The following is a 70,379-nucleotide window of genomic DNA, read 5'->3' as shown; positions in this document are numbered from 1 at the left end:
TTAATCCTTGAATGCATACATCGAGCCTTCCGTGACCCGGGTCTATATTACACCCTGTCTAATTCATTAATTTCATTCAAGTCAGCACTCTATTCCCTCATATTCCTCAAACAATTTGTTTTGAATCAAAATTAAATCAAAATGTGCCTGTAGATTAAACACATTGTATTGAAAATTCTCTTCTAATGAACAACAATAAAAAAAAACGAATTTCTTTATTCAGGGCGCACACACACACACACACACACACAGGACGCCACCGGCATTTGGAGGTTAAAACAAGGGAAGTTCGTTAAAAGAAATGCAAAGTTTGATGCAGCCATTAATCCGTCAAGGACTATCTAATTATAGAAATAGAATAGAAACCCTTTTTATTGTCATACACACACACAAAATTTGACCCATCCCTGTATATAGGGAGCAGTGGGCTGCGAATGACAGGCGCCCGGGGAGCCGGGGGTTCAGTGTCTTGCTCAGGGACACTACGACACGTGGCACGTCCCAGTCGAGGATCGAACCGTTGACGGTTACCAGACAACCCTCTTAAGCCAGTGAGCCACAGTTCCCCCCCCACCCCTTATACACAGTTACCTATTCTTACCATAATTACCTACATAGCAACAAAACACTATCAAGTTTGCTTTTATCTAGATTTATCTTGTGAAACATTCAAGATGTGCTATAGTTATGCAGGATGGGTGAAAAGTACAGCAATAACAAGGACATGTATTATGAAGTAGGGTGTTTTATAACATTGAGACCTTGATTGCTAAATTCCTCGGGGTAGACACTAGCGGGAGGTTTGAGTCTCTCTTGTCACCACAGGGAAAAGGAAAGTTTGTGGATTATTTTTGAGTCCGTGGGGGTCTGATAAACAATCCTTTAATCTCTTCAACAATTCTATCTACAGCGTCAGCAGCTGGGCCTCAGCTGGTTTACCTGCCTTGCTTTGTATTTTTATTCATGAAATGATTCTCATCATGTGGAAACATTCAGCTGGAAACAGCAGGACTGTTAGCACTGCAGATGTTTTTTGATAATTATCATGGAAACCTAACAAATTGAATTGAAGCTTCCCTAAATAATCAGTTCTTTTCATGGGAATTAATGTGAATTGAGTTATTTTGATGCTTAGAGTGGCACTGAGGACCATCAATCTCACCGTAGTTATTTCCCTGAATGTTTAAGCAGATTTCTGTACATTATTGCCAACTATTTCAATGCATTTCACAATTTTTTTATATATATTTGTCTGTCAGAAAGACATTTGTTTTAGTTTATTCTTTGAAATTTAACTTGCAAGACTTGGAACTTGCTGAACTCTCCTTGACAGTGCATTCAAGTACACTGCAACATCCAATAATAAGGAGTTAGCTTCTGAAAAGCATTGCCCTTCTGTCTTATACTGTCAGAAATTTCGACCTTGAAGACAAGCAAGTAAACATGGCCATTGTCAAAAAGAATAATCGGAAATCGGAAATTTCTTGCATTAAAAAAAGTTGTTGTAGCTGCTCAAAACCCCCGTGCATGAGTGTCCTTCAAAAGGAATAACATTCGAAAATCAAAACTTTTATATACACTTTTAAATATTCACAACACATTTCAAGCTTTCAAGCACTTGGAATTGATTGACAAGTGAAGTGAAGCTCCATTCCTGAAAAAGTATGAAATTGCAGTTTTCCAGTATTTTTCTCTTCTTTAAAGACGTTTTGAGTTTTCTTGACTTGAGCTAAATCAAGTTCCATGAAAAGAACAAGATCTAGTGCATGATGAAACCCGGAGACGACCCGAGACTCTCTGGGGTTTAAGTCTGCCACAGTGATGCTAATTGGACCCCGTCTCTCTCCCTCCCTCCATTAGTGTGTGTGGGATGATAAAGTGCACCATCACAACAGATTTGGGGGCGGACAGACCTTCTAATGAAGCTTCTTTCAGGGAGACAGACGGACGGACAGACAGTTCATGAGGGGGGGAAGAGTTAAAAGAGCAGAAGTGAAAATTGGCAGAGATGTGAGCTGTGATTGTAGTGGCGTGTGACTCTGACTGCCTGTCAGAGTGCAGGTGCTAGAAAAGGGACTTTTTATGGGATTTATGTAGGTGAGAAGAGTTCTTTTTTTTATTAAGCAGCAAAGGCACATTGTAGGTCACACTTTGAAAGTTAAATTGATGCTGCCTATTTAAATGACTCTTTACTCTGTGAGATACTCTTGAGGGGTAGCGTTCCTGCATATGAGGTGATAAAGTGAATTACAGTACAGGTAATGATTTACCACATTTCCTTTTGATCTAACATGAAGAGGCTATCGCCATTCCAATAAAGCTAGCCTGCCACTGTTTTAGCCGTACCCTTACTGATCAGTCTTGTGAGTTAAATGTCCGCTACGTCAGAATTTATTCTGCAAAGACGTTTCCATAACCCATTTTAACTCTTTTTGAGGAAAAAACACCATAAGCAAGCATAACAACATTTATCAGATGTTGCTGTTTCCATACAGCTTCTTTAATGCAATACTTTATAATGTGGGAAAGAATATGTGAATGGCAACATGGTTAATGATAATTTAGACAATATTAATATTGTCCTTTCAACTTTGTGGCAAAACATCCTTTCCTGTTTCAACGTGACAATGCCCCCTTGCACAAAGCCGGGTCCATAAAGAAATGGTACCAGTTTGGTATGGAGGAACTTGGCCTGAACAGAGCCCCGACTTCAACCCCATCCAACACCTTTAACTGGAACGTCAACTGCCATCCGGGCCATATTGGCCACCATCAATGGAAATGCTCTTGTGGTTCAGTGGGAGCAAGTCCTTGCAGCTCGGTTCTGAAACCAGAAGAGTGAAGGCTATTATAGCTGCAGATTACTTGCAAAATCATTGGATGGATTACACAATCAGAATTTGGCCTCCCTTCTTACCGAGCAGCCATACAGAGTTGAAGGGCTCATTTTGCATGGTGACAGTAAAATGCACCGTGCTTAAACATACTGAGAATATCGACTCGCTTTTAAGGTTTCATGATGTTTCTCTTTGTTGTGATGTGTTTGATATGAATGTGAAGGCACTTCCTTCAGTTTTTCAGAGGTCATTGTGACTGAACCTTGTAAAGTTTGGCTTCAGGCCGTCCTGTCCTCTAAGCCCCTGAACAATATGGTAATACATTCATGGCCAAATCCAGGCAGGAATTTTTGTTTTCTGTGTACTTTTTAATTTCCAGTAAAGCCAAACTTTACGTCATGTGAGGACTTCCATTTTCCAGTAGCGTCCAGCTGGACACACCAATTACATTAGTGTATTTCTGAAAAGCAGTGCTGTAGTTTGACTGTAGCCTGGTTTCAGTCAGTGCTATAGTTCACTAGATTAAAGCATATCTGCGTGTTTGTCACTGATTGATGTTAGAAAGCGCGGTGCGTCCCCAGGCAACTGGCAGCTTTGTTTCAACGACACGTTGCATTGCAAATTCAATCAATTTCCAAGCCACCGTGAATAAGAGGCACCGTGGAAACAGCTGCCTTCCACTCGACACATCACATGACCACATGTTGATCTATACTTTCTTTCATCTCGTACATATTACAGTCAAAGAGGTTCTGTGGAGCCTAATGAAACGCAGATGGCAAACTCGGTTGGTAATATAGATGAAAAAGCAACAAAATTAGCTTCTGTTGCACAAGTTATTGATTTGGTATAATTCAAAACGGGGACCGTTTGTCACTGGAAAGGGCTTTATTCTCAGCAGATTCTGCACATGTGAGAAAAGATTGTGTTGATTCAGGCTGCATATTTGCTGTGAGTTATTACGTTAGCCAAGCATAAGCAAATTGTGTAAACAGTTTCCTCAGTCGTGCAGGCTTGGAAGGTCCATTTGTTTTCTAGCTGCGCTCTAAAGCAAACCTTCGTCTTCGCCATAATGATATTTCCAATGTGTCCTCTTCTTCCTCCCTCCCTACCTCTTCCCTCCACTATCTCCTTTGCAGTTATCTCACTCGTCATGTGTTTACTTCTGCTGCTTGTTATTGTTCTGGATGACACAGACTCCAGTCTGTGCTCTTCAAGAATCAGATTTACGGCTTCCTCTTGTCTCCTTTCAGAGCAACTAAAGGCCACGTAACACTGCTGTCTCATAAAAACTACATTCAAATAATTTTTCATTCTGTCAGTGATTCCCAATGTGTCTGTAAACATTTTTTAGAGTCAAAACAATGAAATATGTAATCGTCCATATGCTTTAGACCCTTTTAAGGGTTTGAAAGCTTCACCGCAGGGATTTCTGCGCATAAAAAATTGCACAATTGAATAAATTGGGTAAGGACTTCCCTATCGAAGCTCCCCACAACTCATTCGGCTCACCGGACGAGCAACACAACGTTCAAGCCTCGCAGCTCCATCAGGTTTACCTTCAATAAATCTCTTAAATGCTTCTATTTGATAAGTGTGGTCCTTGCTGGTGAAATAAGTGTTTCTGTAGCAGCAGCATCTAACTATAAAGGAATAAATGTCTGACTCTTACACTATATTTGTGTGTGTGTCCTTTGTATATTTCGAGAACCATTCATTTGATCTACTTCACACTTGACAGGTGTTGTTTTGCTGGAGATGCAGGGACGTGCAGTGTTGAATTTTCAATTTCGACATGCTACACGTTCAATATCAAAATTTCAAGATAACTGCAATGAGCACTTCTGGGCGCCAAGCACTTGTCCAGCTCCTAATGAGCACGCCCTGAATGGCCCCGCCCCAAATGGGAACCATACTATTCAAACCAAATTATTCAAAACGGTAGCTTATTAGCTATTTAGTAGGCTATGCCACACATTTCCAACTAAATTATATCCAGCACAAGTGTAATATCTTAATCTACAAAGGTACAGAAAATCTTTCAGTTGAAGTTCCAATATGACCAACGAGGCCTTCAGAGGAAATATTAGGTCATTTGTTTGGAGGAGTCAATGTTAATGTTTCGTCCTCCCTGCAACTTTTTATACCTTGCCTCTTTAATAACTTATTCAAATTGTAGTTTAATGACATATCTTGTGACTTTTAAACCTATTGTGAGAAACAGACGCTAATCAGTGTTGATAATACATTCTAATGTCAACCACTCAATGTGCTGATATATTCCCCAAATGCCCTGGGATAATAGATTGAGCCCTTGTGTGTTCTTGTCAAAGATCGCTTGAAAAGTCGCATTAATTACCAGCTGTAAATTTTGTTCATAACTTTAATAATGACCTTGCTGACTGTCTTTGTCTTTCAAGGATCGGTGATCCTACTGATTACATATATTAAAAAGTAATATTGTACCAGCTCAGGTATTACATGATCAGCTGAATGCTAATCGTTGCATTAATTCCAGAGCAACATGATAATATTTACTTTCAATACCTGATTTAATATGTCAGAAAGATGATGAGGTTCTCATAACAAATAAAAAAATGAATTAAAAAAAAACCCATCTGCTCTGCTTTTTATCCATCTGCCTGTGCTGGAGATGGAAAAAAAACATTATTTTGTCATTTCCCCTTGAAGGAATGTTTTGATATGAATAATAACGGTGACAGTCCATGCAACACAATGTCCTCCATGAAGGTTTGGCTACAAATTGCACAACTGTGCACTGTGACGGCAGCAACAGAGGATGTATGTACTTGTACCCTTAGGGTTTTGTTGTTCATCCTGCATAACACTTTTATCAAAATAAATTATAGAAGCATGCAGCCATTTGACCAGCAAATACCCCCAAATAAAGAGATACATTTTTTTTGATACTTAATGTGACTGCCAGCCATGACGTACATTTTCAAGTTTGACATTCCAGATAAAATGTCATGTTGCATAACAATATGCTGCAAGTGAAAGACAAAGTAAGTAGGAGGCATATCCCAACAACAAGGCCAGATGGATGCCCACAGCAGAACCAGAGACAATATTTTAAACATCACAGTACTATTTCCTCAGTGAAATCACATTCCTTGGGACATTCGGTTGTCTTGTCCCTCAATAGAAAGACCGCTAGAATACAGGTGTTGTGTTTATGTTGTTTACAAAATTAGATGCTAGCCAAGTGCCTCCACAAGAGAACATTAAATCACAGCGGCATTCATCACTAATGCGTAGCTGAGCTGGTTGAGATGCCCAGAATCAATCACCTAAATGGGACCATGAAAGCATTGAGTGTGCTATTAAATGAGTTGTATCGGCAGTGCTCACTGCTCACCTCAAAGTGTAATCAGCATCACTGACGGAAGGGAGAAAAACGATTTAGCATACAACATTGGTTCAATCGTTGATCTTTAAACGAGTTTTCAAACTACAAGTTGAAGTGATTTATCTTGTTTGTTTCTTTTTTTACAGTGGCTATAATGGCTGCTAATAAATAATACGTGTTAAGCCTTTTATTCTATTAATAATCAAGAGCAGCCCGATTTAAAGTAAGTCTTTTTTATTAGTTGTTAGACACCTGAACCATGAGTGTCACTAGTCACGTGATTCCTTTGTCACTCACGTGACTCGTGAGTCATTAGTCAGTCAAGTTAACGTCAACCCCGCTCTTTTCCTCAACCTAACTAAGGGGTTCTGTTGCCTAAACTTAAACTTCCTGTGAAGATGGAAGTTTATATTGAATGGACGCTATGCATGTAACAAGCTTATATTGACACTCCGTCCCTGAAGTTCAGTTGCATGTGCCACTAACGGCGGGCTACGGCTAAAGATTATGATTCGTATAAACTGGATAAAACATTCAGTTCATGCTCATTCTCCTTAACAACGGCAGATAGACTCACAGGTGTTGTACTGTTTTGGTCACTGATACCAAACTGGTGAAAAGATATAAATTGTCAGACGAAGAAGATGAAATAATTAAAAACCAATGAGCAGAACATACATCTAGAGTATTGATAAATGATCCAGGAAACTCCAGGTGGTTCTGTGTTGAGGATTCCATTAAATGAAAACTTTCAAATGGGAAGTTATATTTTACTTCACAACTCTATAGTTTTATGTCCTCTGGTCATAAAAAGTTTTATACAACACGCTTCACTGCAGCCTGTAATTTACTCTCACTCCTTTCCTCTGTTCTATAGTGGCAGACGCTGGTGGTGGGAGGTGTCTCTAAGTCTCTTACTGTCGTCATAAGTGAGTGAAGGGTATTGGGAACGTGTGCGTGCGTGTGTGTGTGTGTGTGTGGTGGGAGATGAATCACATGCAGTCAAGTAAAACAAAGTGTCCCCCTGTTGCGGTGAGGCTGAGGTGATTGAATCTGACATGTTTTATTATCAAGACACAGCACTTTGCTCTGCACTTCACTGCCAATTAGGGGCGCTCACCTTTCCAGTCTTGACCTCTACAGGACAAATTGTCTCTCTCTGTGCACACTGATGAGATCTGAATCCGACCTGAACTGACCCGAATCCCCATACTGGAGCCTCAGGTCTGACACATCAGATTCCTGATAAGTTGTTAGCCCACATTGACCTTGGCCTCCCGTTTGTTGCCTGTCAGCCTCCAGGCCTCCGTTTCCTTAAACTAACAATCTTCCAGCAGCCTAGCTGTGTACTGTAAACAGGAACTGTAACCTGAACACCAGCCAGGATCCCAGTTCAGTGTCCTTGTTGTCCCAGTGGAAGAAATTAGGTTTGCAAGACAAGCAATATTCAACCCATAAGAAGCACATGACAGCAAGGTAAATAGGAAGAATATACATACTCGTTTTTCAGAAAAATAGAAACACCTGAACATTTTAATGTCTGTTTAAACTATCACAAATTTGTTCATTCTCCTCTATGGAAATGTCTGAGACCCTTGGTAGTGCATTGAATTAAACTGCTTGGGGGAACTTTTTTCTGTAAATCTACCTCTATGACCTCAATAACAGATCGTTACCTTGAATAAATAATTAGTGCGCTAAATATAATAATTTTGTTTCCTCAAGTTATTTGCATCCTTGAATACAAATCTTGTCTCTAGGTGGAGGGAGGCCTTAGAACTCAGAGTAATTGGTGAATTGACATAATAATAATAATAATGAAAATAGTAATGATTACACTGGTGATGTTATTAATAAAACAGGACAAACTGAATTATTAATTATTAAAGCCTGTGAAGCCCTGAAATAACAAACACTGTTTTTCAGAGTCACGGTCTGGTCAGATTGGGAAACAGGTGCTGCTGTAATAAACACAATAAAGTAAAATAAAATAAAAAAGGCCTTCTTTAACTGGGTGATGGTGCAGAATCCTGACAGCCAATCCTCCCAGGTCCACAATCATCTATATCTATCTAATAATAGTAATACTTATAATGATGTCTTTACTGTGTTCATTAAGTACACAATAAGGTGCACGTCTTCAGCCCTTAAGAGCTAAAAGATTTGTTTTTATGAGGAACCTCTCTCTTCCCTGAGACCCTGCTATTCTCCATTTGTCCTCCAGTCACCCATCTTGATTATTTCCATTCCTTCTAATCACCTGGCACTCTTACTCCCTGCACACCTGACACTTCTTCCTTCACTAAGCCCCAGCTTATAATTACCAGCCACTATCCTACTCCCAGTTGCGTGATTGTGCATGTTGCTCATCTACCATTGTGGTTAACTGTGTTTATCTGCTGCCTGTCCTTTCTGCGTTTGCAGAGTTGTTTAGATTGTTTCACTGAGTTTGAAAATTGTTTAAAAGTAAAGCGGCTTTTTATTTGTCTGCATTTGGTTCCTTTCCCCTATTTCTAGTTGTATCTTTGACACAACAGTATATAACATACTGTGCTGTCAGTCAATCCTGTTCCACCACACCCACTTTTAACTGATTTGTGTGATATACTTTTCTTTGGGCATTTTATTAGAAAATTATGAAGAAAAATCGATCTAAATAGTCATTAGATGTAGCCCTAGTTAAAAGTTTCTAACTTGACTTATTATAGCTGTCAGATTTGTGCAGTAGTTATACCTGTATCACCAACTCTAGTATTAATCAATAGCCAGCCTTCACAGTGTTATACAACTGCAGGTAGGTCCAGGTTAAATCCATCTGGCTCCTCCGATGAAGATCAGTTCCAGAAATAATTGTCTTTAGTCGCTAAAAGTCATATCTGTGGTTATTTCTACCCACCGACAGTATCTCTACTCCATCGGGGGCTGAATTCATATGCTGCCTACACCTCATTAAGAGAAATTCATAAAGGGATCTAGTTGCCAAGGAGTTGAGAAATGATTAAGCTTTGGCTCCTCTTTCAAACCAAGTACAGAAAACATGCCTTATTTCTATCCAATCAGTAAAGATTATAATAATTAAAAGTTAGCCTCATATTGTACATATATGATGAATTATTCTATGAAACCATATATGCTATCAAAAACAAAGAAGCTATTTCCATTTGTCACCTAAGACCAAACACATCCTGCTTACATGGAGTTATTAGTGAAGGTGAAGGGATAGCAAACCAGCGAAGTCATTTCATACCTCAGCCATTGCAATCTGGATTCAGCACAAATCTAATCACAACAGCCTTTACATTGAAATCAGACACAGGTCTGTTTTTTTACCACCAATCATGTCTACATCTGGGGGAACAAATCCTGTTCATGAATTGTAATGGATTCAGTAGCATTCCACAGCAAATATTCTTAAAAGGTTTCAAGGTTAGCAAAGCCAGACTTGTACCTTTCACAGTCCCTCTGGGCAAATCTCCCTTCTATTCTGCTCTGTCTTTATTCTGCTTTTATTCAAGGGTACCAGAGACACAACACATCTCATTCATAGGCATTAATGTATGGTATCATTTTTGTTTCGGACACTGCTGTTCTGATTCATTGCAAAAGGCTTTGTTTGCATTAACATTGTTGTTTAGCGTTTTTTGTTTTTTTTAACATTTATTCTGGTGGTCAAATAAAAATGAAAGAAGATACACGGTGGCAGGGGAAGCTGTAATGTCTGCGTTACTGTTTATGTTGTTATTATTTGGTATGGTAACATGATTCTGTCTTTAACGTGCAGCAGAACAGGAACCTGCTGTAATCCAGCGTCAATGTAACACAATTAATGTGACTTTTATCTTTTCTATGACAATAAAAGGAAACGAAAAATGGAGCCTTCAATGGCTGGAATAAATTCCCTCTTGCAGTTTGCAAAGAAAGTGGATGAATCTCCCGGTGTTTCCATTTAAAATTAGAATAAAAAAACACAGCTTGCAAACTTGTTGACCCTGTAATTATTGTACAAATTTCCCTGGTTCCTCAGCTCTGTACGGAATAAATTGATTAAATGTGTGGAAACCTTTTTTTGCCTCCAACTGTTTATGTATTTGCTCAGTGCAGGTTGGGGCTTATATGGGTCTTCTTTTACTCTGGAAAGCACTTTGTGCTTAAACTTGAAAAAGTGCTATATAAATAAAATAACAGTTATTAATTACGATGCTCCATCCTGTGTCTCTGTATCCGGAATGTCATCTGATTTGTCTTGGAATGCTTTTACAGCTGCACATGGTTCACTTCCTTCCCTCCGTGATATTATGGCTCTGTGGCACATCGCAAAGAATGGCATCTGTCATAAGTAACTTTGAAAACTTCTTGTCTGACGTTGGGGAGCTGAGGTGCTTAATGTTTAATTAATGATGAAAGGTCTCTTTGTAAAAGGCAGGGGTTGTCTGCCATGCGGCTCCTGGAGAGATACAAAGAGTGAGGGGTTGTCATCTTGATCTCTGGAGTCTCTTTGCCTTTATCTCGTGCCCCACTCTCTGACATCCATCACTGCTCTTAGCACCATGTGTTCATCTGGCTTTGTTTTCCCCTCCTGTTGATTTGGGTTTGGATGAAAACATAGCTCTCCTCCATTTGCCTTTTCAAATGTCATAAAACGAGTGAGCTGATGCATATGATTGTGTTTAATTATTGGTGCAAATGTGACTGGGCATCCACACGTGTGTAAATATGAATGCTTAGAGCTGAATGCATTTCACGGCACATATGGCGTTGAAGTAAACAAAAGCTAGCAGGCCATATGTCTTCCTGCAGGTGCTGCTCGGTGCTCAAGTGCCTGAAATCCTCCAGAGGCCTGTGCTATGAAGCACGTTCAACATACCCAGGATATTGTTTTGTTATATTTCAAACTATAATATTAGACAAATATGTAGACGTTAAACACAAAATCCAGGCTTAAAGCATCCCAGGTGCAGCTGCCAAATGCAGGAAGGACATCTGGCAACATATCACGGACAGTATGAATGTGTAAATTATTTTGTTTTGAATATCACTGCCCCAATTTCTGCCTTAAATGCTGCCCTCTGTTTTTCATCAGTCTAGACACATGGCTTTGCCTCTCCTCCAGCACAATCCCACCCAGAACTCAGATTCACCAAGCTGTCGGGTAATCAGTTCTCATCTTGCTGTACTGGTTGGCCTCCTTTGACACGGTGAAGCATCAAATTCTGTCCACCCTGTCCTAACTGGGTATCTCTGGTTCAGCACTCCATTGCTTTGAGTCCAACCCCACAGGGCGATTGCTTACGTGGCAAAGGAAGGACGGGTGTCTAAGCGGCATTACCTCTCCACGGGTGGAACCTCAAAGATCGGTGCTTAGACCCCTTCCATCTTAACACAAACCACCTACATTGCTATGCTGATGATACCCAGCTCTATCTGTGCTTACTGGCAGACGATACTACTGCCTTGCCACACATTTCATCCTGCCTCACTGATATAGCAAAGTGGATGAAACGCAACCATCAACTCAATCTGACCGAGCTCCTGGTGGTCCCAGCCAGTCCTTCTAATCAGCACATTATTAGTATCCAGCTGTGCTCCACCTTTTTCTCTCCAACAAAGTCTGCAAAAAAATCTGGGCATCCTGATTGATGACGACTAACTTACATTTAGCATGCTGCACTTTATTTTGCTTTTCACTCCTAGTCTCCACTGGCTCCCTCGCTGTTCGCATGATGTCGTTATTACTTCCCTATACAGCTGCTACTGGCTCAGAACCCACCTACCTGAACTCCAATATCTCATTCGCTATGATCAACCAACAACAACGACTAGTCCTACCGCATTGCAAGGCATGGAATCTCAATCAAAACTCTTCTGAGCGAATCCCTCTCTGTCTTCAAAAATCACCTGAATACCTACCTATACGGTCTTTTTCTAGGCTACAACAAAGTTTTACAAATACTAAATCTTTATGGTTTGAAAAAAATCACAATACATTAATGGATTGAATGATTCAATAGGCTTTTTTCCTTCCATGACTGCAGGTCCCTTTGGAATCCATTGTAATTGCTGTGAATACAAGCTCACCATAGCTGCCATCCTCCAAAAAGGAGCAAACTACTAATCCATTTGTTCAGGGCTTCAGGCAGTAAGTAGTTTATCAATTAGAATTTTGATAATAAATCAATAATTTCTCATTCATCAAAAGTGCCACACACATCTGGCCGGTTGGGTGATTAGAAGGTTACACACAAATGTTCAATGCGAGGCTAGTGGTGCATTGTAGCTATTTTCCAATCAAACATTTATAGGAGGAAAATGGCTACTTCAGGAAGAATCGTCCTGCCTTTAAAGAAGAGATAGACTTTTCAGAGGGCCGTCAAAGGGAGTTTTGCACAAACAAATGTTTGCCATGTCAATGTGCAAAAAGTATTTATAACATCAAACGATTCTGTCCTTGTTTAGAGTGTCGCTCTGTTCATTACTGTCCGAATGCTGTTTAAATGACCACATCTGGTATGGATCTAAAAAGAAAAACCACATGCTCTGATCAAAGGAGAACTCACTTCCTTTGATTACATCAGAATCAAACAATAAGCCAGAACTGCAGTCCGTTCACCAGTGGGTTAGTGACAATCTTTTGATGCACAGGCTTTAGTGGGGGCTTTATCATTTATTTATGGAGAGCTTCAGTTTACATATTTTGCAATTGAGTAAATGTAGGGCACAAAACTTCATGAAGGACATTTGTATTAGTTTTGACATAACAGTGTTAAACATGACAGTCATTGGATTCACTTTCATGAAGAGGCATGTCTCCAAAGAACAAAGACAATTGCTATCTACAGTCCTGTCATTAATGGATTCCATTCAGATTCATATGTTATGTACTTACCTTAAAATAAGTACTATCATGTACTATAAATACTATAAGGACACATCCTGCCTTCAGTGTTATTCAAAAGGTTATATTTTTGACATGGCAACACTTAATTATTGCTTATTTACAGCCAGTTAGTCGCTGCAACCATCTTGCCAGCGCTAATGCACCTTTCTGGACTCTGAACATGTTGTCATTTGATTGCTAAGAGGGTCCAAAGTGCTTTAATATGAGTGCAGTTTTTAAGGGCTTAATCAAAGAGCTTTTATAAGAGATGTAGAAAAAATACTACTGTTTTTAGAATAAAATACATTGCCATGTAGCTGTTGCCATTTATGAAGTCCTTTGTTATGATTGTCTGATACCGCATTTTCCAATTAAGAGGTGTGGGATAAGCCTATAATATTCGGGTTTTAGGAGCTTTCTTTGGACATATACAGTATATGTCTACAGCGCATTCGGAATATGCGTCTCAAAGGTTTTTTTTACCACAGTTTGTGGCCTCTTGCCTGTTTACGGTCATCTCTGTGCGTTGTACAGTAGTTATACACAAACCAACTACCAACAGTTTGCAGAGATTCATGCCCAAAAGAAAAGCCCACATTTTCTGGTCGGAGAGAGAAACGCACTACTTTCAAACATAATGAAAGACGGGATATCAACAGGTTTTTGGGTGTGCACACGTAAAGCAACGCCGACTTTTTCAAGAAGGCGGTTGCAGGAATGATGGAGAGAGGCTGCGGTTCACACGTTCAAACATCCTGCCACCTGGTATGTTAATAGGAATATCCACGGCTGCATGTAAACAGGAATATTAGTGGAATATTCATTTTCATTCGCTATATAAACAGCTTCGTAGGTATATTGTCTTTTTTCGGAATAAGGGCAGAAACACTCAATATTTGGTGCATGTAAACATATTGATGATTAATAGAAGCTATTTTGCTGAGATAGATTGCACAAGGTCAGGTGTATACCATTACCGACAACTGCACTCAAGCAAGCAGCAAAAAGCAATAACATACAGCTTAGGACTGCTCAGATAAATAGCACCAAAAAACTTGACCCCTCAACCCGACAGACAGGGTCTTGCCGATGGGCTGTTTCTCTACCTGATAGGACTCTTGTCAGGTTTGGCAACTTCTTCGGGAAACTTGTGGAAAAAGTGCATAAGTGATAAAAACATCACACCTGAACATCACATCAGCATTCAGAGCACAAGCCTCACTCAGGCCGCATATATAAATATGTTATGAGCACGGCCTGCCGTTGCTGTACAGTCTGGCAGTAATGGATATTCAGGGTGAAGGGGCTCTTGTGGGAGCAGCATGTAAAGGATGACTGGGCAGGAGTTAGTAACGCACCATTAACTGACTCCTCAGGATGCTCACAGACAGGGAAGAGAAGGAAACCCGGCCAGTCAGGAAATCAATACAAAGCACATCAGTATGTGAGTCTGTGAGAGAGGGGGAGGATGATGTTTGCCATATCAGGATCACTTTAAACACAGGGTGCAATAAACACACAGGGATGCTCTCGTAGATGCTTGTACTTAACAAGTTTGACAGTGCATGCTGACACGAGGCGCAGAGACAACAGAATCTTCCATTCTGCGGGTAAACAGACCCCGAGAAGATGCATACTTGATACCTGCATTTCTGTCAGTGCAACACATACCTTTTTTGTTGCTTTTCTATTTAGGGGCTCTGCACTTGAATTTCAAATCTTGCAACAAGAAATTCTGATTTATAACAAATAGAATTGCAGAGTCAAAAAGGATAATGGCAACATAATTATAAAGTTTAATTTATATAGTGTGTTTGAAAGGGTGTTACTGAAAATTGCTTTTATAATTGCAAAGTAATGAAATATACAATCCATCAGTAAAAAGCTTAGATTGCCTTGGACAAAAGCAGACTAATGCACATGACGACAGGTCTGGACCACTCGTAAATTCAAAATACGAGAAAATCAGTGAAAGCGGCAAGTTCTCCTAAATCACCGTACAAGCCACTTAAAGGAGCAATGTTCAGGATTTTGTTGCATCTACTGGTGAGTTGTAGATTACATCCAACTTAATACCCCTCCGCTGACCCCTCCCTTTCCAAGTGTGCCAGTGAACTACATTGTCCTTCAGGTAATGTAACAATGTGAAAGGCTCTCTATAGAGCCAGTGTTTGCTTTGTCCGCTCTGGGCTGCTGTTGAAACATGACGGTGCAGCATGGCGGACTCTGTATGTACAAATAATCAGATCATTTGTAACAAAAACAGAATTCTTAGTGTCAGGTGATTATACATTAACGAAAATATAGTTATGAATATTATATTCAATTTCTGCCAATAAATCCCCCTAAATCCTACAGACTGTTAATTTAAGAACAAATCGGGTTATTATGAGTGGATCTTGCATGAAGCTCAGTGCACACATTTCTTAAAAAAAACAAAAACTCTAGAAACACAATATGGATATGTGTTGCTGATGAAATCGCTGAACTCTTCTTTCACCACGATGACGGACCACTACAGTTTGAACCGGGGTCAGGCGTTTCCTCGACAGCTATGAATTGTTTTTCCATCTAAATTAGGCCTTTTGTTTCCTCAGAACCATCCTTGGTTCATGCTACAATCCAACATCCAACAACAGACCGACTAAAGAAAAAAACAAACATGGCCCTAAACATTACATTGGCAGAGGCCCCTTGACTCGTCTCTCCATTAGAGAAGCATATCCAGACTCCTAATTGGTTTTACTATCTGAGCAGCTCAGTAGTCTGTTAATGACATCCCAAACCTGTAGCGTAAAGACATCAGAGACCGCCTAGCATATGAGTGTCTATATGAAGAAAAGTGCTGTTCTTGTGATGCACTGTAGGTGGTGGAGGGTAGAGGAAATGTGTTTGTGTTTTGAAATGTGTTTGAGTTTTGAAGTGTGTGTGTGTGTGTGTGTGTGTGTGTGTGTGTGAATGGGTGCGAGGCTGTCTGCTGTTTACGGGTGGGTGGGTTTGCTTAAGATTTTGTTTACCCAAGTTGTTGCCCCATGTGGTGTTTCTCCTTGTGTAAAAGCTTTCTGAAGAACTCAACATGTTAAAAGTGCTGCCAAATGAGCAATCACACACTGACGGCGTTTGCCTGCGGCGCCGTTCAGTTGCAGGACTCAAAACGATAAAACAAAGCCCTTAACGGCGGATGACTCCTCATCCTCACCTTGATCCAACTGAGTTTTGAGGGTGTGATTTTTCTCATTCATGGGGGTCACTGGAGCTCTGAGGCAGATGAAAACCTTGAGTAAAAATAATGTCCTAACGGCTAGAGATCCAACATCTAATCTGGGAGAAAAATGAACTGATTCGCTTCTGCACAAGCGAATGGTTTTAGTCTTTTTCTGGTCAGGGTATTGCCACGTAAATTAATTGACACTAACAAAGAGAGGCCTCCCAGGTTTTCAGTACGGTTTGACATGAAATAAGACGTTAGATAGATTGTCAATGTCATACAAGAGCAGCCGCTTAACGAGAACATCAGAGAAATGAACCCAAGGCTGTAGACGGTGGAGAAATGAAGCATTAAAATGGTAGGACGTCTCACGGGTGCGGAGAGGAAAAGACAACTTTTTTTTCAGCTTTCTGAGTAAAACAAGGACACTCCTTTTAATCTTAAAACCCAAGCTTCATATCTTTCTCATCTGCAGCCATCTTCGCTGCATGAGTCATCGCAAATAGACTTGCCATGTTGAAAAGGGCAGCCAATTTTAGAATTTTCTTCAGATCAAACTTTAATAGAATTTCGAGCGCTGAATTCTGTTTCACAGGAGCTAGTGTTACTTTTCCATTTGCCATGTTTTACTCCATGTACTACAGATCACCTGTATAGATATAGAACATGTCACTGCAGACCATTTTCTAAGGCAAAACCAACAAGTGTTGTTTTAATAAAAAACATTTTGTGTCATGGTACATAGTAAGTTTCCACCACGAGCCTCCACAACAGCTTCAATAATTCTTAGATGTAGCCAACAAGTGTCAGAACTGTCGTGGAGGGATGGACACCATTCTTTCAAAAGATATTCCCTCATTTGGTGTTTTGATGCTGGTGGAGAGTGCTGTCTGACATGTGGGTTAAAAATGTCTTATGGCGTTGAGCTGAGCTGGGTTGAGATCTGGTTAGTATGAAGATGAGATATACTTCTCATCAAACCGTCGAGTTAGTCCTGCATGGAAGCATCTGCATAGATTACATCCCTCCACTCGTTTATTCCGGTTTTTCCTTTAGTTTGCCATGTGTTTGGAGCTCAACAGTGCAGACTTTTTTATTAGAAAGTACTCTGCCTTTTTCACTGCCTTTGTTGCATGTGTTCTCTTGCGCACAAGACAAAGAAGCAATGATTATGAGGGACAACTTCTGACTTTCAGCTTTAACGTGAGACTTTTACATCCACATCAGAGGAACGGAGTAAGAATTGTAGCTCTCTTTCATGAATATTTATACATCCCCATTTTTATGGGACAGAAAATTACTGGAAAAATGAAAATAAACTTAAATAAAGTCGTCATTTTAAACAGTTGGTTTCAGATCCTCTGCAGTCTGTGGCTGAAGTCTCACAGACATCAACAGACAGGTCCTTGCAGTTGTTGCATGTCAGGTCTGTACTGCAGCCATATTCGCTTTTTTTGCCTTCAGTCTGGTCATGATCAGTTGGATGCATTCAGGTAAAATAAATTAAAACTGGGGGACCGTGTGTAAAAATGGCCACAAGTCACTACATTGTTCATCCAATATGGATGTGAATAACCTCAAATTAAAGACAGCAGTTTCACACTATAGCCTTTGTTTAATTTTAAACCCTACTTGCTGTGACCAAGAGACAGAACAATAAAAATCTATCACAGTCCTAAAACTTAACGGACTTTAGTGCACTATCAGCTTCCCTAAAGCCTCCTTCAATCCTGAAAGTGTAGATGCAAAAAAAAGTATTTCTGTGATGGCAACACACACATTCACACATAGCAAACTTGTTTGCAGTGTGTCATGTGTTTGAAGATTTAGCAGAGACTGTGTAATTGACTTGCCAGTTGCCATGACCTACATATGACAGAATGTTATTGCTATGCAGCTCGTATGAAGCCCATGTTGGATGTTGGCAAGTCCTAAAATAATGCTCTGTAGCCTGGGACTGCCTCTGACAGCTTGTCATAGACAGATGTATGTAAATATAACCAGAGCTGAAATTCCTCCTTTTGAATAGTGGCTTGAATAGTAACTTGCAGTCATTAGAGTAATGTCATCCAGTAACTTCCAGTCTTATCTCACAGAGGAGCACATCCCACCTGTCTGTAAAAAGATGGAGGAAGAAGCTGGTCAATAAATATTTCATGAGTTTCATTACTGCATATTTATAGTGTGTCTGCCACTCAGTAAATCTGTCTGAGTCCATGCCGTGAAACAATTGTTTAACCCAACAGCCACAAAGGCGGGCCATGCAGGCAAGGCCGAGTCATCTAATTTAACCGTCCTGCCAAGTGATGCCCACGGAGTCGTTACCTCTGTGACAACAAGGGCACAATCTTGTTATTTGATCTACTATGGTGAATTTTGTCAAGTGCAACAGAAAGAAAGCCACTGCTAATGAGAGGAGGAATGAACTGAATTCTGATGGGTTTGGGATTTTTGTTGCTGCTTTATGCAGTGAGTGTCTAATTGCTCACCAGGAGAGCGAGGGAGACATGATATAAGGCAATAGAAGTGTAGATTGAAGGTTAGAGGAAAGGGATTTTGTAAGCCTTAATTGGCTGAGCAAAAAATTAAAAACTCTACTCCATACTACACACACGAATAAGCATCACAAACTAAATGAAAAGACATTCAAGACAGAACTAGGTATTAAAAACATTTGTTTTAGTTTAAGTGTGATGATATGTGGAGGATATGGCTCAGTTGGCAGCTCAGGAGCCCAGGGTGCAACCCATTAAAGGATGGGTGAATGGGTGAATGGATGGATGGATGGATGGTAGCCAAGGTCAGACATTAATTGTAGGATTAGTTGTTTGATCCCCAGTTCAGACAGTCAACCCCAATTGCTCTGGGGCAAAAGTAAGTTGCTAAATCAATGTAATGTAATTTAAAAGTAGATTTTTAAAAAAGAAGACACAACCATAAATGACACGGTTGCACAGTATCTTGTGTGTTTGATTAAAAGAAAGGGTGTTTGACAAAGATCTCCAATAACCTAAGACTTTCCTTGTCATCATTCCATTGGTTAAAAAATGTGGCTCGATTAGTTCTGTTCCAGTGGTTCTTTGCGGAGAGGGTTGGGTGGTTGGATTAACAAACATTGACTCTAATATGCAGAACATTCACATCCTGGCTCCCACCAAGAGTCAGTCTTTGTTTTCATGACCGCAATCTTCTCCCAACCACTTTTTTATGATTAGGTTTATGCACTTACAACACTTGGTTAAATATATGGAAAGATGGTTGTCTTGGTGTAGTACAGAAAAAGTTCATAAATGTAGCTTCTCATTTACTCAAAAAATAATTGCCTGTGAACATAATCCAGGCAGTGTTTGTGTTTGACACCATAACGTGATTGAGAACATAATTTAATTCCATATTAATAGAGATTCACACTATAGACTTCAGCATGGACTAATATCAAATCAACACAACACACGACCACTAACATAACTTATTCTCTTATTTCCTGACTAACTTTTGTTAACAGTCCTGTATTCATTGTTCTCGACTTCCTTGTGTTGTTCTGTTTTGTCTTGCATTAAAAAATAAAGGAAAAAAATGGAAACCATATCCTGGTCGCTCTAAATAATCTAAAAGCTTTAATTTGTATCATTTTCACCAAAGAAATAGGCTCAGTAATAAATTCAGATTTATATTCTGTTTTCTGTTCAAACAAGCACATGAGGAAACTTAACAGAGAACAAAAGCAGTGACCGCTTGATAACCATAGCTGTTTCAACCTTGGCTGGATGAATGAAAAATGAAATAAAGTTGCCACATGACATTTACAGTAACTGAGTTGGAACATTTTAAATTGCAGACTGGAACAGAGGACAAGCTTCACATAACAGAAAAATCACGATTGGCTTTGTTGGTTTGAAGAATGATAATGGAAATGGAGGGACCTCTCTGGCCCTTTCTACAGAACCCAGAGCCTTGATTAGAGATGCTTAATCATGGTCGTATTCAGACTCTGATAATGCAACAAATTATAGCTTGCAGCGGGCTCTGTTTGATTCTTTAGGACTGAAATTCCTCTAAGTGCAAAGAACACACCTGGACTCCAGAGTGGATGCAATTTCCAGCTTCAGTTTTGATACCTTAAAGTATTGATTGTGACTTTAAACAAACAGCATAAGGTGTGCTCAGAATATGAAGCTATCGCTGCGTTTTAGAGAAGGAAGCGAGCCACACATAATGATTCAAATTGAGCAAGAATTGACCTGATCATTTCTTTAGCAGCAACCATGATCTTGAACTTGTGATCAAAAATCTGGTGAAAAAAGTTTGAACTGAAAAATCTGAAAGAAATCTGTTTATTCAGTGAAAAATAGGAACAGCCTGCTAGCTGAATGTCGTTGCCATGCAGCTGATGCAGGAGTGATGTTGCTGATATCATTGGAAGTGTATTTGTCTCTCTGAATCAATCAATTCACTGTTATGCCAATTACTCCCAACGGATGCTGATGACCCTTGACTGTCCAACACTTACAAATAAATAATTCCAATTAATTGCTACTGTGACCAAGTCCGTTTACAGTTAGCTGTATATTTATATAATAAAAAATGAAAAGTCAACAGACTACACAATTCAGTATATATGGAGAGTAATGGATTTGGGTTTAAAATGAAGCTCTCATTTCAAAAAACATTCCTACTTAATACCAAATTGCATAAAACTGCCTGGACAATTTGTAATGATTGACCAGTAAAATAAATTGACATCTATCCTTGACCCCATGAGGATTCCCATCAAGGAGGACAAGACCCCCACCCCCAAACCCTGGAGACCGATCTACAACTTCCCCCAAAGCTTCATGGACACACACTCAGCCCGCCTGACTTCCTCCGAGTCACAAGCATTCCACGCGACCTCATTTGGCCGACGTCATTGCTCGCCGTGTTCCCTCCAGATGTGTTGTCCCTGTGCAGTATGTATCTGTCGGAGGATGCAAGGAGCCGTCGGAAGATGTGACCCCAATACCTTCACCCCAGTCCCCAGAGAGCACAGCCCGCCGCTGTGATGCTGCTGCAGCCATTATTTCCCATTAGTGCTTGACAGCGGGCCGTTTGTAGCAGCGAGACCCTGCCGAGAATCAGGTCAGCCACCGTGCCCCCATCCCTTTGTTGGCACATGTGCTGTTCGACCTCGCGTGGACCGTTCACGGGTCCACATCTTTGGTGGAGGTTATCTGAAAATAAGGACAAACAAGCTTGTAACCTACATTTGCTGTAAATAGGTTGCTTTGAATGAATGCCAGTACTACCGAGTACAGTTGAATTTAAAGCCAAACCAAAAAGTAAGACTGTAAACTTTAGACTATGAGTCCATAGCCATGCTGTGAGGCAGTACAGAGCTAAATGCTAATGACATTCTCTTAGGGACAATGCTATAATGCTGATGTTAAGCAGGTATAAGGCCATTGTCACCATCTTGTGTTAGCATGCTAACGTGTGCTAATTAACACCAAACACAAAGTACAATTAAGGCAGATGGGGATGTCATTTTGCAGGTTGTAAACAGTGGTGGACAACATTAAAAGTGGTCCTGATGATGGCACTAGATCACCAAAGTCACAAGGTTTCATCAGGTTCCATGAATGTCAACACCAAATTGTGAACCAATCTGGTAGCTGTTGAAATATTTCGGTGAATAAGATAATTTTGAAACACATTTGAGAAACTCAATTTCCTTGTGAATGTGGGAGGTTAGAGTTGAAATGTGTACCAACTCCAATCATCACAGTGAGGAAGATATTACCTGGCTAAAACCACGTGGACGCCGCTGACGACATGGTTTGGGCCCCTTAGATCAAACAAAGGGGAACTCTTAGTGCTACAGCATGCAATGATATTTTAGTCAAAAGTCATCCTCCAACTTTGTGTCAACAGTTTGCGTTTGACCCTTTCCTGTTTCAACATGACTATGCCCCCGTGTACAAAGCCAGCTCCATCAAGAAATGGTTTGTTGTGTGAGAACTTGACTGGCCTACACAGAGCCCTGAGAACCATCCACATCCACCACCTTTGGAAATGAACCGGAACGCCGACTGAATCCAGCCCTCACCCTCGGCCTATTCAGGGGCCTGAAAGTCAGATCATGGTTGTACTCTGCAGGTGTCTACATATTTTTTGCCATGTATTGTATCTGTGTATAAGGTTAGGGTGAAGTTGTGCTTTTGAGTGTGTGGAAATAAATAAGATTTGGATGGACAAATCCCCTCCAACAGCAGAGAAAACAAAGTTTGGAGTATTAGATTGTCCTTCAGTATACAAGACAATCCAGCTCAAAGCAAACAGGGCAACACTGTGTTTGGGATCATGCCAGTGAATCATGAAAGTAAACACACACACAGAGCCGGCACAGCAGAGCTAATCATGATTGCTGCTGCATCTGCGCCGAGTCCTCTCGTCTAATGAACAGATATGACAAGCACTTCTCTCATCGTGTCATCTAATTCATCATCTACTGTCCTCTACTTTATTTTTTATTTTTTCTGTATTGTTCCTTCTGGCTGATTGGAAATAAAATGCAATTAGCAACAGTTTTCTTCTGACCCGATTTTATGAGCAATTTAAATTCAAGAGGCCCAAATTTACTGCATGCACATACTTCATTCATTTATAAGTATGCAAAATAACACACACACACACACACAGTCACACAAAGTCTGTGACAGGCTTTTACTGCCTGTAGCAAGCTGGAATATTAACAGCCGTGTTGTTATCGAGGCTATTCATAAATGTCACAATATAAATTGAAGGTTAGCACTGTTGGAATATCAGCTGAACATACTATGGACTGACAAATCACAGTTTAAACCTATTCAAACTAACCACTGAGTAGAGGGGCAAAGAAAAATGGCTACCCAAAATATTTAAAGCCCAAATTCAAGCACTGTTGTGGTTCAAGAATGATCTAGGGTCAGTAAAGTTTTTCTGGAATGGAAAATGAATAAATCGGTATTTTAGGAGAAAAAAATGGTCACAACAGAATTCTCTCCTGCCATGGAACACCGTGGGGACTAAATGTAAGTCTATTTCTTCTTCTTTTGGGGCCAAAACGATTTCAACTGTAAATAATACATTTGGTGTCTAAATTTTACTCAATCCATCTCCGTTAAATAGTTATTCAAGGAAAGAAGAAAAACGTCAATGTAACGGATGACTCCAAACTTTTGAGCGCGAGTCTTTCCTCCGCTCACACACACACACACACACACATGCAGTGTTCGTCCTTTTCAGCCTGTTTAGTTTACCTCGATGACACAGAGGGCACGCTAGAAGTATCCTATCCTTAAAATCTTCCTTCCCCTTCTCCTTAAACGTCTGCTTTGGCTCGGCATGATGAATGATCGCTCGGACCAATCAATTCTATTTAGATAAGCTTGCCTCCAGAGAGGACAGGAAAGGGAAGAAGGATGGATTTTTTGAGTTGCAACACAGAGGCCCAAGGTTATTGTTATTTGGGCTGCTCTCCAACCTGATATTTTTCAGGTATCTGTAACACGTCTACAGCTGTATTCTGAGATATGAACCTCCGGGAAAGTTATGTTTTGATACATTTCTTTTTTTTCTGTTTTTAATATCAGGCTTGTGTATATACATATAGGCTTACACTGTTAACCCTCTTTACATTTATATGTAAATTCGTCTCAATTTCTTTTATTTGTAATTATTTTCTATTTTTAAATTATACATTCATAGTGACAATTTTGTAGGAGTGGCTGTGGAGGGAGGCCTGAAGGGATGGGACTGAGTATTGCGGTCTTGACAAATTTCTCCCTAGAGTTATCAACTTTTAGAGCTAATGCTGCGAGCTACTTGTTGGAAACACTGGGCTGTCTTTTTTCCGGTTGGGTACCTTTTTTCCACATTACCAACTACAGCTTTAAAGAAAAACAAGAGAAGGAAAAATTCAATTTTATTTTCATCTTTTTTGTTTATTTCTCTCAGAACAGAGTAAAGGACTTTGGATCATCTGTGCTGTGTTTGAAGTACTATTCAAAGATGAGGCGAGTAATTATGCACTGGTAGAAGTCGTGACACTGCGTACATCAAGAATATTACAGTAAATATTCTAGCTTCACCCATATTATGACATTTGTCTAAAGTTACAGAGAAATGGTACACAGCAAAGTACAGCAACACATTTCCAAATAGTACTTCAACAAAGTAAGTCCCAGAAATCTGAACTTGAAGTGACGCTTCAGCTCACCTTCTTCTTCAACAATGATATCAAGTGTTTTAGTAGTGAGTGTTACAGCCGATATGCAAAAGTGATGTTTTACCCAACAGCGCCCCCCAGTGGCTCATTAGCCAGGTTGCTAACATTTCCTGAAACGGCAGAAACCACCACCAGACAAGGTGTTGGCTTGTATTTATTTACTTGTCAATTGTAGGATGTTGCCTTCGGTCCTTTCGTATGACCTTAAACACATTATTGATATGACATTATTTCACACAGAAGACATTGTATCATTTACTACAAAACAAGTTCAACTAAAGTTGTCCAGTTACCACATCTTGCATGATGTACTTTTCTTACACATATCTCTCAGACTGAGTAAAGAAGCTGTTTCTCAACATTTGGCATCTGACTTGGTTTTTAGGTTGTAAAAAAAAAAACTCCTCATAGCCACAGATACAAGTACTGTGATTGTGAGAGTGACTCTTTCATCTTTTACTTCATGAGCTTAACAAGATCTCAGGAAGACAAACTCAAAACATTTAAGAGATCTTTATACGTTTTCATCAGAATATGTTAAATCTTACTTTTAAGCCTAGTGATCCCATTTAGAGACACTCCTGTTATGAGACACCTTCCCCTGTACATGGACGATCCACGTACGAATGTAAATCACGACACTAAAGAATAAATTACAAACTTGCCCCAAATGAGTCAATATTTACGTTCCACCCTCACAAATGTCATTAGAAACAGAAAGAAAACGCTGCATCACCTTCATAACAAAAAAAAATCCCAGACTTTTCCAGGCATGCACACATCAACATATGATAAACTACACCTGCATGTTTAGAGCACAATTTCAGGCATTTTCCATCACATTGGAGCTGTGAATAATCACATTTATATTGCAGTTCCTCTGCTGCCCCTGAAAGGTAAAAGTAGCAGGAGGCTTGCTTCAACATCTTTGAAAAAATCCTCAAACATCATGGATTGCTAATATATATATATATATATTTTTTTTTTTTAAATGTTTACCTCTTTCACTGAAAAAGACCCTCTGGAGAAAAAGCTAACCTGTAATTATCTGCCGTCCTGACTAACATAACTAAAAGAGACCTGCACATAGTTTGTGAAGTGACATGTTTTTGAGGCATTATTTCAAAGTCTCCCACTTCTTCCTGTGAGTGACGGATGATTGACAGGAATCAGGGACATGAAGACACAATGGAATGAGGATATTTCATTACAATATTTTGTTCAGTGGAAGCTGACTGACTGTCAAAGTGAAAGGCATCAAATGGTGTCTAGGAACACCAGCTCTTATATCTGCTACAGTGCCCGCAGAATGAAACATTGAGGGGATCCCACCACACAAACATGGAAGGTAAAGAGCAAATGGATTTAAGGCAAGAGAAAGTAGAATTCTGAGCTCTGTTGACGGTCGGAAATTGCGATTTTGTAGCAATTTGATAAGAATTGAGGATTCCGAAACAGCCTTTTCGTGAAAGCTAAATTGGACCTACTGCACTTCCTTCAAAGTCACATGGAAACACTCTAATGCAGGAAGGAGAAGGAGCATGACTCAGACTGTAAGTCATAATGTCCGAGATCACCCGGAGCTAGGGTGCCCATCTCTAGGAGGAACAAGTGGAAAACAGACAGAATCCAACTTTTACACGACAAGATAGCTGTTTTTTTGCTTTCTCCTCCTACTACGACAAGATTTCCACTCAGGATTTGATAAGAATGTGAACCAATATGTAGAACCTGAATCACAAAGATCTAGACGGTAACCAATCCCACAATTTGTATTTTTATGTACTGTATTCTAAGCACTTGCAGTTAGACACTTCAGAGGGTGCCTATACGTTGCTTTCATAGGACACACTTGTCCGCGAACCTGGCACATGGAGGCTCCTCCCAGCATCCAAATCCTCGTCGTCCATCTTCTCAGACACTGTGTGGATTGAAACTTTGACATCATTGTTCCCTCCGCTTGGCAGCAGCGCCCGACACACCTCCCCCCTTTCTTCATCTCCCTTTCTCTCGGCGGAGGGAGGGCCTATAGCTTGTCTGTTCCTGGACACCGACGTCCCGAACTGCTCTGCGTGGGGCCTCGCGTTCCCCGTCTCTACGACCTCCTCCTCGGACGTGCGGCAGTTGAGGATGAGCGGCGGCAGAGGGACGCTCCGAGCCAGATCCTCCATGTGACGGGCGAACTCCATGGTCTTGAACTGCGTGACCTTGGCGAGCTCCAGCGTCTTGGCCGACGTGATGATGGGAATGCGCTTGGCGACCTCCAACGCCTTCTGCAGCTTCTCTGCGCCCTCCGTGCGGAAGAACTCATTGATGGCCCTCTCGGTCTTCTTCAGGTGGCTGCTGACCATGCAGAGGCGCGCCACGTTGAGGGTCATGATGACGGTGAACGTCACCAGGCAGATGATGACGAAGTAGAGGCCCAGGCCACCGTCGATGTGGGCGACGCGGAGAGTGACGGCGTAGCTTTCGGTTCCGTCGGTGACGCAGGTGTAGCGGCCGCGGTCGTCAAAGGAGACCACGGTGATGTTCAGGACGCCCTTCTCCTGCATGTTCCACTTCCCACCTGAAGTCAGAGCACATATATCAATGCTGTGAGTTAAGAAATGGGAAAGCAGGAACACTTTTTATTTTAATCATCTCCTCCGTCAAGTTTGGGATGCATCAAAACATGTCTCCTTTGTTTGAATACATGAATTAATTTTTGGACATATTTAAAATAACATACAGTAACCTAGATGTGTTATTTTTACTTGAAATTCACTTGCTGGGTGTTTAGACGTGTGTTGTTGACTTATAGGGTGTCCCTGTTTACATACACCAGTTTCAGAAAAATACACATTAACATATACGTACATATAAATTAAGTGTATGTGTACACATTTCCTCCTCCTACCTGTGTCAGCCAGCAGCGTTCCTTTAGAGTTGTACCACTTGATGTCGTCGTATGCTGCGGTCACGTTACACTCAATCAACGTGCTGGATCCCTCCTTCACCACGATGTTCCTGCTGGAGGGGACGCTGGGCAGCAGCACAGAGGATACCGCCTCCGACCCGTTCAGAGCTCCGTCCGCTGTCCGGCCACCGAGCAGCAGGACTGTGAGAAGCAGGTGGGACAGGTGGTGTTTCTGAGGCGAGAACATGTCGAAAGGAGTTGCCGCTTCAGCTCACATTTAGACGGGACAAACCTGCAGAAGAGGAAAAGTCAACGGTTTTGGCTCATGCAGGAAAACAGGATTGTGGACACTTTCTTCAGGACAACTTGTATGGATTACTTTCTAATTAAATAGAGACATTCAAATTCAAACCACATTTTCCATCTGCAAGTTCAACATTATTGTCTTCAATCTTTTTCTAACCACTATTGATTTTTTTGCTTTTCCTTTTATCACATTGTTTAATTAGAATGTGTATCTCAGTATTAATTGTGTTGACTTTTATTGCCTGTTTTCATTGTGCTTTTGTTACTCTTGAAAAGCATTTTTTAGCTAAAATAATGTTTATTTTGTTCCCTTGACTTTTCAATGCCAAATAATAAAATCTGTGGTCAGTGCTGTCCCTCAAGAATGATGTACAAAAACAAAGCTGAAGATAACAGTTAATGGATTAGCCCTGTAGAAGAAATAAGAATGCATGTTATCGTTGAATACATTACAAACTGTGGATTTATTTGGTAATATATAGTGATTCTGTAGGAGATTTCATTAAATCAGTATTGTTAGGCTACATAAATAGCCGTCCAGTTGATTTATTAAGCACTAAGCTCAAAGCTCATCTGTCATAATGAAGGCCCAGCACATTTTACAAAAGGAAGAAAGCCCACAAACAGCAAATTCACCAAAACCCCAAACACACCTGGAGCCCTTGATTCTCACGTGCTCGGACAGCGAGAGAAACAAATCCTAGACCAACAATGTTTGTAACTCCACTGTTCGAATATATTCCGTTTAGAGTTATTTTAGTCTGCTAACCAGCTGTAGCTCGTTTCAGCAAAGCTCCGCTCGGTCCGTTCACTTCCTGGTGGTTCAGGTGCGACTGAGTGGGCGTGGCTTCTTCTCAGGTGCAGGTGAGTGATTTCTATGTGTAATCAGCGCTGAATTAAATATCGCTAATGTTGTACCAATGATGATACTGAAAAAATATTTTCATCTCATTTTGACATCAAATATTTTCTTTTGTATATTTGCGTCCAGTTAAATGTATTGAGGACAATTCAAACAGTTTTGTTTCTATATTTAATTGTCGACACAAAACATTTGGATAGATGGATGACATTAGACATTAAAAATATCTATATATCAGGTCAAGATTTCTCTTTTTCTAACTGTGAGATGGACAAGATTTAGTCGTGTACATATTGTTAATAACAGTATTCATTCCCACTAAATCCACTGACTCCAGTGACATATTTTGCTTAGCACTGATTGCTGAATAACAGATTCAAATGTTGCTAAAATGTGTTAAAATCATAGGAGAGCCGTGAACAAAACATTGTTTTTGTTTTACAATATTCATTTTTTTAATGGTTCAAATGTTATTTGTATTTTCTAGAACAAAGGAATTGATGAATTACTTAATTTATAAAAATAGACATGGAAGACAAACAAAAAACATAACGTTGCTGTCTTTTATTTATGTGAGAACGAAAGTTGGCAGTGTTTTTTTTTATACCGGAAGTTCAAATTATTTAATTTTCACTGTTCCGGAAGTTGACGGGTGACGTGATTAATCCTTCCATCAAGCTATGTTGCGCGAGATAGAGGGAGACCGGTAGTATGGCAGGTCTTCCTTCAAAATAAAATCGTATGCCTCGCACCCTTGGGAAAAGTCAAATAATACGCTAATCTAAAATGTACAGCTCACATTTCAAGTATCTATAAATATATAGATAAACATTAATACATGTTGCAGTTCGTGTTCGCACACATTATTCATTTTATAGATCTGTTTTTGTGAAATCTCAATGTTCTAAACTGATACTTTTATTTTGAAGATGCTGACCGGAAACCATGTTTCTCAATGTGACTAACTGGTCAGGGAAAACAAACTGTGACGTGGCTAATCTGTGGACAAAAAGAACCAGACAGCCTGAATCATTAAACTGTTTACTGGATAACTAAAAGGCGTTAAAGGTGTAGAGATATAAAGGAGATAACCCATTCGTGTTGTTGATTTTGGGAAAGGAAACTGGTAGCAGGCTAGGGTAACGTTAACTGTTAGCATCAAGACTTTGACAGGAGAGAATGTGAGTTTGTTGCTAAAGTGTAACGTTGTGTTGTTTTCACCCGACTAACAAGAAGTAGTGTTGATAACGTGTAAAATAACAACTAACGCTCCTCCTAGCCATGTTGCCAAGTTGTCATAACGTTAGCTTACTAATAGTACTAGTAACTCACATTAAGGCATGCATAGCAGTTAGTTAAACTATTATTACTGTACAATGACACCAGTAGAATGTGTGATTTACAGATCTAAATGTATGGTTTAGCTATATGTTGTAATTCTCATAATATGAATCCTTGCTTGTATGCACAGTATTCATACTCTGCTCTTTTTGTGATTTGGACTTTAAACGAACACTCTCCAGCTGCACAAGATAAACAACAACTGATTAGTTCACTGTGGGCCCATGGGTGTTTTGAAATGCATTCTGGGAAATGTACGACACCACCGTTTGAAGAGAAGTCAACACCTGGAATGAATGCGTTGGATATCAGAGAGTGTTTGTCTCTGACAGTTGAGGAATAATTGGACAGTTGGACAGTCTCCCTATGTTTATTTAGTGATTAGTTAGAAACCCCTCACATCAAACACTTCAAACGTCTTCAGATAACTTCAATACAAACCAGCTCTGCATTCACTTTGTTGCTTTTTGTTCCCAGCTCTGCTTGTAAGCAGTCGATGCTCTCAATAGCAAAACCTTGCGCTGTATGCAGTACTGTGATTGGATAATTATCTGTAATATTTACATCTTTTTGTCATATTTTCACATTAAGGCATGCACTAAGACGTTAAGATGTCAGACAGCGAAGCTACAGCCGCAGAGGGTGCCGAGGTGGCACCAGAGATTCAGAACGCCTCTCCCGCAGAGACGCCTGACGGCTCCTCGCCGTCCGCCCCCGACACCTCGACCGACGTGGCCCCGACGAGGAAAGCCAGGAGGAGGCCGGACGTCAAACCTGAACCCAAAGCTCAGGAGATGCCAAAAGTAGAGGAGCAGCCGGCAAAGGCACCGGTAAAGATAACCGTTGGTTATACGAGACCAAACCACGAATGAAGTTAAAAAATGATTGATTATTATTGATATGTTAAATAATAATTATTGACTGATTCTTCACAACCGTACGTTTCTTGCTCTCCCTCTGTCTTTTCATTCCCTCCTCTTTCCTTCCATCCTCATCCTCGTCTCCTTGTCTCCTCTCTCCTAGACACCGAGTGAGTCCACTGTGTCTCAGGGTGGTTGGGGATACTGGGGCAGCTGGGGCAAATCCATCATCTCCACTGCAACAGCTACTGTGGCCACCGTGGGTGAGTACAGACCACCGAACTAACACAATCTCTGTGTTTTATCTTCAGACGCTTCCACTTAGTCTCGCCTCGGTTCTGCATCTTCACTTGAAACAAAGCAGCATGCCGTGTGACATTATACGTGTTGAAGTAAAGCTTTAATAGTTCAGAATGCAGACTTGAAGTTATGTGAGATACCTGATGGTAAAATGTAATATATATTAACCTTTAATTTAGCATTTTCAAGGTAAATGTAGTTGTGTGTGCTGGTCAAGTGATCAAAGAACAGTCCAAGAAATAATTTGAATGTACTTCTTATTCTGTCTTGTCCTTACATTTTGTGTTGTCTGTTATAATACACTTGTCCCACCTCACTGTAAAAACGTCCTCTACACTCTATACGTGCTTCCTGTCTCCTCCGTCCGTCCGTCCAGGCCAAGGGCTCACTCAGGTGATTGAGAAGGCAGAGACGTCGCTGGGGATCCCCAGTCCCACCGAGCTCTCGGCACAAGTCGAGGAAGAGCAGAACGAGCCCGGTAAAGGAATTACTCCAACCACCATGAATCTACTCCTCTTGTACACAGATGTGTATATATATGAACATCAGTCGATATATCACACATTTTGTCCATATCGTATTCACCTTGTATAACAGTACGTGATGTGTTTTGTTTCTCGTCCTGCAGGTGAATCCAGCAGCGAGACGGACAGAGCGGCGGGGGAGGGATCGGCGGCGGTGGTGGGTGGTGCGATGGGAATGCTGTCGTCGCTCACCAGCGCCGTCCAGAGCACAGTAAGCAGAAAACAATCTCATGTGGAGCAATGGAACTGAAAACGTACAGCGCTTGAGAAATGGTAGCAATGCAACGCTGTTTTTCACAGTTACTCTACATTGTTGTGCATTATCTCAAGTCTATTTGCTATTGGTTCATCTTTTAAAAGCAGGAGAGTTCATCTGAGAAAAGGAGGGTGTGGTTAATGCCAACAAAACCAGGCTGTATTTCCAAAGCTGACCTTTTGTAAACACGTAGTTTTCACTCTATCGGCAACAAATTATGACATGAGGTCAGGTCGTTTTGAATTCTTTAGTTCACAAGGTGCAGCAACTTTGCTCAAACATCATCCCTGTTCCATTGCGTCCTCACCAGAAGATAATTACCCATGTATAGTGTTTTAATAATACTAATAATATTGATATATCTTCATTTGTCCAGTTTTAATGCAGGAGGCAAGCTAGCAACGGAGACAGCAGAAGTTAGTGGTAGCTTAAGCTTCGTAATAACTCAACACATGAAAAGGTTCATGGTAGTCGTCCGCTAACAGCAGCTGTTCCTGTTGTTTACAAAGTACCAAGACACGTCATATGTCCGTCTCCTCACAGGGGAAGACGGTGATATCGGGCGGTCTCGATGCTCTGGAGTTCATCGGGAAGAAGACGATGGATGTGATCGCAGAAGGCGACCCCGGCTTCAAGAAGACCAAAGGACTGATGAACAGGAACTCCAGTCTGTCTCAGGTAGGCCAACCAAGGGCCACCGCGTAAACCGGGAGCTCCTTTTCAAAGTGCCACATATTTATATTTCATGATGGACTGCAACATTACCAGCCTAGAGTTGACCTTCAGCCCCTCCAAAAGATGAGAGGGAGGTGGAGATGAGACTTCATACCGTCTCAATAAACTTCAGCTGTCTGACGCTGGGCTTTGCTGCCGGTTGTCTTGACAGCTAGCTGACGTTTTCTCCCCTCTCTTTCAACTCTCCCCATCTCGTAGGTGTTAAGGGAGGCGAAGGAGCGGGAGGAGCTGCAGACAGCGGAAAAGGAGTTCTCAGATTCCGAGAAGAAGGTGGTCGCTCACTACGGGATGCTGTTTGATGAGTTTCAGGGTCTGTCACACCTCGAGGCTCTGGAGATTCTGTCTCGAGAGAGTGATTCTAAGGTACGGGGACACATACTGTGTCTAAAAAAAAAAGACTGAATCATTGCTTCTACGTCTCATGAATTAATTTGATCTGATGAAACCCTCAAATGTGACTGTGTGTGTGTTTTTTCTTACGGTAGGTGAAGTCGGTGCTGACCACTCTATCAGGAGATGAGCTGGTGCAGCTCAGAGAGCAGCTGGATCTAATCAAGGACTCTTTCTCCCTGGTGGAGTTTGATGATGAGGACGTGGACGAGAAGAAAGGTAACATCTCTGTGAACACAGCACCATGAACATCACAAGGGATGCAAACACCTGAAATAATAGATCTTACGTTTCTAATTCCAGACGAAGACGGCTCAGAGTTTGAGAGGGAGTTAGCGGAGGCCTTGGAAGGTCTCAGTATCACTGCCACAGCTGACAAACTCAGCAAGGTACCGACTACACAGCTCTGTGTTCTGTGAGGTGGCAATTTATAGTAAAATAACTATCGCCCAGTCCTATATGTGGCATTACAATTCAATCACTTCAGCCGTCCAGTGTGAACAGAGCGGTGGTGATGTTAATCCCATGATCTGTAACCTGCAACAGGCCTGCAAGAGCACCTGCAGCCGGATCGCTGACATGAGCAAACCAGAGACGGAAGAGGAAGAGGAAGAGGAAGATGTAAAGAAAACACCATCTGTAGAGGTATGCTGCTGACATTTTTTCACGTTACTACGGAGCGATCCATTTCAAGTTGCTATCAGACTGACAGGTTAAGCTCATAGCTTGGGAGTTGTGCTAATACTGTCTGGAAGAAAGGCAGTCCAACGTTGTCCTCGTATCACGTAAGACAACAAGTCGCTGAGGAATTTCAGCTGCGTGTGTGTGTGTGTGTGTGTGTGTGTGTGTGTTTCGTCAGGAGGTTCATGCTGCAGCCATCAGGAGTCTGGCGGAGCTGACGGCTCGATCCATCGAGCTGTTCCACAAACTGGCTGAGATGATCCTCTCCTCCAGCGGCAGCACAGAGGCCAGCGTTCTGTCGCAGTAAGACACCGTGGACTTTCTGTTTGGAGACGCTGCTGAAGTTGCACTTTCTGAATTCAGTTTTATCCGTACTTGAATGAAACATCTGTATTTTTCCCGTTGTCTGTCCTCAGGTTAACTGTTCTTCTGTGTAAAGAGCTCTCTCTGCTCTCCAGGAAGTTCACCTCCTGCCTAACAACAGCGGGGGTGAGTGTGGTTATTCTCACTTAACTTGTACATCAAACAGTTTGTTTTTTATTTATTCATAATGTGAAAGTAGAACTGGAATATGAATACATTAGAAATACCTGAAGGCCATTGTTTATTAAACAAATTACAGAATCCCGCCTTTCTCTTAAATGTCGATCTTATTTTAGCAAAAGTCTTAATACGTGCTGCTCTTTGCACCCTATCTTTTGCACATTATCAGCGCCGCCGCTTATTCATCTGAGAGTGTAATCTGAACGTTGTGTTTTTGCAGTCAAACGAGAAGGGAGAAGTCCTCAACCCGCTGATAACAGGAGTCTTTTTAGAGGTCTGTGTCACAGTACCACACCACAGTAATTATGTCACACTGTTCCATTCCATTACCTGTATGATGGGTCAGTTTCTCCTTGAAATTCTTACACATGTGAAGATGTTCCCACATCTTGAGGTCATTATTGATGCTGCATGTGTAGAATATAAATGTATACATTGTATAGAATCATTTATAGATATTTTACGCAATTATTAAGTCATTAAACCTTATAATGAATGATAAGTTAAAAGCAACAACTAAATGTTTCATACTATCCCACCTGTTGCAGTGCTATATTTGTGGCATAAGGCATTACAGGCACAGAAATATGAGCCTTTCAGAATGATATTGAACTGTGTTATGAATCCTCTTTCCTCGCAGGCGTCCAACAGCGCGTCGTACATCCAGGATGCCTTCCAGCTGCTGAGGCCCATCGTGGAGATCTCCCACATCCAGAGGAGAGCTGAATCCACAGAGCAGTGACCAGCTGAACGTCACCTCTGCCCACCACTGCCATGATGAACTGACACTTTGTTGGTCTGCGTCAGCTCTTACTATGTCTGGTGTTCAGCTCAGGAGATCTTACTCCTGGGAGGAAAAGTGTGTTTTTGTCAAACAGTGTTAACTTTTCTTGCAGCACTTGTTAAGCACAGGAGAGGGTCTCATTTCAAGTTGAGTATTGAAGAGGTCCGGATCTACCAGCTAAGTAAAACAAATGCATTTGTGTTAAACAGGGAGCAACCTGTTCCTCCTTTTTATTCTAACATGTACACTATTTTTGTTTTTAAAAGAAAGGTGTGTCTCATGATAAATAGTAAGATATGTTGATGATTATTTTTCTCTTTACTGCACAGAGATGAATATCTCTCTGAAACACCGAGTGTTGGGACTGAAACGTTTTGGCAGTGTCCAGCAGGCCACCGTGTATCCAGCTACCTGGGTTCTAGTTGACTTAAGAAGCTTTACATTACTTCTTCTAAATCTCCGATGTATAGATTATTGTTCTTTTTGTTTTTGGCAACCACAGTATCGTTCTTAAATCATGAGACTGGCTGCAGGTGGTTTACAGGACTGTTTGTAGAGGGAAGACGGTTTACTGCCATGCTTACATTTTGACTCTGACTGTTTGGGGTCAATTGTTTTTGTACAACAATATCAGCTTTAAATAAGCACTTCCTGTCAGCTGACATCCTCACATGTTTCAGATGCTCTCCATATTCACTTCCTGGTTTGTTTTCACTTTAGTCCAGCTGCAGAATTGAAGGCTAAAGACTTGGGCTCAATTTGAAACTTACAACTAATTAAAACAAATTCAAGTGTCAAGTTGTGACCTCATTGAAATGAAGAGCACAAAAATAATAATCAGACTGCAACAGTCGGGCCTTGTTTGGCCACACGGCTTCTATTTTTGATAATAAGGCCTGAACGACTTACAACATTCTGCCAATCAGTCGGCTCTGTTTTCTCTCTGTTGACCACACTTGTAATGTCCAGTTAGAAAAATATGCAAATATACTCATAGTAGATTTCAGCCATTTTAAGCTCCCTCTTTATGGTCATCAACTTCATTATTCATTATTTAGTCGACTAGTTTTAGTTTGTATTAGAAATACATTTATAATCAATTTGGTATGATAATAGTTAAAATCCTGTGTTTTGATGGTTGCAGGGCAGATACCTTTGTGTACTTTTGATCTCAGAGTGGTTTCAAGGTTTGGACCCAGTTGTTCAATTGAATTCAAATTTGTGAAAACAGTTTGTTTAAACTTTTCCTGTTGGACATGACAACGCACTCCCAATCCAGCACCGACTACGAGCCAGGTTTTGTTGGCTGAATGGGAGAGAGATCTTTCCAGCCAGGTTCCAAAATCTGGTGGAGAGTCTAAAACCAGAAGACTAGAGGCTTTTTAATGACTCATTTGATAATCACATTTGGGCATAATGTCCACTTAATGGTGTAAGTGCTGAATTAAAAACTTAAGTTGAAGTAAAATGTACTTAAAGTGTCAAAAGTAAAAGCACTAATATGATAAAAACAACAACTAAAAAGTCATATTGTTGTATTATTGATGCATTAATCTGTAAATAGACATTTGTTCCAATTCATCATGTTTTGTACTTGTGTTTTAAATTTAAAATCTTTATTTTTACAATAACAATTTGCAAAAAAACAAGTAACTATGGTCCTCAAATAAATGTATAAATGTTAATTTGCCTCTGAAATGTAGTTGTATTGTTTTGTATTTGCCCGTTGAGCCTAATTTGTCTCATTTCACGTCGTTACACAACCCATACAGTAGACGGCGGTGTGCGCATGTACCGTCTAGTTGTGATCTGCCAACACACACGAAGAAAATGTAGAATAGGGAGAAAACGAAGAAGAACAACAGAAGCGCTATCAACTAGCTAGCTTGTCAGGTTACGTCGAGAAACTTCTGAGGTAAACCTGTCTTTTTTATACGTGTATACTTCACACAGTGATACGATCCAACGTCCACAGTGTGCGTAGCAGTGGTGACACGTCGATACGTGTGAAAGCAGCGCCATTTCATTTATTCTTTGCTCCGGTGTTGTTAGCTTTCTCGGCAGCGCGAGGATTAGCTTGTAAACGTTAGCCGTTCATGCTAAGTACGTAGCCAGTGCTTTGGTCCCTCGCTGCAGCGTTTCTATCAATTTTGCTTCAAACTGTTGTAACCAAAACCTCTCGAGTTGTTAAACACTATTAATGTTATTAATTTCAAAAGACTTTAAGTTAAAAGGGACGCTTTTCATTTCTGGTGTTATTTTGTTAGATATCTGATATTATAAACAACTAATAGCTAACTTGTATAAGGTTGATTCAACGTAATGGTATGTTAACATAAAGGCAGGAAGTCCTATTTCATAACTATTCGTAAGGAGTTGCATCAAAATAATGTAACGTTAGTCATTGCGATGAATGAAGAAGAAAAATGCCGCTAAAATCCGTTACTGTACCGTTAGTAGCTAATACTAAAACACCTCGTGTAACTCGATACAATGACTAAGTATTTAAATCATTACTTCTCTTACACGGTTTCAACAGAAGATAATCATTATAACCTTCGTTATAGTATGTTTAATTGCACGGTAAACTGCTGTATCAGAGTGCATTAGCTTTAACCAGTTGTACTAAACTGGCTTAAGCGAGAGTGTATTCATGCAACTTGCTATACATTTGCTGACTCCAGTCTTTAACAGTTTGGTTTTATATCTGGTTTGAATATCTGCAAATATCTGTACAGTTTCGATGAACATCGCTTGGTGAGAGTAAGAAAGCTTCATTCAAAACATGATGCAGCTTTAAATACAAACTTAATAAGTCAATTAAAACATTACAATATTATTTAAAAGGATGTAAAGTGTGGACTTGCGTCAAAAAGTATCAATTGATAATGAATATATTGATCTCTTTTGTTTCTTTTCTTGTTCTGTATAAGTTCATCTTGTTCATCTTTGTGCTCTGTGCTTTAGCGTATGCATCATTCTCAATCATAACAGCAGTAGTGGTACAAACATGCTCCTTGTTAATCGGATGTTCTAATACCTGTGTTGATCCCCCTCCCAGAGGTGTCTGCCTTCATCACGCTGTCCCCCCCCTCCCCCCTCATCGCCCCCTTCACACGGTTGCAGGATTGTTGGGGTTTTAGCTCTTTTCCTGACCTGCCAACATGCCAGCCGCACTTACAGATTCCAGTCAGATAATCTGTGAAGTCTGGGCGAGCAATGTGGAGGAGGAAATGAGGAAGATCCGACAAATTATTCAAAGCTACAATTTCATTGCCATGGTAAGAGACATTGTATTACCTTTATAGATCATGCAAAGTGCAGTAGTTACACGTTTTGTGTTGTTTTTCAGCATGAGAAATATTATCGTGTGGGATTTTTTTGTTCATGTCTTTATATTTCATTAGGACACAGAATTCCCTGGGGTTGTTGTCCGGCCGATCGGCGAGTTTCGCAGCACAGTAGACTACCAGTACCAGCTGCTGAGGTGCAACGTGGACCTCCTGAAGATCATCCAGCTGGGCCTCACGTTCATGAACGAGGATGGAGACTACCCGCCCGGCACCACGACGTGGCAGTTCAACTTCAAGTTCAACCTCACGTATGCGGACCGTCTTCTATCACTTTCTAATCTGATCTATGCTTACTTATGGTTGAGCTTGATGGTAGCACTCTCTAAACGGCTGTCTGTTGTTGTTGTTTTGCTCCTCGCAGAGAAGACATGTACTCACAGGACTCCATAGACTTACTCCAGAACTCCGGCCTCCAGTTTAAAAAACACGAAGAAGAAGGAATTGAAACACTCTACTTCGCTGAGCTCCTCATGACGTCCGGTCTGGTGCTGTGTGAAAACACCAAGTGGCTCTCCTTCCACAGGTCAGTTGGTCGCAGAGGACTGTTAATCCTACAGTTTCTTTAATGTGAAGGGACTTTTTATTTTTACACATATGTTCTTCAGTTTCTAGCAAGAAATCTATTTAGGCTTGGTTCAGAGAGGCATCGTTCTTGTCTTCATTGAAAAATAACAACACCTGTATCCTTGAAGATCCTCATTTTTACACCAAGGACCAGATGTCTCGTGGTTATTTCTGTTACTTAAAACAAAATGAGTTTTTCACACCACTTCATTTACACTAGAGCCAAAAATAAAATTGGATATTGCCGAATCTGGCAACATGAAGGAGATCATATTTTATTTCAGTCGTGGGGAGAAGATTCTCACGGCCCACGTTGTGTTTGTTTATTTATTATTAACAACAAGGCATGGCATTATTCTCAAAGAACTAAAGCTGTGCCACTATGGCCACATTTTGGATTTGAAACTAACGGAAGAGGTGAGCGGAAAAAAATAAGTGGAATTATGTTCCACTCAGGACCGGCTGCTGGGTCAACAAACGAGTGATAAAGTCCAGTATACTGTTCAGCGTTTGGCTTAGTATCAAACCGGTTTGAAAATCTTCACACTGGCCCAACCCTAACATCAGTTTGATCCGGTCCATCCTTAACACTGTACATCCTGTGTCCTGTGTTCCTCAGTGGCTATGACTTTGGCTATCTGGTGAAGCTCCTGACGGACACACGGCTCCCAGAGGAGGAACATGACTTCTTCCAGATCCTCAACCTCTTCTTCCCCGCAATCTACGACGTCAAGTACTTGATGAAGAGCTGCAAGAACCTAAAGGTATTCTACACTGAATACAGACATACAGGGGAGGGGGGGGGCGGGGCACCGAGTAGTTTTGTAGAATGAAACCATATCAGAGGCATGTAACCAGCTCAACAGTCTGAGACCATAGCTGAGGATGGGGCTCATGTTGTTTTATCCTCCACTTGTACATAGCAGACTAAATTCATCACATCATGTCAGAACGAGTCTTTAGCTGTCTCACTTATGTGTTTTTGGACTCGTGTGTTTGCAGGGAGGGCTACAGGAAGTAGCGGACCAGCTGGAGCTGAAGAGGATCGGGCGGCAGCATCAGGCTGGATCCGACTCGCTTCTCACCGGCATGGCTTTCTTCAGGATGAAAGAGGTACCGTCACACAAATATCCAGAGGTGGTGCTGTTGGTTTTTTATTGTTGTAGCTGATTTGTAGGATTTTCAGCCAATTTTTCTTTTAACTTTTTATTACCAGAAAACGTTTCACTGCCCTCTCTTCCCGGGGACTTTGTTTACTGTAAACTGTGCTGAAGGATGCCCTCTGGAAGTATTCATTAATAATGAATATCTTTACAGATATCAGGTGTCATTTGTTACTATGCCGTTTTTTTTTTTTCCCTTCCCGATCACAGTTCATTAGATCTTTCCTCTGGGCATTACTGGCCATCCTGTCACGCTAGAGATTCACTGCGTCTCACACAAAATAAGAGGGAGCGAGCTGCTTTGCTCGCTCGCTGCCTCCCGTGTGTTTTTACCCAAACTGTTAAATGTCCACCTTCTAACTTCCTGCTTTGAAAGCAAATACACCGAAGAAGTAAATATGTGGCGCTTGTAAATGTCCAACATGTAAGAATAGAATGTGTTAATTGATATCTGTTTTTTGTTTTATTCAGCTGTTCTTCGAAGACAACATTGATGACGCAAAGTATTGTGGGAGATTGTACGGCCTGGGCTCGGGCTCCACCCAGCCCCAGAACGGCATCTCCAGCTCAGGCCAGGAGGAGACCAACAACAAGCACTGACTGAGCGCTCGCGTCTTCAAGTGGAATACGCACTTGTTTTAAAACCCAACCAGCAGATTTCCCCTCTGATCTCCCTCAACACTCGAGCCCCGAACGAGACTAAACAAAATCTATTTCTTTAAATGTTCCTCCCGAGTGACTGTAGAATGGACTCTCAGTGACATAGGATCCCTCACTGGCTCAGTCGTTTTTTTTTAAAGGCGCTTTTACTGAGTATAAGGTCATATATCCAGAACACTTTTAAAAATGTTTGTTTTTCTTCTTTTCAGCAGCATTATAGTGACACCCTTCTTTAACAGCGTGGGACCAGCCCCTGTATCATACTGTGATTTCAGACCAAACTTTGCCAAAAAACAGTCCGATTCTTCAGTTCAGACTCCTCCTCCTCAGCGGGATTCGTCTCTTGTTGCAGGGAGTTCATTTTTTAAGTTAATGTTGGAAGGGCCTGTAAATTACAATGTATAATTTTGATGAAAATAAAAATGTTTTAGCTCTTTTCCACTTTCAGAAACTTTTAACAGCGGGCGTCAAAGTGTATAACTGTGCTTGGTTATATATGTGTTTCAATGGGCAAACTACTGTCGTTCTGTACATCCACCCACCAAACCAAACTGTCCACAGTCGGGTTTACAGATGTTGTGGTTACTGTTGTTTTTACATTCTACATTGTTTTAAACAGTTGTATATTAAATTGTTTTGTATTTTCAATGTAAACCTTAAGTATTTCATCTTTTTTACCAGCTACACACTGACACACAGCGGTAACAGTTCTGTTTGAAAGGGTTTATCTCAAGTCATTAGAAAGTCTCTTTATATTTTGTGTCGCAGCAGATGAGACTGAAGGTAAAATAACCACAATCATGTGTTCTCATGTGGAGCGTTGCCTGAAAAAATGCACGATAACAGGTGTTTGTCAAATGACATCTCTTCCTCCTCCAGGCCATGCAGCTCTGACAACGATCAGTTCTTTAGGCCTATCTGGAGGTAGACTCAAACATGAACATGTTTGAACAGCATTTTGTAATTGGTTATTTATTAAACAAATAGCTGTATAGCTTCTTTCAGTCTACTGATGAAAGCTTGAGTTGGGAGTCTGAGGACAGATGTATTTGTTTATTTTTGGCGTCTTGTTGGAGCGACTCAGAAACATGAAGATGACTAGCTGAGGTGCAGGAGAACCAGGCAGCATTCAACAAAGTCTGGGTGAGAATACATCTGAGAGAGAACATAGACGAACTTAACTTAGCATTGACAAGTAGGTGAAATCCGTAAGCAGGTTGTTTTTGGCAGCATGGGGAAAGCACTTTAACAAAGCTTTATCACATCAAACTGTCTTCAAACTTCAAATCCTTAATAGCGGGCCTGCCCTACTCTTTGTTTTGTGATAGAAGCACCAACATTGGGACATATAAAGCTTATATTAAAAAGAAATCTGTATTTTGGTCCATTGTAAGTATTCTGATGACCATGGCAGCCATTTTCTAAAATGGAGGTGATTGGTCGGGAAAGGGCACAGACTACGGTGGCTGGTTGAAACTCCCCTTTCAGGAGTGGGGTTCCCACGCCTCAAACCGATGTTCGACACTTTTCAAAGTTCTCCATTTGTTAGAAAATGTTGGATGTGCACAGACGGCCAAGAACTTGCGTACACTCGTGGCCCTCGCGAATGCAGCAAGCATACATCACGCCTAAGAACTTGCCACGAGTATCGTATAGAATGTCACGAAAAGGTCATCTAAAGTCATGTTATAAAAAAGCCATTGCAAGTCATGTCATTAAAAAAAAAGTCCTAACATAGTATGTCAACAAGTCACAGTCATGGTATTGTAGGTCATTAAAAAGACAAACATTTGTACATTATGTAATTTCATAAAATGGCATAGTACAGTAAGATATTAAATCAATCAAAAGTAATTTTATTTAATGTCTTAAAAAACATGTAAAGCAATCATCAGTGCATCATAAAAATGTCTTGTATGTCATGAAAAAGTCAGTAGAGCATACTCCAATAGCTCAGCTGTCTTATTTTGATATTAGTTGACCTTGTTCACTGTATATACCCACTTGTTTTGTCTTCATTCTACCATGTGCACACATCGCTTTCCAGCAATTCTAGTGTTCCTTTTTAATTGGTTTTACACTTTGCTTGCTCCCCGTTTTGCCCTTCTTGCTGTGTGGATTGGTTGACTCTAATTGGACTGATTATCAGTCTATGATCCGTTCATTTTTCAGTAAAGACATTTTTTGAACCGGCCATGTTGCCTGTGTGTGTGTGTGTGTGTTTTCTGTTAAATCCAGAACCATGGCAGTATAGTTGTTATAAAAATGCTATATTATCGTATGTAATAAAAAAGTCATAGTATAGGATGTCGAAAAAAGTATAATGTGTCAAAAATTGAATATTATAGCATGTTGAAAAAAGTAGCTTTGATCTCTTAGAGCTGCAGGGCACGCATACATTTGAGTGTCCTTCAGGCTTTTCTGGACTGTGGACTCAAACAAAATTAGGTTACAGCATTTGGTATTTAAAGATTTATTTATTCAACAAAAAGCTGTACAGTGGAAGTGCTTCTCTTAGTCTGCCGATGACAGATTCAGGTGAGGAATTGCTGGGAGGCTTTGAAGACCGAGGCATCGGTTCCGTATTTGCGGAGCAGATCTTTGGCCTTTTGTTGGAGCGACTCCGACACGGACGGAGAAGACTTACTGAGGTGCAGGAGGACCAGGCAGCATTCAACAACGTCTGGGTGAGGATACATCTGAGAGGACACAAATACCTTATTGTTCACGAGCAGTGAGGACGAGGTGAAATCTGTATGCATGTTTGTGGCACTTCTTTAACAAAGCTTTAACACTTCAAAAAAGAAAGTTAAATCCGTAGGGAGTTTATTGCAAGTACAAGTAAAACTCTTCCTAGATAATTTGAGTAATATTGTCTGATTTCTGTCCTCGTCATTCGAGGAACAAACAGGTGAGAATTTGTCATTCTCATCCTCAAATATCTGAGCGTGGCAAACAAGATATCAGATGTTGAAAAGTATGTGTGGGATCAAGTTTGTAAAAATATAATTTCAGTCAAAACTGACAATTTGCAGACAAGAATGCACTCTGAGGAGGTTGCCCCTCCTTCCTTCTCTAATCTCATCCTGTATGTGTTGCGTAGGGAGCTGTACCTTGATGGTGTCCGGCAGGTCAACCAGCCGTTTCTGGTGTTCTGACATCTTGGTGGACAAAGAGAGCAGAGTCTCCTGCTCCTCGGGGCTGAGGGACAGACAATAGACAATAGACAAGCTATTGAAGCTACCAAGCAGAATTTCGGGGGCGGGACCACATCCCAAACAAGCCACATTCTGCATTTCCAATGAATAGAGTTTTACTGTGGTTTTTGTACAGTATAACCATTTTTAAGTAGTTATTTTTCCTTTTCCTTTCTGCTACCGCTGGTAATGCAATATAGGTCTGCATAAGATCAACCGATTGTCTGCTGCATTAGCTTCCACCTTAAATGCACATCTGTTCTGTCATTAGTCATTCAGGTATTCATAGTTTCAAATCTGAAAAGTACAACGAATGAGTCGTCATCATCCCTCACCGTTGCCCAGCATCACCGGACCCCTGGCTCTCCGAGGGCTCTGCGGTGGTGGAGATCTGCGTGGGCGCGTCTGCCTCTTTCTCCCCAGAGTCGAGCTGCCCTCCCTGGGCTCTGCTGTGCTTCAGCACCATGGCCGCCAGCCGCTCCTGGATCTCGCTCACCGACCTCTGAGTGGCCTGACAGGCAGCGTGATGCTCAGACAGAAGCACGGACGCATCAAAGTCCAGTTTGTCACGACTCTGGGTCTCCGGGCTGACGCTTTCTTCTGTTGCATCTCCGTTCAGCGCTTTACCCTCCACCTCGTCCCCGGGACCGGAGTCAGCTGCTGGGGGGGGAAACCTGCTCTGGATCTGGATGGAGTTGCTCCACCAGTGTTCATACAGGTGGTGGTAATCGACAAAAGCCTGCAGACTCTTAGCAGCAGCTTCGGGTTCCTCTTCTGTGTGATGAAGCACTTTGGAGTGTTTCCTGGAACAAACACTGACGTCATCTGATAACAAAAAGAGCGAAAGAGAATTACAGACGGTTGTGCGACAGCTTACAGCTCACAAAACCAAATAAATGCATTATGGCTACATGATTATTTATATTATGAATTAATCCATTGATTGATCAAACAACTGCTTCATCTTAAAAATGCTAGAAATTAGCCATCACAAGTTCATACTACTTGTGGTACATTTGTGGTTACAAAAGAAATTATGGGATCTAAATTATGATCAGTCACCACAGGGTGTCGCTATATCAACCAGAACTGCTTTTCATTCAGATTGATACTGGAGGCCTTAAAGATTGTGCACTTAAATGCTGACATGCACATATATCTCTCTCTGAGAATAAAATGAAGAAGGATTTTGTGTTGCACCGAATCAGAACATGATGTTTGAGGAGACAGATGGACGTACTGTCAGGGAACAGCAGCCTGCAGAGCTCTGTGGAGACACCGAAGTGTCCGGCATCTCTGAGCCAGGCCACCGCCTGCCACAACTCCTTTATCAGCTGTCCATCATCGCCCAATAACCAGCTCAACACGGCACGGGTCAGATGGAGGGACGAGTACAGCTGCACCTGAGGACAAGTGAGACACGAGACCCAACAAAAACAGAAAGACAACAAGACTGAGTCAGATGAAAGGTTGGAATCACGAAGGTCAATTTATCCGACTTGCTTCCTCTCTAAACTCACTTGTAAAACGCTTCATGTAAATATTGAAATGAAAAGACGTGTGAAATCAATGACACAGTTTGGGGACCCCGCACCTGTCTGAGAGGAATGTTGGCGGTGGGTGTGGGACTCTCCGCAGACTTCAGCTCCTGCAGAAGAGCTCCGGCGCTGCGGTGTCCCGCGGAATCTCGTGAAACGCCAAACTGCTTCTCCCACGCGTCTCTCACTTGGTCCTGGATGCTGACGTGGTGACTGGAGGCGCGGGGCTGAGCAGCAGCTTCAGAGTCTGCCAGCATCGCCGTCATCAGCGCAGCGACGCAGAGGTGCAGCCTGTGAACCTGCAGAAGGTTGAGACAATTCTTCACTTCCATGATTTTCCCAAAGGCAAAATGTATTTTTAGATCCTATCTCAAAAGGTCAAGCCTTCTTATTTAATGTCTTTTTATAATTCCCAAGATTTATTTTGCTTGTTATGTTGTAGACTTAGAATTCAAACAGTGACGTTTACTTCAGTTAAAAAATAAAATGATTGGTGTTGCATTAAAGTTTTACTGACCAGCAGGCTCTCCTGTGAGCTCAGGACCTCCTGGGCTCCGATCCAGTCCTGAGCAGCAGCCAGGTCTTTAGCACACCTCAGCGCCAGCGACTGAGCCAGAGCGGCCTCTCCCGAGATCCTCGCTAGACCGGCCGCTGTCCTCAGCGAGGGGACGTCGTTCTTCCTGGCGATGACTTTAGCGGCGTCGAAACTGGCCCCAGCAGCCAGGTAACTGAAAGACACCGTGAACGGAAAAGGACAAGTTTAAACAATTCATATTAAATACCAATGTAAACGAGAGGGAACGGCACGAGGAGGCAACGATACCAGAGATTTCCAGTTCTCACCATTTAGCGGCTGCGGAGAAATGTCCGTCCTTCTCCAGCGTGGCGGCCCAGCAGGTGTACAGCTCCTTCAGGACGGGCTCGTCTGCTGGCAGCCTGGCTTTGACCAGAGCTATGGCCTCCCTGACATTCAGCACACACACAGACAGATCTCTTCTGTTAGCATACAAACAAACATCAGCTGGAGAAGGCACTGGAAACAAGAGACATGTCGAGATCAGCATTACAGTTCAAAATGAAAAGAATGAAAGCCTGCAAAGCTGAAATAGACGAGTACTTTCATTTTCCTTTTTGTAGCTCAACAAAGCAGACAAACTTTGCGTACCACTCTGCAAGTATATGACCAAAAGAATATTACAAAAAGAAGCAAATAGTCACTTATTGTTATTAAAAACTAAAAGATGAACCTGTAGAGCTTGTGAGAGCGCAGCAGGTCGACGGCCTCGTACAGCTTGTTGATGGACAGCAGGTGGGACGCTGCCTTCAGGTACTGCTCCTGCAGACACAGCTGCTTGACGAAGGCCTCCACGGTCCGGCTCCACACCCCGAACCCGGCTGGAGGAGGAACAAGAATTGTTACAAGATCCTGAAGCCTCCGAATGTTGTATTCCACCAGCTTTGAACATTAAATGCAATGTCACGTTATCGTCGTACGACTACTGATTCTATGTGTAATTTATCAGGCTTGCACAGCCAAGTTTCCTCTGTTTGACAACCTACCTGAATCCTGACTGTTTGTTAGATTTAGGTTTCTCTGTGTAACCAGCCTCTGGTGCACATCTGAGGCGCTTTTCTTAAATAACACGTAAGCTTATTAAGATGAATGTCAAATGAATTTAACACGAGCCTGTACCCATGGGGGCGATGGACAGCAGGTGGTCACTCAGCTCTCCTTTCTCTGTGGCGAGCTGCAGCGCCCCCTCCAGGTCTCCGCTCCACAGCCGCAGGTACACCACCGAGTCGTGGTGCCCCGCCTCCACGTGGCCCTCCTCTGGAGAACAAGAGACAGACGACTTCACCGACACGACATCGGACATCTTCACCCCATTTAAGCCTTCTTCTAATACTCCAATTCCTGACATGAACACTGATTTAGTGGCTGAATGAGCCACCGTGAGCATGCTCAAAGTATCTAAAAGGTGTCTGTTACTTTGAAACTATAAATGGGCAGATTAACATAGTAAGGAAAATAAATCCCTGAAGGACATGTTTTATTAAACTGCTCTGTGATTTTAAAGAGTGGACATACATCACATTCTTAAAGGCTGAATAAAACAACATACCTTCTGCCTCAAACATGCGATACAGAGCCTGTCTGTCAGAGAAGAGGCCCAGATGGATGTGGTCTCCTTGGCCTGGGACGCACCCTGCAGGGGGAGCTGGGAACCACACGCACAGTCCAGTTAATACATGTCTAAACCATCTGTGTCCCTGTACTAGAATCACTGTGAGAACCAATAAAACTGAAGCACGCATCTCCATAGCAGGCGGAGTTTTACCACTGCTGTGTCTGACGGAGGCCAGAGTGATGCAGTCCTGCAGCAGATCCTCTTTGGGCCGATGGTCCATGGAGGTGCTGAGGGGCAGCATGGAGCGAGGCTTCTTCTTCTTCAGCAAGTTTAGGTCTGGAGACACACACAGAGGCACCCTTACAGTTACATGCATACACCCAATGTAAAGAAATACATTCAGCTGAAGCACGTACCTGGTTTGTCTTTGCTTTTTACGGCAGTGAAAGGTTTCCTCTGCATCTCAAAAGTGACTGAAACTTAATTTCAGAATTACGTTAGCTATACACTTAACAATCTTGTGTTTTTTTCTTTTCCAATCCGTAACAGCTACCCTCTTACCTGATGGAGGTACAGGACTGTTCGTTGAGCTGACCTCATCTTCCTCATCTTCACCAGACAGCTCTTGCCCCGTCGCCACCTTCTCTCCTCCGGCGACTGGCTCTCCATTTGTCTCTGGCAGCGCGGCTCCTCCGGCCCCCGGCACCTTCTTGTTCTTCCTCTTCTGCTTGGGATTGGTCTTCATCTTCTCCCTCAGGTCGACCATCTTTTTCCCTGAGAGGAGAAGCGTGTGAACGTTACAGTCCGCTGGTTACACCAACAGGCAGAAGGAGAACTTGTGTTGAGGGTTGGGGGTTCTGGGTGTTTTCAAGACAGGCATTTACCTTTGGGTGGCTTTGTAAACTCTTGTTTGGAGACTTTCCACTCCTGCAGGGTGAAGTCCTTCCCTCCGGTCCAGATCACATCCGGATCGTCGGGCGACCAGTCCACGCACAGCAGATACCCAAGATGACCCCGGTAGTTGGAGACAGCCGCCTCCTGCAGCACGTCCCACACCTGAACAGTAAAAAATTCAGAATCAAGATGCTGGTGCATCTGACAGGAACATTATCATGGTCGTCCACCCATGATGCTGGCCTGGTACTGACCTGAGCTGTGCCATCGTACGAGACGGTGACCAGCCGGGCTTCGTGATGTGGACTCCAGGCCATGCCGGTGATTTTAGATGTATGACCGCACAGCCTGCGATACGGCTCCATCAACACCACGGGGCTTTCTGGAGGATTCTCTGTGCCCGGGGGAAACACAAATCTCAACACCTACCGAGCTTTTGTAATGCTGCATATCGAAGATGTGAGTCTACTCCTCGGGTTCACGGAAAAAATGCAAGCTCTCAACAAATAGTGCGGACTGGATAATACAATGCGTTTGAGGTCCCCCCCCCCCCACCTATGATGGAGCGGAGATCGTGCACGTAGACGGTCGCGTTGCTGGAGCCCGATGCCAGGAGGCAGTGCAGCTCTGGCGGGGAGTCGTGGTCGTGATGCCACCGCAAGGTGTTGATGATCTTGTGGTGCTGCTGGACGCTGCACAGCAGCTTCAGACTGGGAGCCTCATACACTTCAATGCACCTGCAGCCGCGATCATGTGGTCAGACAAAAGATGAAACGGGGATCACAAAAACGTCACGAGGATGGAAATCATCTCGTGGAGAGCTGCGTCTTTTAGGTTTTACTGTGAATGAGTCTGGTTCAGGATGTTTAAGTGTTGTGATGAGTCCTCGTGACATTCAATCATAAACTCAGAATGTGACCTAGTTAGCAGAGTACAATCTTTCACACAGAAACAACTCCATTGTCCTGTAGCCTAAAGACTACAGACTAGACAGTTGGTCCCTCACAGGACTCCACAGGCTGGTGGTCTATGATGACGCGGGTCAGGCCCGTTCCGTCACTCACCCGTCCTCATTGCCGATGGCGACCACTTTCCCATCTGGCTTCCAGCTGAAGTCGGTGTGTGGAGACAGCTTGTGCTGTTGGGAAGCAGAGCTCACCTTCATAACCTATTCAAATCACCTCCATTTACATTCAGCAGAAAAAACATGAAACTGTCGCAGTCGGGAGCGCCGGCCACGAGATCGGCTCCATTAAAGCTTTGACAGGTCTGTGAACTTCTCATGGGACTTTTACTTAGTTTCTTCCCCACCTAGAGGATGTGTGTATCAGGTGCTATTGTGGCTAACAGGTGGTTCACTAAAGGGGTTCTGAAGTCTGTGCGTGGATGTAAGAAGACACAAAGAAGATAAATGTGAAAGGTCCTCAATTAAAAGATAACAGGAACACCAATTCAATTCTCTTAATATGCATACACTTATTGTTTTACTGCTTATCCTAAGAGCTCAGTGCTGGGTGTCACAACTGACTGCTGCCATCTTGTTTATCCTTAACATTTTTAAAAGCTACTTGTATCCATTTGAAAATAGATTGGTCCCTTGTGTGCACATCCAGTGGTTTGCTTTCTGATGACATCTCAAGAGAACCGCTGCAGGATTTAGAACAAACCTAAAACGATCATTTTCCCTGCATGGACCCAAACAGCTCGGCCGACTTTGCTGTTGCATGAAGTTATTTAATGAGAGCATCTAACACTATGCTGTGTCGTTCAATGAGCAGATCATTGCACTAACCCGCATTGAAAAAGCATGAAGTTAACCACTGATGTGGTGACCATGTCAGAGAATGACATGGTCACCACATCAACACCCCTCCCACCTTGATGTTGTTGGTGTCTCGGATCAGTTTGTCGATGTCCGAGGCCTCTCCGCTCAGCTTGGACGGATCGTGCTGCAGGATGATGCCTTCGCCGGCGCAGCTGTACAGGCTGAGGGACGGCTTTCCACCTGCTGCCCCTGAACATCCCGCACAGAAAACAAACACACAGCTATTGATATGAACCGTTTAACACCTACGCACCCTTCAATGTAGTCCAGACGTGATCCTGTACAAGTTGAAAATATACTCTGGGCACCCCGCTGAAAAATATGCTACAAGTAGCACTCAGTGTGCAGAGAATGTGAAGGTAAAAAACAATAAGTGACATATACAGAGACGAAGCAGCTGGAGCTAATTTTCCTCTGCACACCTATTGTAAGTCACCCCGACGAGCTGAGCCAATGAGATCACAGAACTCCACCAGAAACATGTAGTGATCTGAGCCGGTGTCAAGTTAAAGAAATAAGTGGCTTCTTTTGTTCGTTTTGGGAGCTTTCAGCAGATTGTTGGCACGGCAACAATTGTGTTTACGGCTTGGAAGCCGAGCGACTGATGTGGTAATCAAAATGTCATCTGCCGACAGCTGGTGAAATTAACTTCCCAGGTCTAGATTCCCCCACGAGCGACCGAAGAGGGAGGGAGGTGAGCAGTAAGTGTTATCTCAGCTCATTCAATTACAGAGTCAATTACATAAAGGGCGTGCGGAGATGTTGGGGCTTTTTCGCTGACTCTGCGTTTTTTTTCCGGCGTCCCACCGCCAACGTTTTTGCTGGGTCGGGGCGTTTGGAGAAAACAGCAGCAGTTGCTAAGAGTTCATTAGGAACTTACCAAACGACATCGGGGGGACTGCGGGTCCCCAGGCCAGTGTGTACACCGTTTTCCTGTGATAGGAGCTCGATATCTGAGGAGGCCTGGGAGGAGATGAAGCAGAACAAACGCCCAGTCAGGAATGCATGACATAGATAGCTGCAGGACAATGGCACTCGGGGGAATCACGTCGTCATGTGAAAAATCCACCAGGTCCCGAGCAAAAAGAAAAACAAGCAATAATCTGACTTCATGGCAGTTAAAGATCATTCACATAATGATTTTTAGAAGGCGCCCTTTGGGTTTTTACTGTAGAAGAAACAAAAGTTATGTTTATTTTCACGAAGCAGATTTCTGAGTATATTAAACAATGCATTCTTTATATCTATGTTTGTATGCTACCGGTCTTCTTTACTGCCTCTGTAGGCACTTTGGCCAGCTGGGTAAAAACGTTAACGTATTAAACTGGAGTGAAGTTGTATGTGTGGACTGCTGTGAGAAAGTGTTGGAGACTCACACATTGTGTTGTTTATGTTTTCTTCTTTTGAAATACCGCTCCTGTTAAGCACTCTGTGACTTTTGTCTGTGAAAAGCACTTTATAAATACATTATACTTCCTTCAAACCAAAAGGAAAATTTAAATAATGACTTCACCTGTTTGAGAAGACTTCGAAGATTCCAACCTTGCCATCGTCTGTTCCAAAAGACAAGGATCCTTCTTTTGTCGGGTGCCACGCCAGCTGCAGCAAAATAACAAGTTTATAGATAACCTTAATCTTAGATGTGTCATTTCTGAAATTAGGTAAAAAAAGAAAATTTTTACAAGGAAAATGAAACGAAGCCAAAACATCTTACCGCCGTGACCTTGGACTTGATGCCCTGCCAGAAGCACCTGGTGTCGTACTGGTTTTGGGTGGTCAGTGTGTTCCACACCCGGATCATGCTGTCACCGACGCCCAGCGCCAGACACCCTGCACCCACGGGGGAGAAGGTCAGGGCGTAGACAAAGCCGCCCAGGGTGGGCAGAGTCCAGCAGCAGTCCAGAGAGGCCAGGTCCCAGCATTTAATCTGGAACACAAATTAAAGTCAGATGCTACAGTCCTCCGGTAAGTCAAAGGCCTTTTTGGAAACAATAAGAGAGTGGTAAACTTTGCATTAAGCTCATTATTAAATAGAAGGTGACCCACCTCTCTGTCCATGGAGGTGCTGATGAGCAGCTCTCTGTCGTCCTGCAGGCGGACTGAACTCATGTTGAAGATGATCCTGTTGTGGTTCTGTCCCTCTGAAGACGTCCCAAACAGAGTCCACCTCTGCTTCCCTGTCCTGGTCAAGTCCCACATCACCAACTCACCACTGAGAACACAAGCACACACACACACACACGAAAGTCATTAAGGGTTTATAGAGGCAAAACTACTGGTCACGTGTATGTTTTAAAACAAACGCTGCTGAAGATACTACAGACGGACTACTGAGCTCTGCTGTTGTCATGTTTCATCAGGCTCCCTCTGATGTTTCCATTGATAACACACGTGTGTGTGTGTGTGTGTGTGTGTGTGTGTGTGTGTGTGTGTGTGTGTGTGTGTGTGGGTGTACCCGAAGCAGCTGGACACAAGTTGTGTTGGTCGTCCCTTCGGCCAGTGGACGTGGAGCCAGAGTCTCTCTTTGACACCGGGGTCGACTGCAGAGCCTCTTTTCTTCAGATACGGCAGCTTCAGAGTCATCACACCTGCAGGGGGCAGAAGATGAGAGGATTCAGAGAGGATACAGAGAGGATCAGCGATTTCACTCGCTCTTAAAAAGGGCACCAGCGGTGGCATTTTAGTTAGATTTGAGCTGCTTGTCTTAAATTTTTATTGGAGAAATAAAGCAAACATTCAGCTTTAGTTTGACACTAAAATAATACACTCAGAATTACTTTTCTCTTTGTTTTCCTGAACATTGACAGGATGAAAATGAATTAACATTTTTCTTTTTCTTTATTGATGACCCACAGATACCTTGTGAAGGCTTTTTCACTTTGCCACGAATAGTCATCAGGATGTATTAATAAATGAGTACAAAATCCGGGCCATTTGCAGCTCAAACCTCCTCGGAATCTCTTACTTTTTCCCTTCGCTGAGCTCCAGATCCTCATCGTCTGGTCTTTGCTCCCAGACGCAAGATAGCAGCCCTTCTCGTCTCCTGCCGACCCTCCACTGGTTGCTGTATGATGGAAAAAATGCATGACAAAATTGAGTTACCTTTTTTTCCCCATTCAAAATGTATTTATTTTTGCAGAACTAACATTAAAAAGAGGAAAGAGGAAATAGGACTGGTGTTTTTTTTAATGACTGCACACCGCTACCTTCCATGTCCTCAGGTCTGCTGAAAAGGGCATCCTCGCTGGCCATCGGCGACCACGCCAGCGAGTGGATCTCATCTTCATGTCCACGGAGACGGTGCATCACCTCGCCTTTCTTACTCACATCAATCAGCACGATCATCCCATCTTTGTACCTTCGACAGACCGATGACAGCACCGTCACAATCACCGACACTTATATTCTATTTTTGCAGCTAAACGGTTGAATTCGACTAAACTTTAGACATGTTTTCTACTTTCACCACATGCGACCACTGAGAATGCCTTCACAGGTCAGATTTGAAATATACTAGAAGGCCCCTTTAAAAACAAACGTAAATGTTATGGATTCGAGGACTTCCTTATTATTAGTTAGTATTATTATTATTATTATTTGATATTAAGTAGAAGGGGTTCACAATTTCCCAATCACAGATGATTTATGTGAAAATTAAGAATATCTCAAATCAAATTGAATCCCTGGTATTTATAAAACACAACACATTTAAGACTTAAAAACTTGACAAAATTAATAATAATAAATAAATAAAAATTTAGGTATCATAACCAAACTAAGCCCCATTGAAACATGTCTTGATTTTGTTTCAGATTATAATTTCTGGACTTTGTTTAAAGAAAACAAATGATAGAGTGGTGATCCCGCAGAGTGGACTGTGCTCTTCTTACCCCACAGCCACAGAGCTCCAGGTGTGAGGGGAGCAGGTGAGGCAGAAGATGGTCCTGGGCTCTGGGAAGAAGCTGGCGGTGTCTCCTGTGTTGTACCAGTGACAGACCACAATGCCCTTCTCGTCCCCTGACACCACCAGGTTTTTGTCCACCGGCGACCAGTGCACCGCTGCGACCGGGCTCTGTGTGTGTGGAAAACAACAACTGGGGTGACATCCTGTTGAAACGATATGGCAAATGTACTTTACTAATCAGGCTCCGCCCGGTACAGTTTCTTATGGTGGTCAGACTGCTGTTTCCAAGGTTGTTCTAACTTAAGCGAGGATTAACTGGAAGGAAACAGACTTTGTTCATTGAAATTGTAACATTTACAAACACTTTATTATTCTCCTGAACACCTGATTAGTAATTTAGCCTCTTGCCTTTCTGAATGCATTTACAGTAATCAGTTTTACGGTTGGGCTTGTTTATGAATAGATATTCAGAGCTATTGAGGCACTGAATCTGTTCTCATAGATGGACGCATAACCGTCCTGTCCGTCTGTGGCTTTCACTGTTCAGATCAAGCCAGACGACAGAGAAATTATCCCTTGAAGGCATAATTTGAAGCAAATAATGGAAACCAAATAAGCAATGCCCTTTCTAACCTCGACAACAGCTATAAAAATGCCGCCGAGAGAGACTGAGCTGCTGTAGAGGAGCAGCTAGAAATCGGTGCCGTCTGTCTCCCTCCACATCCTGTCGAGCTCAGACGGTTAGCTTTCTCTCTCCAGACCGGGTCAGCAGCCCACTCTCGCCACGACAGCACAAAACATGTGAAAGCACATTTGTGTGACAGCACAGGTGACAGGCTCCTCTATCTGAATCATCACCTCTAAAAGAACCTGAAGAGAAAGACTGCTTCAGCTTCAGAACCGAGAAAGCAAGCCTCCTGGTTACCTCTGCTGCTGCAGAGCTGACTGCGGCCTGCAGGGGGCGCCGGCATGTCGTGAAAACGCACCGTTTCTTGTTGCAATGACACAACAGAACAGGACAGTCGACTCTCACCTGATGAGCTGCATGCTCCCTTATTAAAGCCTTGCTGTCCGAGTCCCAGAAGCGAACGGCCCCGTCACTGGAGGAGCTGACGCAGATGTGACTCTGTCCTGCATGCTGACAGAATGAAAAGCCAGACACCAAGTCTTTATGGCCGACAAGCTCACCTGAAAAACACAGGGATGTCAGCGTCTTATGGTGAAGGTAGAATATGATGGATTAGAAAAGGGGCCACAATACACCAAAAATAAAGATTGAATCACAAGAAAGAGATTAGAATCTCAAATCACACAGGCAAACTGAAGACATGTAGCTTAAGACATTTTTCAATAAAGTAGCACTGATATTTCATATGAAATAAAAGTAGAAGGTCCTCTGTGGCTCTGGACAAGCTTCCCAAAGTCTGAGAAAATAACCCTGATGATCTCATTGTGACGTCATCACCGTTAGCTGGGTTTGGGACTTCAAATATAAAACATGCATTAAAAAGTGGAGGTGTGTGGAGTCTCGTGAAAGATGCTGTTGAGTTGCATTGTGGGAATTATAGGATCCAGTCTTTTTTATTTGTTTGTACTGAAAGTCAAGATGAACTTGTCTTGAACTAGAACTTTACTGCTTTGATTTTGGCAAATCTTTTTTTATTGTTTTAATCTGTCTCTTGCAGGTCCCCAGACTTTGTTTAAGTGCAATAATGCATCACGAGAGAACCCCTTTAATTGATGAGCTATGTATTCTAAAAACAGTGAACAATGCCCATCACAATGTTCCAGTGTCCAAGAGGACGTCTTTAAGTTGCTTATTTTGTCTGACCAGCAGCTCAAAAAGATCTGTTAGTCGAACTTAAGTATATCTGTTAAGCCAAATATCTAATCGGCTTTTCTATGATTGACTGACTTATTAATCACCCAATAATGTCAGCACTAGACTGTGCATGTTGCCAATCCAGCCAGGTGATCAGAGGTCCGTTTCCCTTCCATTACTCGACCCCACGAGCTGAAATCAACACACTTGAGGTGATCTGATCACCTGCAAGTTAACGTTTAGCCTTATAGAGGCTGGAGGATAAGTACCAGAGTGACCGTGTCTGTGTGTATGTGATGTACAGCACCAGCAGTCTCACCTGTAACCCTGCAGGAAGATGCAGATACGTCAATCAAAAAGATGACGTTTTTGGCTCCGACGCCCAACAAACCGCTGCTGTTGACGTCGCTGCTGCGGGAGCAGTACCAGTTGGGGGAGGCGGGGAGCGACCTTTCGTGCATGGCGGCTCGGGTCGTTTAACGTTCACTAATTCTCTAATAAAGTCTGATAAAGCCAAACCAAACTTCTCACATGTTAGCTGCACTATCGTATCAACTACATTACCGGCCGTACGGACAGCGTGGTGTCGTAAATCCTGCAAGTGCCGGGTACGGAATCCTAGTTGGGACAAACCATGTCAAGTTTGCTGTTTTAAAGATACGGTGTAGGGTTTAAACCACGATTACAGCTTTTTCACTACCGCCTTCACACATTACGATTAAGACAACTTCAATCTTTAGCCAAACTTTATAGCTTATATTCACCATAGACGACATATGGCAAAACTGATTTCGCTGTTGAGGCTGTAAACATTACTACCGTCAAGCGGACACTGTAGTGTCGTAAAAATGCAAGATGGCGACTGCAATGACAGGACGTGGTAAGAGAAATGCAGCCTAATTTGTTCACAAATGTACCATGTTATGACATGTTTTGTGTCTGCTGGCGATGTCTTAACGGGTTTGTACTTGTTTTCAGGTATGGCTTTTATTAGGAATTTATCCGGGGTGTTGCATTCAAGGTAAGTACATCGATAGCGACCCTCAGAGGGCAGATCTTAGCAGGTTGAGATTGGATACATATGATTGTACATATATGCAATTAAATGTTTCCCTCCCCCCCTTTTCCCGGATGTCTCTCCAGGTTACAGGTTCTAGGTCCTCAGCAGCTCTCATGTCTCCACACCAGCACTTCACTGGAATCAAAGAACTGGGAGAGGAGCAACCGGAAGATGTATCCGCCTCAGCAACCAGATGATGATCGCAGACCAGCAGTAAGTCTTTCCGTCTGCTTGTAGTATGAAGTGCAGAGTGAGAGGATGACCCGGGCAGGTGTCACCTGCAGGAAACCGAGTGGATGAAAGTTACAGAGTACTTCAGAGTTTCTTCGGATTGTTAATCACAAAGTTATGGTCCTATGTATTTGCAAAGTGTAGATATATATGTTTGAGTATGTTGTGCAATGATTTCCATATCCCTCAAGCTGTGCATAAGTTGTCTCTTGTCTCTACAAGTATCTGAATACTTGTGGTGGTTTCCTTCTTCAGGAGATCCACCACAGCAGGAGGCAGATCAAGTACAGCAAAGACAAGATGTGGTACCTGGCCAAAATGGTGAGACCCACAGCGGAGAATTACCTCATCGATGTCGTATCTTCAAGTAAAGTCAAGTACATCATATCTCCACTTTGTTTGCCACAGACCTTAATTTCTGCAATAATCCAAAACTCAATGGATCAATCCCATTGGCTTGTCATGTGAGCTAGTGCTTCCCTGCAGTACTCTATTGTGTGGCCCGTTGGTCCAGAATTTCCCACTTTTCATTATTAGAAACAACAGAAAAGTCATACGTCTCTATACAAACCCTTTAGTCCTCATGAGTTTTAATTTGATCTTATGTAAACATGGTGCTAAAAACACAGCATACAGGCCTAACGGCTGTGGAACAAACGGTGAAGTTATTTTTTCGTCTCACCGTTGGTTCTCCTTCACAGATCCGAGGGATGAGCATCGACGAGGCCATTGCACAGCTGGCGTTCAACGACAAGAAAGGAGCAAAGATCATGAAAGAGGTTAGTAGCTGCATGTTCACCTTTCATCATTGTGTGTTTAATGTAATTAGACAGCACAGTCACAGATACTACTTCATTAAATTCCTGTATGATTACAATGTTTCCAATTTCACTGCTCATATTTTGTTATTTATTGAGTTGTTGTATGTGTTCATGCATTATGTTGACAGTGTCCCCCATCACACCTGTGCACCAGAAGTGTATTTGTAGATGTCACAGCTCTTTGTTTGTTCAGGTTCTTGAGGAAGCTCAAGAGATGGCGGTCAAAAATCACAACGTAGAGTACAAATCCAACCTGTATGTAGGTAAGTGTCTACAGCACTGATGGGATACACTCCTGCACATTATTAACAAAGCAGAACCTCCGGTAGCTCGATGGCTTAAAATTACAAACAAGTGGAGTCCGCTGTGTAAATGTCGGCTTTGCGGTTGTTCATCAACATTGTGTGGCTAGTGTGAGAGGCGACAAAAACTGAACCTTTGTTGGTGAAGGGAAAACAGTTTGGTATCAAAGCTATATTATTTAAGGATACAGGATTCATTCACATATTTAGACATACATTTTTACTTCTAATAAACATTTCAGTGTATTTATTTGTTACATTATGTTTTACAAAGTGAGTAAAGCAATGTTTAAGTCGAGCCTAATGTTGCACATAATTACAAATAAAAGAATGATCCCAGTCACTCCCACACAGTGAGGCATACGACTAATGAGTGAAACACTGGTATCGGATCGCTACCCGGTATCGGCCGAAGCCCAGATATCTGTAATGGTGTCGGGACTGAAAAAGTGGGATCAGTGCATCTCTAGTTCAGAACGGGGGAAATGACCTTCAGTAGGACGGTAAGCAGGTAGTGAATTAAAAAAGCAGTAGATTACTTTTGAGTTCAGACGGTGTGCAGAGTGGGTAATTTATGTTATCACAGATAAGCCGGAACTCTTTTGTTATTTTGACTAGTTTTCATTCAAAGGCACCTCTACAAATTCAATGAGTATTCTGTATCTTATCTCTCTCTCCGTTTATCTCATCCCCTCTTTAATAACCCCCCCCCTCCTGCAGCTGAGTCCTACTCCGGTAAAGGGAAGTACCTGAGGCGGATCCGTTACCACGGCAGGGGGATGTTTGGCATCATGGACAGAGTTAACTGTCACTACTTTGTGAAGCTGGTGGAGGGCTCGCCGCCCAAAACCGAGGAGAAGACGAGCTTTGACCAGGCCAAAGAGTATGTCCAGAGCCTCAAGAACCGAACAATCATCCACAGCCTGTAGACCACCTGATCCTATTTAACATCTTTTACTGTGTGTGTCTTTCATTTGACATTTGTAAATAAACAAATTAAAGAATGGGTTCTGAGACCTTATAGCATTACTTATTTTCATTGTCTTAAGTGTTATTTTGAAATACTACTGACTGCAGCCAGTCATGCAGTTTTAAATACAGTGATGACAACTTCAGACAGAGATCATAAAGCACACCAATATTTAGGAATGGGCAGATACTGTATTTGTCACTTTCTACATAGGTAATCACAGTTTATCTGACATATGATAAATGTATGCCTCATAAAGTAACAGTTGGCATCAATCAAATCTACATGTGCTCGGTGCAATAGTTGGAAGATCGCAATATTTAGGTACACTATAAGCCCTGTGATGTCCTTAGCTACATCTTGTCCTATCGGGCTAATAAATGTTTATTGAATTAAATATTTTTTTTTTACTGCATACTGAGATAAATGTTAGTTCTGTAAATATCTACACATTAGCCACCTCAGTCACAAATGTAACATTTACCAAATGAATGATTGTTTATTTCAAAGGGTTACTAATGTCACATGATTTTGATATTTTCACGTTTGGGAGAAGTGTAAGCGTGTGTATGACATGCTGTCGCAGCTTCGTCGTGATGCGTCTGCTAGTTGTGTTAGGGTGACAGCAGTCACCATCACTCCTCCCAGCCGGGAGTGCAAACCTGTCAGCTCCACTGTTCTTCACCCCCACACTTCCACCACTTTATTGCGAGCCTCCAGACATCTTTGGAGTTGCCTCGGTGTCTTTAGAAAAACAGGAAATGATAAGCTGGAAGTGACTGGCTTCGCTAGGAGGCTGCAGTCCGGAGAAAATGGGAAGGATTTGATGTTTTAAAAATATGATTTCATGCCTAACAGCAGGCTTCTTTAAAAACACACTTTTAAATGTGAAATAAGGTACAACAATAATTTTGTTAATGTGCACAGAAGCCTTTAATTTGAAGGGACTGACATGTAAATTGGTTATTTGTTTAGCATTTTTTTGTGTTTTTGGTTGTCTTTCTTATCTAACACTCCTGCAGGATGTCATTATGTTTACCTGGTGTCTTTCATGTCCTCATCTATTTATTATTTGCATTCTCTTTTGAATTTCACGACATTGTTGTCTGCTATTCTGCTAATAAATTGAATTTAGAAGCAAAACATCCTTAGAAGAACAAACTGGGGAGGAGATATAAGAGAAAAGGCATTCTTTGGGAATTTGTATTTTCTAAAGGTCACAGTGTCTGTGTTGTCGAGGCCCAGAGCTTTGGTCTCTGCTGTTTCTAATTGGCCTTTAGTTTCCTGTTGGTGATGTGAGTGATTCAGCTCGTGTCTGCCTGTCACCGCGTCCCTCCAAAGCTCTCGTCAGCTCTGAGCAGCTTTGAGTGTATTTTCAAATAAAATGCCATCTGCTGGCCCCAATTTCAGCAGACAGGTGCCCTCAATCTCAGGTTGGAGGCCGGCTCGGTCCCTCAGCACAAAGCAGCATGGACTTCTGAAAAGACCAAAAGGTTTTCATCTTCTTCCTGTTTTCTTTGTCCTTTCTCTCCCCTACTCTTTCACTGCCTGACTGTTTCTCTTTACTCCTAACCTTCCTCCGCCTCTCTGAGCGCAAACACAAACATGCAAAAAAAGATGGGATGGGGTCTCTAATGCAAGCGTTGCCTTAAGGCTTTATTACTGCAGAAGGTATTAAGAAACTTGCAATGAATTGAATTATCACAACCTACTATAAGGTAAGCCTGGAGCCTTTGGGCCCCCAAAGGGTTTGGGGCCCCATGGCAGTTGTCAGCTGTACCCAGCTGGAAATCCAGCCTTGGATAAAGTTAAGTTTTATTCTTTACAAACTAAGACATTAACTTATTTTGATCCTTTAATTGTTTGATTTCACTTTCTAATAAGACATAAGGTCTGCAGATGTAAATCTTGTGATGACCCCTCCCCTCCATGAGGTGTCTTGCAAGATCTGGGTACTTGCAAGACAATCCAGATCCGGGAAAAACAGTTTTTTTTGTTTAAAATATCTTTCTTTATACGCATTGTTCTTTTACAAATGAATCAGGAACGGCCTATTCTGCTGTAACTCTATGGCGCCGATAGTATTCGCTGCTTTTACAGGAACTATTGAGAGGCCATGATCTGCCATCGCGGTAACAAATGGTCCATTGGTGTGAACGGAGATGACGTGACTGTAAGCTCTGGTAAAGTCCAAGCACAGAGTTCGACGGCTCTGTTGAGGTGGAGTTAAAACTTCCACAAAAGTCCATGGATGATCGGTTAGCATCCCTTTACATACACAGAGACTAGGGATGACTGAATGGATCCATGAAGTCAGTAAACTGAGCAACGATGCATTCAGGAGCATTGTAAAATTAACAACAGAATACTGCTTTTACTTTTGTTTTCCACAAACCACTTTCCTTCTCCCAACCACACACACACACACACACACACACACACACACACACACACACACACAGATACAACTTGTGTAATATCACAAAATGAGTTGGCATTGTACAGATGACTGCCTCTGCCCGGCGGCTACGAATGCACAGATTCAGACTTAGACTGAAGAGAAAAAAGTTTGGCAAAGCTTCGTCCAATAAACCTGAGAGGCTTGTTGTCCTTCTGGGCTTTCTGCCAGAGAGGAACATGTTTCTGTGAATCGTGCTGGTGAAGCAGCAATGCTGCTGATTAATGGATGTGTGAACATTGTGCCGTGTGTGTCTGTGGGCATACGAGGGGAAGAGCAATCCCTAGAGAGAATGTAAAAGTTTATTGCTCAGCTTGCCAATACATTATTGGTGACTTTTTCATGAAACCACCTTGGTGAATTGCACAACTCAAGTAAGTTTTAAGACTACTTAAAGATTTTTACACTTCATATAAAGCATGGGAAATCAATGGATGCCTGGAATGGTTGGAAAAACACATCCAAAAACCAAAAACTGCACAGACTCCATTTGCGAATAGAATAAATGTAGTCAAGGAGTACAAACTTGCAATCACACTGGTGATCATGAAAACAACATAGGATTATATAAATCAACAGCATCATGGCATTTGAAGAAGATAATAACACAATGCTTTACTCGCGTTAAAGGAGAAATATACGACATTCAGAGCATTAATATAGCAGTAAACAACTATTTTTCTATATAAAGATTAATGTCTACCTTAACAGAGGATGAAGTCGCTTTCCCTCTGTGTTTTCACTATTTGACTCTTTGTGTTTTTTTTGGGACAAAATACCAACTCAAGGTTCATTTACTAGGTTTTTTTCCAGGGCTTTCAACCATATCACATGGTCTTCATCAGAAGATTGAGTTTGCTCAGTTGTCTTTTGTGTGTCACACCCCTCTCATCTGCCATGTCTCTCATCGGCTGACCAATACAAACTCATTATTCCTTATGTAATAACCACATACTTGCACGCAAACATGCAAAACTAACACGCCGTTTCTGGAATCCAAATATCTTTTGTCAGGAGTCACTGGTGTGGGGAACCATTTATTTTCCTTAGCGTGGATTTCAGAAGAAGTCAAATTAATAATTGATAGAAAATAAGAAATCAAGCTCTTATCCGCAGGGGTTGCCCCCGACTATCCCTCCCGCAGGGAAGTCATGGTGGAGTTCGGTGGGTACATGAAGTGAATTATGTATCGTCTCATTCCAAGCATGAGCTCATCAAGCAACATGACAAGGAAACGTGTTTGCAGAGTTGGGAATCAACTGGAGGAGAGATTCAAGCAGTCTGGGCTGTATTATTCATGACGGGTGAGAATGTGCATTTAAAATATTCTGTACACAAGCGTATGCGCTACACAACCCGGGCTGCCAGACACACACATACACACACCTGGATGAAAGAATGGGATGTCATGATGCTTCCTTTCATTTGTTTTTAATGTTGGTTGTCGGTCAATGTGCCGGGGCGGCACAGCGGAGGCTCAGATTGAGAAACAAATACAAATCAGAAGCCAGTTGTGTGGGGAGCGCCTCAGGGTGTTATTCATTTCCTTTTAACTTTTCCATTTTTTCTCTCTCTCACTCTCCCTGTCCCTCTGCGGTGGCGGTGTGCAGAGAACAACAGCGGCAAAATGGTGTTAGCTCCCAAATGAAATCTTAGGCACAAACACCACAGAGCAGGCTGCCCGCTGGCCGCCGCTGGATGCTTTGCCCTTGAGAAACAAATTTAGACACAAACCACTTTGTTAGCTCTCTGGACAGCCTCCAATAACACCACATTCACCTCTTTTTCCCTGGAAAAAAAGAAAGCTCACAGTCTTTATCTCTGACAGGGACGCATCTGTTTTTAAAAGAAAAGAAAGCAAGAAAGTAGCAGAAACAAAAGTACTTAAGCGCTTGTCTGTTCTTGTTGCAGGTCAATATTTCAGTTGATTTGTTTTTGTGAGGCTTTTTTTTCATATTCAGCTTCATCATTCCACCGAGACGTTTTTTAATCTTTTTGATGTTTTGAGTGTCTAATCTGTGGCTGTAAAAGGTTTACAGCTTCCCTCTTGTTTGAAGCGAGCGTGGTCACCTTGACTTCATGTCGGCTACAATGTATTCCAATGGCTTTCACAGTAGAAAGAAACCTTTTGAACCTCTACTGCAGCATAATCTACCTCTCCACTGTCCTTCTGGATGTTCATCCATCAATCCAGCCATTTTCTGACATTTATCTGGGTTTGCAGTTGGCAAAAGGTTTCAATAGCTGTTGTGCATGACAACTATCGAAGACGGGCCGAAACGTCTGCTGTCATAGAATGGAGCGAAACATAATGAATCACACAAATCGCGATAATGGCACACACTTTTTGGACAGTCTCTCCTCAAAGGCCTTCATGGTGTTGTGCACCATGAAGCAAAGCAAAGCATTTTTCTCCCCCAGCTACATCGTCCAGCTCCTCCTGGGGAATAGTTCATCTGGGCTTTCTGTCAGATAAGAGGGAGAAATGGCCTGGGAACACTTTGCGACTCCAGCGGCCAAATACAATCTCTTCAGTGTGTTCTGGGTCTTCCCCAGGGTATCCTCCGCGTTGGAACAGTCCAGAATGCCACCTCAAGGTATATGAACCACTTCAAACGTTCTTCTTCTCTTTCTCACTCTTCCTCTAATTACCAAGGGAAAACAATATAGAATGCTGTTTCCTTGTAACCAGAGCTGGAGAGTCCTTGTAGGTATATATCAGCAGAACAGAAGATGTGCCTTTAAACCCTCCACCTTCCTGCTCTGCTTTGTGATAACGCTTTGTTCAAAAACACAAAGCTTGGGTGCTATTTTGCAGCTCCCATGGGTGCTAAGCAGCACTAACTGACTAACTAACTGCAGAGAGGAAGCACGAGGAAAGTATGCCATTGCTATCAGGTGCACAAACTCAAAATGAAGCTCAGAGAGGAGACACTGCCGACAGCAGAAAATTCTGATCATGGCGAGATGGAGATGGTAGAAAATACAATCCACGCTCTCATGATTCATAACACGTGATATTCAGATTGCAAGTGATTTGTATTACTGATGACTGATCATTTTCATGTTGTCAGTATTTTCAATTTCCATGTTTTCATGACCCACCACGGAGTAAATGCACGGCGATATGAACACCCCTGCGTTTCAGCTGCACTGGGTGTCACTGTTGCACCACATCTGAATCCTCCTGCTCCGCTCTGCACATCAGGGGCTTCAGCGGCGGCTCATGGAGCGTCACGTTTCACGGGACGCAGAGGACGCTTTCCCCTGTCTACAGACTCCTCCAACGGATCACATCCCGCATGAAACCAGAGGCACAGAAACCAATCTGGCACAATCCTGCTGGGTATGTGCGCTGCGTGTCTTTCAATTCATCAAGATGAATTTCAATATTTCAATCTGTCACGCATGCTGCAGCGCTCGGCTCAGAGTCGTGCAGTGCAGGGACGATGTGCAGCAGGCGGAGGGGGGAAAGTTCTATTAAAGACTGTTACAGTAAAATTGACTTTCTGTAATTCTGATACTGTGCGTGTGCATTCCCATATTTCATTACAGCTGTACAATAGTTAATCAAATGTCCAGGCACACAGCCTTGAATGACAAGCACCACTGCATTTGTATTGATGCTCTCCACACAAATCCACACAAAGTAAAGTGCATTTTGCAGCATGACACCACAACAAAACACACTTTGTTGTACAATGTAGTTTATTCCCTACTCTCCCTAGTAACTGTATGTTGAAAGACAGAAGGTGTCTCACTCATTCACTATTCACTACTCACTACGTAGGGAATTATTGGACTACATACAGTAATGTGGCAGATGGCAAAATACTGGTGTGCTACTTATGTTTTTATTGACCTCTTTTTTTTATGCCCGTGTGTGCATGATGTGACTGTTAGTTTTACTCAGTTTAACTTTTACATTACAGGTTGGGATTATTTGAGTCAACTCGACTGAGATAATGATGATAATAACAATGCTCACGATAATGTAAAGTGAATTTTTTAAAAAGAAGGCAATTCCACTCTTTGTCTCACAAGGCTGCTGCCATCTCTACTGGATGATCATGAAAATAAACAGGAAGCAAAAGACACATTTTGGCCATCCATGGATGTTGTGATTACACAATAGGCGTGTCGGGCCACTAGGTCACCAGGATTGGAACGTATTGTCTTAAATTCTTTAGAATAGAGCTTTTGGGAAATCATCCTGAAAAATAAAACTTTAATCAAGGTAATACACTAAGATTATATCAGTTTGAGTCGTGAGCGATCATTCTTCTGCCAATCTTGCCTTGCCTGATAACGTATTACCAAGGCAACATGCGATCCATTGACGCTGCCTTCACAAAACGCAAATACTAAATTCCACATATGTTATTATGTTCAACAATTTTATCTAAAGTCAATGGACAAATGTGGAGTGTGAAGGAGCAGAGTATAAAACTGTCAATGAAATCAACTTTAACACTGTGATATATGTGACATTTAAAAGGTACAATCTGTGGATCAAATGTAATAGAATTCCAGGTCAAATTATAACAAGTCATCTTTCAGCTTGGAATACAAAATACAGAGGCTGATGAATCACAGATGTTAAGATGTTAAAATGATACGACCCCTCCGGCCAATCAGAGTTGAATGTTCACAGTGGTCATAAATCATGGTTGTAAATCTGCCCAACTACCTTCCTAAATTTAAATCAGCTCTTAAAATGTGATCCATGCAGTCTGCCTGTGAGCTAACTGTCCTGAATTTCACTCTGTATTTACACCTTCTCTCTCTCACTTGAATTAGGGCCAAAGTCAGAGCAGCTCATGTTTGTTTCTCGCTGTTGCCGCGGGGAAAGTCACCTGATGCCCGGCGACGCTGGAGATATAAGGCTCTCCGCTCATAAAACGGCCCATAAACACAGAAACAATCAAGGGAGGACCAGACGTGTGTGTGTGTGTGCGTGTGTGTGTGTGTGTGTTCAGAGAATATACTGAATGTTTGTATGCGTGTGTGAAGGCCAGGTGGAACATAATTGCCCACCTCCCTGCCTGAAATTCACAAAAGCTGAACGTTAACTCTGTGCTGAGCCAAAGCTTCTTTATTTACAAGGAGCATTGCACCTCTATCCAGTTAATGAAATATTGATTTGGAAATTGTATTGTAAGCCGACGGAAAGCTTTTAAAGTGCTTAGTGCCTTTGCTCAGCGCCAACTTCATCAATTATTATTTTTTGAGAACGCTCCTAAAGAAGAGAGCTTTTTTCCCCCGGGCTTGACGAGCACTGTGTCCATGATTAGCGTCATATTTCCGTAGCGAGGGAACACGTGGCCCCGAATGGCTGCATGTTTTTTAATGAAAGATGTTGGCATCAAACTGAGTTTCATAATGACGACGACAGTGGAACATGGCTGATTTAATGATGTGTTTGTTCATATTCCAGTCAAGCTGTTAAAAAAAAGAGAAACAAAAAGAAGAAGAAGGGAATTACTAACATTTCCAAATGTAGTTCATAATCAGCGACTCAGTATAGTGGGATTGTGTGTCTCTGGTGTCCGAGTTGGGCCAATATTGAAAGCCTCATGACTCAAAAAACACAAAAATTTGAATGTGTCTGCACTGTAGTATCCATCTGTACAGTACAGATAAGAAACTAATCCAAACCAAATAGAAACCACTCGCTCCCTGAATTTGGTTATTTTAGTATCTGTGGTGAACAGCAGACTTTGTAGGACCTCATGACACAAACTGTGAGATAAAACCAACCATCACTGCAATGGATAAAAAGTCAAAATCTTTACAACAACAAAAAACAACAGCAACACATGCTGGTTCAGTACTGTACAAAAAAAGCCTGTCCATTCTAATCACCTCTATTCTACTGGGGGGCAATATCCCACAACCTCTCCGCGTACAAACTATTAACACGTTGTCAATCCTAACTCGTCAAATAACGACACTCTAATCTATGATGCTCTAAGAAACCCTCTAGCGTCCGTTTTGGACGTGGCATGGATGGAGTGTGAGTTTGCAGAATGTCCTGTGTGCTCGGTGTGTTTCAGACGTCGAGGGGCACCTACCATCCGTTGATGTTGGACAACTTGGGACTGAGACCGGATTTTAAATACATACATGGCTAGATACCACAAGAAGTACTTGGAAACCTATGTCATTTTATGATTTGGGATAAATTACCTTTTAAATTGAACAAAATGCTGCTCTGTTTAACTGTAAACAGAGCAGCATTTAGCTCAGCGGACGAGCTACACGAAGTTCAAACCTCGCATCTCAATCACGTTGCTTTTCATCAGTTTGGATGGAGGTTGCCATAAAATAATCAAGTTATACAGTAAGAACATTACACTTTTCAATACTTTCAGTCTGGAAAGTAGTGTAGCAGTCATGTTGCTTTAAGTCAGACAGCGATGTTTTTGGTCAGAATTTGGAAAACAAAATGCTGCTCTGTTTAACTGTAATATTTACTATGAAAAACGTATCACATAGACCTGTATTAAGGTCACACAGTGACTAATTAGTTATGTTGAAACAGGCCCAATCTCAGTAAGTGGTGATTTTTTTTCTTTTCTTTTTGATTTGAACACTATTAGACTTTCAGTCGGCGATATCTTTTTGTAAAATGTAGCTGCATTTGGCAATGTATGTGACCAAAGCAGGTACAGAGTGTCAACTGGGCATCGTTCCATTCATTGGCTGTGCTTTGGGCCGCAGTGTGTGGATTAGCAGGAGGTCATCATGGTTTATTACACACAGTCCGTCGGAGCCGTTTCCATTCTGCCGAGCCGCAACACACGTCCAGACTTAATCAGCACCACGGACAGCACCTCTCGCACTTCACTCAGCTCGACCACCGCTTCACTCGATTAAAATTCACAGCGCCATTCACACTCCAGTACACTTAGTCCAGCCTTTGTTTTCACTTCATGCCCCAGCAGCCACCATTTATTTACCATTGCAATGCAAGCTTCGATCAAACTGTATCCACACAGAGCCATTCATTTCTTTGCAGGAACAAACAACATGCTAAAGACAGGAGCAAAAACATCAGCCAGCAAATATCTTGGCATTGAAAACCTATTGATAATGTAACAATGTAATATCTTGACCTCGCATCAATTCAAAATGTACAAAACTGCTTTAGTGTACTTTTGTCATATTGTGAAACATTCTGCACTCAACTGGGTACATGTTGTTTCTACATGACATGTGATCTCTCAGATGACATTTCACGTTGCACTAGGTATAGATCAGTGTGTATAGATAGGCCGACTGCAGGATTCATGTCTGTTGCACTGATTTTCAGTGGCCAACTTATTTTTTTAATAGTTTTCTTTTTTCATCAGACTTTTTGAAAAGCTAAAACATGTTCCACGATCTAATACACATGAGTATCTATACCTTTACTGGAGAGCAACGGTGAACACACTCATCATCAAACAAGATAAAAGAATGATTAATTTTTTAGCATTCAAGAAAGACAGCCAGCATGAGGCTTAGGCCTTGCTTCTGTGGCTAAGACTCACGGGATATGTTGTACTAATGGCTAGTTTAAATAGCTTCTACTATGTTTCAGTGTCTAAGAACGTAATGTGATTATTCTGATGGGGGCTATAATAATTATTTATTTTTACTTCGAGGAATGATGCATTAGCCTGTATTATTAGGGGAGTATGCCAGGTTCTATATGTCTGAGACCAACGTCTAGTCATACAATTATAAATCATATGTTTTTTAAATTTAATTTCCTCCCATTTGTTCCTCATTTTAGTATAAAGGTCAACTTGCAGAGACTCCAAACTGCTTTCTAACAGCCGTGTCTATCTGTAGTCCAGAACAAAAAGTAAAGTTGTTACCTTTTTCCACTCCCGCTGCGATTGTGGGTGGCCAGGGAATTGGTGAGACAGCGGCAAATTCTCCTCTAATTCCCACAACTTTCTCCAACACCGCAGGCTGTGTGTGTGTGTGTGTGTGTGTGTGTGTGTCTGTGCTCACCTACAGGACCACCACAGATCTACTGGATGTACACGAGGGCCCGTTGCAGGACCAGATGTTGTTGTTGTGTTGAATCGCTCGCATTTCTATTAATCATTATCTCAACACCTCTCCTCCACTCCTAAACAATCGAACATATGGGCTGCCTTGTCTGCCACTGTGCCCACAACAAATGCAGCGCCCGGCCCGTGGTTCATCAAGGTCCCACATGATGGAACAGCTCGAGCCGCTGATCTCCCTCTAATTTAATGATAACTATCACCTGTTCTCCGAGTGCGGCGCCACACTCTAGATGGTGTGTGAGTAATTGGCCTGTGCCTTTTGCTTGATTAATTTGATTGCTACATTTTTCACTGTCCCCTCTCTGGTGATTGCTCTGGCACTACAGGTGCTGGGTTTCATTAATTATGTCCCTAATTGGTTTGGAAATGTTGCAGGCAAGTTTGTTTTGGGGGTGGGCTGCGCTTTGTTG

The 70,379-nt window shown here is 42.0% G+C and overlaps 5 protein-coding genes across 5 annotated transcripts; 3 read left to right on the top strand and 2 right to left on the bottom strand.

The window, feature by feature from the left end:
- Positions 1 to 24,094: 24,094 nt before the first annotated feature.
- On the bottom strand, positions 24,095 to 28,548 carry LOC116395284 (microfibrillar-associated protein 3-like). Its single transcript, XM_031869037.1, has 3 exons — positions 28,390 to 28,548; positions 27,431 to 27,722; positions 24,095 to 27,100 (listed from the first exon to the last, which is right to left on the bottom strand). The coding sequence occupies exons 2-3, from the start codon at positions 27,675 to 27,677 to the stop codon at positions 26,361 to 26,363; spliced, it is 987 nt and encodes a 328-aa protein (XP_031724897.1). The 5' UTR covers positions 27,678 to 27,722; positions 28,390 to 28,548; the 3' UTR covers positions 24,095 to 26,360.
- Positions 28,549 to 29,603: 1,055 nt separating this feature from the next.
- On the top strand, positions 29,604 to 36,810 carry fam114a2 (family with sequence similarity 114 member A2). Its single transcript, XM_031869003.1, has 14 exons — positions 29,604 to 29,779; positions 30,531 to 30,769; positions 30,963 to 31,062; positions 31,476 to 31,577; positions 31,728 to 31,834; positions 32,423 to 32,557; positions 32,813 to 32,977; positions 33,100 to 33,223; positions 33,308 to 33,393; positions 33,551 to 33,649; positions 33,864 to 33,988; positions 34,102 to 34,174; positions 34,449 to 34,502; positions 34,869 to 36,810. The coding sequence occupies exons 2-14, from the start codon at positions 30,551 to 30,553 to the stop codon at positions 34,968 to 34,970; spliced, it is 1,491 nt and encodes a 496-aa protein (XP_031724863.1). The 5' UTR covers positions 29,604 to 29,779; positions 30,531 to 30,550; the 3' UTR covers positions 34,971 to 36,810.
- A 1,280-nt stretch (positions 36,811 to 38,090) lies between these two features.
- On the top strand, positions 38,091 to 41,406 carry cnot8 (CCR4-NOT transcription complex, subunit 8). The gene is made up of 6 exons (XM_031869004.1): positions 38,091 to 38,293; positions 38,420 to 38,613; positions 38,727 to 38,888; positions 39,549 to 39,693; positions 39,932 to 40,042; positions 40,564 to 41,406. The coding sequence occupies exons 1-6, from the start codon at positions 38,177 to 38,179 to the stop codon at positions 40,690 to 40,692; spliced, it is 858 nt and encodes a 285-aa protein (XP_031724864.1). The 5' UTR covers positions 38,091 to 38,176; the 3' UTR covers positions 40,693 to 41,406.
- Positions 41,407 to 43,209: 1,803 nt separating this feature from the next.
- On the bottom strand, positions 43,210 to 56,629 carry gemin5 (gem (nuclear organelle) associated protein 5). Its single transcript, XM_031869002.1, has 28 exons — positions 56,381 to 56,629; positions 55,273 to 55,427; positions 54,226 to 54,407; positions 53,542 to 53,693; positions 53,301 to 53,399; positions 52,791 to 52,923; positions 52,382 to 52,547; positions 52,050 to 52,262; positions 51,849 to 51,934; positions 51,216 to 51,298; positions 50,388 to 50,524; positions 49,575 to 49,648; positions 49,066 to 49,247; positions 48,765 to 48,904; positions 48,501 to 48,672; positions 48,178 to 48,390; positions 48,033 to 48,095; positions 47,827 to 47,952; positions 47,611 to 47,706; positions 47,181 to 47,318; positions 46,735 to 46,882; positions 46,331 to 46,450; positions 46,005 to 46,215; positions 45,544 to 45,786; positions 45,190 to 45,352; positions 44,285 to 44,774; positions 43,866 to 43,953; positions 43,210 to 43,451 (listed from the first exon to the last, which is right to left on the bottom strand). Exons 1-28 carry the CDS (start codon positions 56,520 to 56,522, stop codon positions 43,287 to 43,289), a joined length of 4,380 nt encoding a protein of 1,459 aa, XP_031724862.1. The 5' UTR covers positions 56,523 to 56,629; the 3' UTR covers positions 43,210 to 43,286.
- A 281-nt stretch (positions 56,630 to 56,910) lies between these two features.
- On the top strand, positions 56,911 to 59,480 carry mrpl22 (mitochondrial ribosomal protein L22). Its single transcript, XM_031869034.1, has 7 exons — positions 56,911 to 56,941; positions 57,040 to 57,082; positions 57,205 to 57,334; positions 57,608 to 57,673; positions 58,054 to 58,131; positions 58,367 to 58,436; positions 59,196 to 59,480. Exons 1-7 carry the CDS (start codon positions 56,917 to 56,919, stop codon positions 59,402 to 59,404), a joined length of 621 nt encoding a protein of 206 aa, XP_031724894.1. The 5' UTR covers positions 56,911 to 56,916; the 3' UTR covers positions 59,405 to 59,480.
- Positions 59,481 to 70,379: the final 10,899 nt, after the last annotated feature.

The sequence above is a fragment of the Anarrhichthys ocellatus genome, unplaced genomic scaffold, assembly GCF_004355925.1.
Source record: "Anarrhichthys ocellatus isolate YVR2014 unplaced genomic scaffold, GSC_Weel_1.0 scaffold45, whole genome shotgun sequence".
Classification (NCBI taxonomy): domain Eukaryota; kingdom Metazoa; phylum Chordata; class Actinopteri; order Perciformes; family Anarhichadidae; genus Anarrhichthys; species Anarrhichthys ocellatus.
This window is presented reverse-complemented; position numbering and strand designations above follow the sequence as displayed.

What these genes read in the sequence shown, in the direction of transcription:
- LOC116395284 (XM_031869037.1), bottom strand. Translation starts at nt 27,677, where the DNA reads ATGTTCTCGCCTCAGAAACACCACCTGTCCCACCTGCTTCTCACAGTC. An exon ending in AACGCTGCTGGCTGACACAG is followed by an intron (nt 27,101 to 27,430) that starts GTAGGAGGAGGA and finishes CTCTGACTTCAG; the next exon opens with GTGGGAAGTGGAACATGCAG.
- fam114a2 (XM_031869003.1), top strand. Translation starts at nt 30,551, where the DNA reads ATGTCAGACAGCGAAGCTACAGCCGCAGAGGGTGCCGAGGTGGCACCA. An exon ending in CTCGAGAGAGTGATTCTAAG is followed by an intron (nt 32,978 to 33,099) that starts GTACGGGGACAC and finishes TTCTTACGGTAG; the next exon opens with GTGAAGTCGGTGCTGACCAC. An exon ending in AGAAAACACCATCTGTAGAG is followed by an intron (nt 33,650 to 33,863) that starts GTATGCTGCTGA and finishes GTGTTTCGTCAG; the next exon opens with GAGGTTCATGCTGCAGCCAT.
- cnot8 (XM_031869004.1), top strand. Translation starts at nt 38,177, where the DNA reads ATGCCAGCCGCACTTACAGATTCCAGTCAGATAATCTGTGAAGTCTGG. An exon ending in AAGTGGCTCTCCTTCCACAG is followed by an intron (nt 38,889 to 39,548) that starts GTCAGTTGGTCG and finishes TGTGTTCCTCAG; the next exon opens with TGGCTATGACTTTGGCTATC. An exon ending in AGAGCTGCAAGAACCTAAAG is followed by an intron (nt 39,694 to 39,931) that starts GTATTCTACACT and finishes GTGTGTTTGCAG; the next exon opens with GGAGGGCTACAGGAAGTAGC.
- gemin5 (XM_031869002.1), bottom strand. Translation starts at nt 56,522, where the DNA reads ATGCACGAAAGGTCGCTCCCCGCCTCCCCCAACTGGTACTGCTCCCGC. An exon ending in CAGACCTGAGGACATGGAAG is followed by an intron (nt 53,400 to 53,541) that starts GTAGCGGTGTGC and finishes TCCATCATACAG; the next exon opens with CAACCAGTGGAGGGTCGGCA. An exon ending in AGTCCCCCCGATGTCGTTTG is followed by an intron (nt 50,525 to 51,215) that starts GTAAGTTCCTAA and finishes CGGGATGTTCAG; the next exon opens with GGGCAGCAGGTGGAAAGCCG.
- mrpl22 (XM_031869034.1), top strand. Translation starts at nt 56,917, where the DNA reads ATGGCGACTGCAATGACAGGACGTG. An exon ending in GAGCAAAGATCATGAAAGAG is followed by an intron (nt 58,132 to 58,366) that starts GTTAGTAGCTGC and finishes TTGTTTGTTCAG; the next exon opens with GTTCTTGAGGAAGCTCAAGA. An exon ending in CAAATCCAACCTGTATGTAG is followed by an intron (nt 58,437 to 59,195) that starts GTAAGTGTCTAC and finishes CCCCTCCTGCAG; the next exon opens with CTGAGTCCTACTCCGGTAAA.